This window comes from Orycteropus afer, unplaced genomic scaffold (assembly GCF_000298275.1).
Source record: "Orycteropus afer afer isolate SDZICR_OR568_19922 unplaced genomic scaffold, OryAfe1.0 scaffold00085, whole genome shotgun sequence".
In the NCBI taxonomy this organism is placed as follows: domain Eukaryota; kingdom Metazoa; phylum Chordata; class Mammalia; order Tubulidentata; family Orycteropodidae; genus Orycteropus; species Orycteropus afer.
This window is the reverse complement of record NW_006921672.1, coordinates 10033059-10103247: the sequence shown is the minus strand read 5'-3', so window position 1 is coordinate 10103247 and position 70189 is coordinate 10033059. Positions and strand designations below refer to the sequence as shown.

At 44.6% G+C, this 70189-nt stretch overlaps 4 protein-coding genes and 1 pseudogene across 4 annotated transcripts; all 5 read left to right on the top strand.

The window, feature by feature from the left end:
* Positions 1-2309: 2309 nt before the first annotated feature.
* Positions 2310-8973, top strand: KRT32 (keratin 32). Its single transcript, XM_007942115.1, has 7 exons — positions 2310-2792; positions 4886-4968; positions 5134-5290; positions 6535-6696; positions 6779-6904; positions 7620-7840; positions 8841-8973. The coding sequence occupies exons 1-7, from the start codon at positions 2310-2312 to the stop codon at positions 8971-8973; spliced, it is 1365 nt and encodes a 454-aa protein (XP_007940306.1).
* Positions 8974-23714: 14741 nt separating this feature from the next.
* On the top strand, positions 23715-28182 carry LOC103198022 (keratin, type I cuticular Ha8-like). The gene is made up of 7 exons (XM_007942114.1): positions 23715-24206; positions 24399-24481; positions 25426-25582; positions 25931-26092; positions 26184-26309; positions 27022-27242; positions 28050-28182. Exons 1-7 carry the CDS (start codon positions 23715-23717, stop codon positions 28180-28182), a joined length of 1374 nt encoding a protein of 457 aa, XP_007940305.1.
* Positions 28183-39269: 11087 nt separating this feature from the next.
* Positions 39270-44013, top strand: LOC103198107 (annotated as a pseudogene).
* An 8731-nt stretch (positions 44014-52744) lies between these two features.
* On the top strand, positions 52745-58022 carry LOC103198106 (keratin, type I cuticular Ha7-like). The gene is made up of 7 exons (XM_007942205.1): positions 52745-53173; positions 54464-54546; positions 55653-55809; positions 56122-56283; positions 56375-56500; positions 56890-57110; positions 57887-58022. Exons 1-7 carry the CDS (start codon positions 52745-52747, stop codon positions 58020-58022), a joined length of 1314 nt encoding a protein of 437 aa, XP_007940396.1.
* An 8075-nt stretch (positions 58023-66097) lies between these two features.
* LOC103198021 (keratin, type I cuticular Ha1) lies at positions 66098-69518 on the top strand. Its single transcript, XM_007942112.2, has 7 exons — positions 66098-66448; positions 66626-66708; positions 67056-67212; positions 67981-68142; positions 68237-68362; positions 68538-68758; positions 69383-69518. Exons 1-7 carry the CDS (start codon positions 66101-66103, stop codon positions 69516-69518), a joined length of 1233 nt encoding a protein of 410 aa, XP_007940303.1. The 5' UTR covers positions 66098-66100.
* The last annotated feature ends 671 nt before the right edge of the window (positions 69519-70189 follow it).

Sequence of the window (70189 nt, the reverse complement as noted above, 5' to 3'; positions counted from 1 at the left end):
CCAGCACAGTGCTTGACACCTACAGACACTTAATAAGTGCTGGTTTGAGGAGCTCTGGTGGCGTAGTGCCTAAGGCACTTACTTGACTGCTAGCCAGAAGGCTAGTGGTTCAAACTTACCAGTCACTCCTTGGAAGGAAGGTTGGGCAATCTACTTCCATAGTGATACTGCCTCGGAAACCCAAGGGGGGGTTGCTATGAGGGGGATCTGACTTGACGACAATGCGTTTGTTTGTTTTTTTTTGGTTATGATTTTGAAGTATATTCCAATCAGTATCATTCCGTGTACTTGGTATTGTTATTTCCAACACCACAACTTTCCCTTCTTGCGGGTTTTGAACAGTTTATGTCATTGCATTAGAATATTTTTCTTCCTATGTAGCTTTGAATTGCTAGAAATGTTTGAAACAAGGAGTCACCAGGCTTCTCCTTCTGTCAAATGCCATTGTCTTCTCTAACCAGTTAATCCCAACAAAGGTACTAGAATTTATGGTTGTTGCAAGGAACATGAACTGAGAAACCTCTCAGTTATTTAATATATTGCTCTTTCAATTTATATGAGGGGACTGAGGTCCAGAGAGGCAAAGTAACTTTCCCAAGGTCACACAGCAAATTGCTGTTGTGTGCTGTTGAATTGATTCCAACTCATAGAAAACCTATAGAGCAGAATAGAACTGCCCCATAGGGTCTCCTAAGCTTTCATCTTTATGGGAACGGATCATTAGGTCATTTCTTGTACCATGCCACTGGACTGGGTGGGTTTGAACTGCTGACCTTTTGGTAAGCAGCCAAGCACCACCAGGGCTCCCTGTGTAGCAAACTTTAGAGGGCAGCATCTCTATCTTGACTTTCCTTAATCAGGGAATAGTGATGGATGAGAATTTCCCCTTCCTGTCCCCTTACCAACACTTCTTGGAATATATGAAAAATAAGCACTTATACATAATATCATGTGGAGAAGATTATTGTTGTTGTCCTGTCAGTTCAAACTCATGAAAATCCCATGTGTTGCAGAGAAAACTACTCCATAGAGTTTTCTTGACTGTAATCTTTATGGAAGCACATTGCCAGGCCTTTTCTTCTGCAGTGCTGCTGGTGGATTTGAACTGCCAATCTCTCAATTACCAGCCAAGTGCAAACCATTGGCACCACCCAGGGACCTTGTATTAAGGAATTAATGTCTATATAACACACATATTAAACATGAAGTGTGTGAGCTCACAACTATTGCAGCCAGGACTGAGAATCACTGGTCTAAGACATTGCTTTCTTAAGGGAATACTCAAGGCTTGTATAATTGGAGACACCTACTCCTGGTCTCCTGGCTTAGCACAGTCCAGGACTGCAAGTGTGCTTTCTCAAGGGAGCTGATTCACTTTGCTTGCAGTCTCTGAGGTCTTAAAGTGAGACCTCTCTGTCCACCTGCTCAGAAAGTAAAAGTAGAGCTTGTTCAAGCTTGTTCAACTCCAGTCTGTTCAGCAAACAATAATCAAACACCTGGTAACTGTGTGCGAGGTGCAGCCATAATTGCAGGGGAAGAGCATCTGCCTTATGGAGGTGCTCGTGATGGTGCTCTTGCTTTTCCAAGAGTGGGGTCCTCACCTCTCCCTTTATTAGTAGGTCCTTGATACTTAGGCTTCCTGCCTGTGTCTTGAGCTCCTTCATTCCTCCCTGGTATTGCTTTCTGCTCCTTGGCAGGAAGATGTTGCTTAGGAAGATTCAGAGGCTTTTTTCCATCTTCCTGGATGGATACCATGTCTCCCAGCTCTCTGGATTTATACTACTTCCAGTATCGGTGCAGACATTGACACCTACACATTTCCTCATTAATGAGGCCAGTTCTCTTCCCACAGGGGATGCTCTCATTAAAAGGAGCAGTTACTGTCCTACAGAACTGTGGCCTTTCTCAGGGCTGGAGCAGGTAGAGGTGTGGTGGGCTATGCCACTGAGGTTGGCTGGCAGCCCTCTTCTAGTAAATGAGAGCCTAGGCCTGGAGTTGGTCCTTTGAAGATGTGTCCCAAAGCTCTCCCCTGGAGATCAATAACAGGCACCCAGAGTCCTGCTTTTACCAAATGACAAGCTTGGCCACTTTTATGAGGAAAGGAACTCCTTATAGGATACCAAATTACAAATTAATTAGCAGCTTCCTCTGAGAAGCATAAAGTTTAAGTATAAACATCAACATAACCCAATTAGGACTTTCTAGCATGAGCCCCCTCACTGCAAGAATATAAAAAGGTCCTGGAAGGATGAGGTTTGCAGACAGTGGTGATCTAGATAGGCACAGCTAAGGAGAAGGGGCCTCCCAACATGATGTCCAACTGCTGTGTCACCAATAGCTCACCGGCCTCCATCAAGAGCTGTCCCCGGCCCTCTTCTGTCTGTTCCAGCATTATGAACTGCCGGCCTGAGCTGTGCCTGGGTTATGTCTACCAGCCCATGACATGTATGCCTTCTGTCTGTATGTCAACCACCTACCGGCCATCCAGCTGCCTCTCCAAGACCTACCTGCCCAGCTCCTGCCGGCCTAGCAGCTGCCGGGCACCCAGCAGCTTCTCCAACCCCATGGGTACCCTTGGCTTGTATTATGAAGGGACCTTCAATGGCAATGAGAAGGAGACCATGCAGTGGCTGAACGACCGCCTGGCCAAATACCTGGAGATGGTACGGCAGTTGGAGCGGGAAAATGCCAACCTGGAGAGCAAGATCCAAGAGGCCTACGAGTCTCAGGTGCCCACTTTGTGTCCAGACTACCAGTCTTATTTCCGCACCATTGAGGAGCTCCAGCAGAAGGTGAGGAAAAGTGGGTGAACACGCTCACTGGGAAGATAGCTGGAATAGCCAGTTTCCCAATTTTAACCTCATTAGTTTATTAAGCTATGTTCAGGAAAAAGGAACTTCCTGAGGCATAGGATTAATCTCATAATTTGAGTGCTCAGCCAGAGCCTTTGACAAGGAAAGAAGCCCAAGTTCTAGTCTCAGTTCCACCACTGATTCAGTGGGTGACTTTGGGAGGTCCCATCCCTTCCTAAGGTTTCAGTTTTTTTCAGGTGTAAAATAGGGATAATAATAGCCCTTACCCAATGGGCATATCAAAGGGATTGAATGAGAGGTGGCAAGTGAACAGCCCTGGTATGAGGTGAATTTTCAGTAAAAGTTAGTGCTTGTCAAGGATCCTTCTAATGGTCATGTGAATGACCTCAGACTTAACAAGATTCTTTGCATTCCGTATTGCTCACTGCATCCAAAATGGGGCACTGGATTCATGAAGACCCATGCACTTAAAAGAAATAAATCTGAAGTTCTCCCAGGCCTAGGAGTTCACTTAATATTCTCAAAGTTCCAGAAGAGGGGGCTTCTGCAGGATCCTGTCCTTACTACTGTCTTCTTTTTATTTATTTATTTTAAATTGTGCTTTAGGTGCAAATTTACAGAGCAGGATTTGTTTTACATTCAACATTTCGCATACATTTGGTTTCACTCCCCAGTTACTATCCCCGACCTTAACCCACTTTCTTCTCCCTTCCCAGTAACCCCCCCTTCTTAGTTATGCACCCCTGTCTGTCCTGCTTTCCCTCCATGTGAATGTTGCCCCTCTAGTGCCCCATGGCCAATTGCTCCAAGGGATGTATCATCATAGTGTGTGGGTACATCATCTTGAGTTGAGTGGCCTGCGTGTACATCTTATTTACTATTGGGCTGAGAGCCAGCCCTTGGGAGTGACTTTTACCCCAGGCCCAAAGTCCCACCAGACTCCATCTGACCAGTAATTCTGGTGATTATTGTGTTTTTGGACTTTGTTCGTTGTTTTTCCTCCCACTCTATCCAAGATCTCCAGTTTTGATCCTTTCCTCAGTGGTTGACATTGGTAGCTAGGCACCATCTAGTTTTTCTGGTCTTGAGGTCCATCATGTCCTAAACCAAGAAAATGCAACCATTGCCGTGGAGTCGGATCCGACTCATAGCAACACCTCCTTGGGTTTCCGAAGCAGTATCACTACGGAAGTAGATTGCCCAACCTTCCTTCTGGGGAGTGGTTGGTGGGTTTGAACCTCCAACCCTCTGGTAGCAGTCAAATGCCTTACGCACCACGGCACCAGAGCTCCCTATCATGTCCTAGGGCTGATTGTTTCTAAATGCCCTTGGTTTTTTTTTTTTTTTTTTCACTCTTCTTTGCTTCTGACAATAGGAGACCATTAGCTGCATCTTAGAAGGCCACTTGAAAGCTTTTAAGAACCCAGTCACTACTCACCAATGTAGGTTGTAGAACAAGATTTTTATGTATTTTGTTGTGCCAATTGAGTCTGCCAATACTATGGTCCTGAGTTGGCAGGTTCATTGGATTTCTCTTCCACAGTGTCTGATTGTCTATGAGGGATTGCTCTATGTCTGTCTTCTGTTGTTTCTGGGATGATTGCAGGTATTTTGTATCACTGGCATCTGTGTAAGATTAGGCTCAGCTGAATCTATCTTTGATCTAGAGTATAATCCTGTTCACTGACCCCCATCTGATATTCTCAGTTGTCTATACATTTATCTGTAGCCTGATATTTGGTGTTAATGGTAATGCAGTATTTTGGATATACTGGTATTAGCCTCTGTTTTCTATATCTTATGTGCACAATTTGGTGTCCTCCCTTTCCTCACTGTTATCATGCTGGTCACAGACTCTTTCCATACTATCCCTCCCCTTACCCAACTCAGTGTGTGGCCCCCTAGTAGCCCAAAATTATCCCCTCCCTTCCCTCCCCTCACCGGTAAGCTACAAAGTGAGTTCTCTTCCCTAACTAAACCCTTCTTTGTCTTTTTACATGTTAGTGTCTTCTTAGACATCCTTTTCTTTCATCTCATCCTGGACTAACCCCTCTATGTGCCTTGGCCCACAGGTGCTGTGTACCAAGGCAGAGAATGCCAGGATGATTGTACACATTGATAATGCCAAGCTTGCTGCAGATGATTTCAGGACCAAGTGAGTTTGGCCAGGGGATAGAGGGAATTCTCTCTCCCTGCACACACATGGGGCAAATTTCTGGTAGTTTCACAGGGTGTTAGACAAGTGCTGACAGTTCAAAGCCTTCCTTGAGATGCTGTGTTCAGTTCGACGACGCCAGTTCCTGATCCTGTCCTTATGCAGATATGAGACGGAGCTGTCCATGCGGCAGCTAGTGGAGGCTGACATCAACGGCCTACGCAGGATCCTGGATGAGCTGACCCTGTCTAAGGCTGATCTGGAGGCCCAGGTGGAGTCCATGAAGGAGGACATTATGTGTCTCAAGAAGAATCATGAAGAGGTGAGCTCTGAAGTAAAGGTGAAGGACTTGGAAAGCAGAGTGGAAAGAAAGTGGACGGTTTGGATTGGATAGACATAGGCTGAAATTCCCAAGCCTGACATGTATTGTTACTATGATTTTGCCCAATGTATTTAACTTTCTGAGGTTCATCTCCTCCTCTGTAAAACCTTAACACTATTGTATATGACTGTGGTGAGAATGAAATGAGATCATGGTTATGAAACACCTGTCCCTTGGTAGGGGCTCAGAAATGCCAGTTCCTTTCCCTTCTGCATTTCCTGGATGAACGTGATTGCCAAATGAATGGTCGGTACACTAGGGTCAGAGGTAGCTTGTGTTCTGTAACTCAAATGCAATGGCCTGTCCATCTCTGCCAGGCTAGGTCACTGGGGGGAACCCTCATCTTTTCTAAGGGAGACTTGAACTGCAGTTGTTTTCTTCTTTCTGTCCCTATCCTCCCCGCTCTTCTGTTTGTGTATTACACCCTTAAGCCAAAAGCCACAGGCTAACCATTTACCTCCTGATTCTTCTTTGGAGGGAAACTCTCTGCCCTGGACACCTGTGTGCTCCCAAGGCCACCCTGAACCGTGGTTGTTTTTTCTCCTTCTCTGAGTTGACTCTTAAACTCTGGACTTGGGATTTGAATGAACAAGTGCCTCTGGATCCTGGCTGAGTTTCCGTGAGCTTAAGTGTAGAGTAACAATCAGTCACCACATCCTCACTGAGCACCCTAAGGCACCCAGAAGAGTGACTCATCCCACTTAAGTCAGAGAACTGGGAACTGTACCAAGAAGGCACTAATGAGGCTTTATCACACACTCTGAAGCCTCAGTGACAACTTTCTCCCTTTGGCAGCCAAGCCTGGGGAGGTGCACACTCTGGCTTGGGCCTTAAACTAAGTGAAGTCAAGTTTCCACTGCTCTCATTCCAGATGGACACGGGTTGGAAGGGTGGGTTACGCATGCTAGGGTATTGCTTCCCATTTGAGCCCAAATGGGTCAAACAAACACTCTGATGTTGTTCTTGGTTTCTGCTAAAGCAACAGGAAGTGCTTCTGTTGGGAAATACCTTCTAAACTAGAAGACCATCAAGACACTGTAGAGATAGTGGTCTGGAGTCCTTGAAAGTCTCCTCTAATATTGAGATCCTTAGTCTTTCCTCTTCCATCTTTTTATGTTTTCCTGGGAGGTGAGCTGGGACTGTGCGACTTTCACACTTGACTGGGGCTCTTTTTATCTTTTCAGGAAGGCAGTGCCCTTCGAAGCCAGCTTGGGGACCGCCTTAATATCAAGGTGGATGCTGTGCCCCCAGTGGATCTGAACAGGATGCTGGAAGACATGCGATGTCAGTACGAGACTGTGGTGGAGACCAACCGCAGGGATGTGGAGGAATGGTTCAACATGCAGGTGGGCCCCTTGCAGGTGGACTGGCTTCCCAGTGTCCCTGAAAAGGCACTCCCAACTTCTCCTGTCCACTCTCCCATTGCAGATGGAGGAGCTTAACCAGCAGGTGGCCACGAGCTCGGAGCAGCTTCAGAGCTACCAGTCAGACATCATTGATCTGAAGCGGACAGTTAACACTCTGGAGATTGAGCTGCAGGCCCAGCACAGCCTGGTGAGTGCTGCTGGGTAAGACCCTCTCCCAAGCTCTGGATCCAGGGTGGCACTGAGTGTAGGTGCAGGCGCCTGTGAAGGAGGAAGAGGAAGGCAGATTTCAGCTACCATAAATGCTCACCCAGATGCCTTTTCCTGAAGGGCACTTTCTCCCAAGATCCAGCCTAGAGTTAAAATGGGCATATTTCAAATCTCACCTGGGGACACTACCAGTACTGACAAACACAACTCCCCAAGAAGGTTTGATCTTTGCTTAGCCTGGCCTTCTAAACCTGTGGTTCTCAATTTCACCTGTGAGCTTTTAAAACTCCCAACTCCCAGTTCCTTTCCGGACCAACTGAATTTCTGGAGGTGGGCTTGGGTGTGGGTATTTTTAAAGAAGCTCCTAATGTGCGGCCAGGTTTAAGAATCCTGTTCTAAAAGATTCTATGGGGCAGGCATATTTGGTGAACTTCAGATCCAAAGCCTGAGCCAGTCTAAGGCTGCAGAAGGAATAAGGGATGTAGTATTTGATTTGGGGTCAAACCCTGTGAGTTATCAGCTGTTTAACCTTGAATAAGTCACTTGTGTTTTCTGGGCTTCAGTTTCTATAGTGATATAGGTAGGGAGGGGTCATTCCCAACTATAAAGAAAAATTTGGCTGTTCTAGGCCCTTTCAGAATCAGGCCATGGAAAACAGCTCTGATCCTCAGGGTTATGTATTTCCTTTGCCATAGAGGGATTCTCTGGAAAACACACTGACTGAGACAGAGACCCGCTATAGCTCCCAACTGACCCAGCTGCAGTGCCTGATCACCAATGTGGAGGCTCAGCTGGCTGACATCCGTGCTGATCTGGAGCGTCAGAATCAGGAGTACAAGGTGCTGCTGGATGTTAAGGCTCGACTGGAGAGCGAGATCAATACCTACCGGGGTCTGCTGGAGAGCGAGGACTGCAAGTATGTGGGGCCAGCTGAGGCTGTCCAGAGAGATGAGCATGAGGGTGGGCACATTCTTATTAAGTGCCTACAGTATGCCTAACACAGTGTCAGGGCACAGGGTGGGCCCACAGATGTGGCTGCTGCTCTCTTGAACCTCCCTGCTTAGTAGTGGAGATAGAGCACAAGAGAATAATCAGAAATAGTTACTGTGGAAGGTGGTACATGGTACCACGAGTGCTACCCTAGGGATCTGACACAGAGAAATCAGGGTAGGTGTCTTGGACGATGAGATGTTGTGTGATGTTGTTGTTGTTGTTATGTGCTGTTGAGTCGGACCCGACTCATAGCAACCCCTCCTTGGGTTTCTGAGGCAGTATCACTACGGAAGTAGATTGCCCCATCTTCCTTCCGAGGAGTGGCTGGTGGGTTTGAACTGCCAGCCTTCTGGTTAGCAGTCAAGTGCCTTAGGCACTATGCTACCAGAGCTCCTGACAATGTGATAGTTGAGTTCTAAAAGAAGAGAATAAATTGATTAGGTGAGTAGGGAGGGAGGAGTGTTCTAGAAATAGGAAACAGGGCACAAGCCCTGTGACTTGAGCAATGTGGTCTATGGAGGAACTGGAAGAAGGTAAGACTGGAAGAAACGTACAGAGCAACAGAGCTATGAGGTGAGAACTATGCAAATTGTATTAGAAAGCTGTTCTTTATCCCAAGTGTAAATGGGAACCATGGAAGATTTTAGGCAGGGGAGGGAAACAATTAGATTTGTTTGTGAAGATAATCACTCTGGCCATTAAGTTGGCAATGGTTATGACAGGCAAGAGTGGGGTTGGAGAGACCAGTTAGGAGGCTGTTGAGGTAAAAGAAACAAAGATGATGGAAGCTAGGACTAGGGAAGCTTGGTGGAGAAAGTGTGCAGGGGATGGATTTGAGAGGCATCCAGGGGATGGATTGGTAGGACCTACTGCAGAGCTGGATTCTCTACTAATCCTGTCCCAATCGTGGCTTTCTTCCATAGGTTGCCCTGTAACCCATGTTCCACTCCTTCCTGTCCTCCTTGTGTGCCCTGTCCACCCAGTGTGCCCCGCACGGTTTGTGTGCCCCGCACTGTCTGTGTGCCTTGCACACCCGGTCTCCAAGGCCGCTACTAAAGTCCCTTAGCACTGGTGGGTTTTGGAGGGACTGGAGCTGAGCAGCCTGGTGTCTCCTCAGGCTGGGCCTGACCACAATTCTGTGGTCACCCACATAGCAAGGCTATTCCCCAACAGCAAGGAAGACCACAAGCAAGAACCAGGAAATGGACATCTGCAAGGTGCTCTGCTACTTACTGCTGAGGGTGTGCTAGCTCTCATTGCTTAGAAACTGCCTGTCTTCTATTTCCATGGGTGAATTGTTCCCTCTGGTGAGAGTATGTGGTTATCCATGCCATCTCAAAGAGCATGTGTTCTAAGTTAATTGGCAAATAAAGCCTATTCAGTGGCCCTGGAAACATAGCTTTCTTTATTTTGTCACTTATTCTGCTGCATTCACAAGCTCGTTCTACTGAAGTGGGTTCAAGACGAATGTGACCAAATTCTGTAATTATTTTTATGTCCCTTCTGCGTCCATAGGCTCAAGAAGCTTTCACTGAAAAGGCTCACATGCCATAAACCAGTTGAAAACAGGTAATAGGTCCACAGCCAAGCAATAAAAGAATAAAGGGAAGAGGGAGATAATTATGCCAGAAACCTAGGCCTAACTACTATAATTGAATATAAAAACCTATTGTTAAACCTCATTACAGCTGGTACAATGGGATCATTCATTCATTCAAGATCTTCACCTCCTAGGTGCCAAGTGGTGCACTTGTTGTTAGTTGCCATGGAGTTGACTCCGATTCATGGCAACATTATGTATAACAGAGCAAAGTGTTGCCTGATCCTGTGGCATCTTCATGATTCTTGGTAGATTTGAGCTCATTGTTGTCAGTCAATCTCATTGAAGGTTTCCTTCGTTTTCCTCACCCTCTACTAACATAATGTTCTTTTCTAGTGATTAGTCTTTCCTAACGATGTGTCCAAAGTAAGTTGAAATTTTTTCCATTCTCACTTCTAAGGAGTATTCTGGTTATATTTCTTCTAAGATTGATTTGCTCACTCTGGCAGTCCATAGTCCATTCAATATTCTTTGCCAATATCACAATTCATATGCATCAATTTTTCTTCTGTCTTCCTTTCTTAATGTTCAGGTTTCACATGTACACAAGAGATTATTGAGAAGACCATGGCTTGGGTAAGGCACTCTTTAGTCATCAAAGTGATATCTTTGCTTTTTAAAACTTTGTTGTTGTTGTTGTTCTGTGCTGTAGAGTCAGACCTGACTCATAGCGACCCCTCCTTGGGTTTCCGAGGCAGTATCACTACGGAAGTAGATTGTCCAACCTTCCTTCCGAGGAGTGGCTGGTGGGTTTGAACCACCAGCCTTCTGGTTAGCATTCAAATGCCTTAGGCACTATGCTACCAGAGCTCCCTTTTAAGGAGGTCTTTTGCAGATTTGCCCAATGTAGATATCCTGTTAATAATACCCCATTTAATCCTGCAACAATCTACGTCAAAGTACCATTATTTTCTCTACTTTACAAATGAAGAAACTGAGGTCCAGAGAGTTTAAGAAACTTGCCAAGGCCTCAAGGGTGGAGTCAGGCTCCAGAGGTATTTAATTAATTCATATTCAGAGTCCCTAACATTTGCAAACTACAGCTGGGTACACAGGATACCAAAAAATGCAAGCAGTCCCTATGCTTCTCAGGTACTTATAATCAGAGAGGAAGCTAAGACCAGTTCCTTCCTCAAGAAGGGGCATGTAACTATATGAGGACTTGAAGTACTTACTGATGAAAATCAAACACTACAGCTTCAGTATAGATTACACCTCGGTGTAAAGAAAACAAAAATCCTCACAACTGGACCAATAAGCAATATCATGATAAACAGAGAAAGTATTGAAGTTGTCAAGGATTTCATTTTACTTGGATCCACAATCACCATTCATGAAAGCAGCAGTCAAGAAATGAAATTAGGTATTTCAATGGGCAAATTTGCTGCAAAAGACCTCTTTAAAGTGTGAAAAACCAAAGATGTCACTTTGAGGAGTAAGGTGTGCCTGATGCAAGCCATAGTATTTTTAATTGTCTCATATGCATGTGAAGCAGGACAATGAATAAGAAGAATTGATGTCTTTGAATTATGGTGTTGGTGAAGAATATCTAATATACCATAGATTGTCAGAAGAATGAGCAAATCTATCTTGGAAGAAATACAGCAAGAATGCTCCTCAGAAGCAAGGATGGTGAGACTTCATCTCATATATGTTGGACATGTTATCAGGAGGGACCAGTATCTGGAGAAGGACATCATGCTTGGTAAAGTAGAGGGTCAGTGAAAAAGAGAAAGACCCTTCAAAGAAATGTATTGACAAGTGGCTGCAACAATGGGCTCAAACATGGCAATGATTGTGAGGGTGGTGCAGGACCAGGCAGTGTTTCACTCTGTTGTATAAAGGGTCACTATGAGTCAGAACCTACTTGATGGCATCTAACAACTAACAACAATAATAATAATTATGACAGTTCCTACCATGTTTGAGTGCTTATGATGCACAAGTACTGTGTTGAGCACGTATACAAATTAACACATTGAATTCTCATCTTATGTGATAGGCATCGTGTCCATATAGAGATGTGGCAACTGAGATGCAGAGAGTAATTAAGGCAGTTGTCCAAGGTTATATACAATGACACAGATTTGAACCCAGGTCTAGCTGGGTCTACCATTATTTTAATTACTCCATTATCCTGCCAAATTCCTACCTAGCACACATTAACAAAGATTGGGAGAAAGTATTAGCTTGGGGGAAGGGAGATCAGAAAAGGCTACATCTAGATGGTAGCATTTGACATGGGCCTTGAAAGTTGAATAAGATGTCAACAGAGAAAAAGACAAACTGTGTGGGAAGAGAGAAATCTGTAGGGGAAAGCAGAGTTTACAAGTAGGTGGTCTTGAGTTGTCCTGCTGGCTCCTGTGAGAGACTAGTGGGAAATAAATCTCAAATGGTAGGAAATATCAGACTGTGGGGGGCTCAGCTACCACACTGAAGAGCCTGACTCCATCCTGAAGATGATGGGAGGTTGCCAGAGGATTTGAGCCCAAGAATGACATGGCCAGAGTGGTATTTTAGGAAGTTTAACTGAAGAATGTAAACAGGATGGCTGAGAGCCAGAGAGAAAGCTGTTGAATAGTGTGTGGAAGAAGGTAATAGGAGTTTGAACTAAAGCAATGACAATGAGAATGGAAAAATAAATTTGAGAGACACAGTGAAGGATCTGACCTGACTTGGCAACAGATAGGACATGGTGGAAAAGAAACAAGAGACAAGAACAGGGACTTGAACACCTTTTTGAACCTCACCTTCAAAATACATAGTTCTTCCTTAATGAGGTGAAGTGATGTTTCTATTAAGTATCTGCCCTCTGGCTTTGCCAAGGAATGATGAAAAATGGATCAGATCCTGAAGCTACCTGGGGGGCTCTCCGCACACGATCCCACATGCCTGCCTGGCAGACAAGGTCATTAATCTGTCAGAAGAGACACAAATACTTGCTGCTCAGCAAAGTGTAGTTCCGGGGTGGTAAGATGTGTGTATGTTAAAATTTCAATGAGCTGGAATGGCAAGGGAGAGGGGCTTTTGGCTAACTGGATTTGCTGCTAACTGAGTGTCAACGACCACTTCTTTTCTAGAATGTGGTTAGCCTGATAAACATGGCAGACTGAAGAGAACTGAATCTTTGGTTCTAGCATCATAGATCTGTTCTATCCAATATGGTAGCCACCAACTACATGTGGTTATTTACTTTTTAATTAAATAAAATGAAATGAAATTGAAAAATTAAGTTTCTCAGTTGTACTAGCCACATTTCAAGTGCTCAGTGGCTATATGTGGCTGGTGGTATTGTACAATATTTCCATCATCGCATAAAAGTTTCTTGGCCAGTGCTGTCTGAGACTGTCAGAACCAGAAGGAGCCTTACAGATGAGCTGTTCTACGCCCTTCTCTTTCCCCATTCTACAAACTAGGAGTCTAAGGCCCAAGAAGACAGAAAGAGTTGCTCACCAACACAATCAACAGATGCAAGTTGAAGCCAAGTGTTCTGACTCCAAGCCCAGTGGAGCTCTCCGAGCTCTTTATGCTTTCTCCAAGTACTTGAGGTTTATTATTATTTCAGGCTAATAAATATTCTTCCCTCTCTCCCTCTTCCATTTCTCTTAGAGATATTTTCTCTGAGAGGCTGAGACTCTTTCCTGGGGTTACAGTTCCCCTTAAAAAAAAATGACCAGCAATGACCAAATTTAGACTCTCCTCATTCTTCACACAGTTGGCTTACTTAAGATCCCAGACCCTGAGAGATGACACTGGAGCAATTACGTAGGAGGGGCAGGCCAGGAGCCCAGGTCACTTTGGGGTCTTCCTCTGGCTCCTCTTTATCCAGCAACCCAACTTCGTCCCTGTTTCCACGCCTGCATATCACTTTGACTTGCCTACACCTGTCTGACCACCCAAATGCTTGTTAAGGCATTTTATATGAAACCAAGCCCCACCATGCCAGGTCAGGAGTGCCGCCCCCTTCTGGAAACAGATGGCCACCACCCTTCGAATCTAGATGGCACAGCTGAGCTAGAGGCATCTCGAGCTATTGTCCTGCTTAGCTTGTCTCTCTTGTCTGATGGACAAAGAAGTCACGGGAGTAGAGATTATAAGATATTTATGGCCCACCAGCATCAGGACCTGCTGGGAACTGGACCCAGTCAGTGCTCCACACATGGAGATTCTCAGAGGAGCCCTGTCCTCTATCAAAGCATTTGGATTTAATTAACTCTTGTTAATAGAGACACATGGGCAGAGTCATGGTGATGTAATAAAATTTCTGGCATGTTTGATGTTTGGGAGAAACTCCCACAGGTAGCAGGGATCCTCCCCGCATGGGGACTGGGAAAGAAAGGACCAGTGTTTCAAAGATACCACTTTCCTCAAGACCATTAAAGAGGCTGGGCCTCTGCCTGCCATTCACAGCCCTAGAGCAAGGCCTACTTTTCTAGGGGTGGAAATGAGGGCCCACTGGGGCAGAACTGGCTTCCAGGGAAGCCTGGCCAGAGGGTGATGGCTTCCAGAGAGAAAGGCCCAGGAGTCAGGCCCGGTGGCTGAGAGATGGGGGCAATGTGTAGACTCTTGAGTTGTGCTGAATGAACCTTTTGCTTTTCACTACTGGGAAAACTTTTTACAATATCATCAAAAAAGGATATGCCACTTCCAGGCCATAAATGGGGAAATTGTTAATAATAAAACAGTTCTCTTCTTGGGCTTTGCAAATATTAACACATGAACACAATGATCTCACTTTTGTTAAGCAGAAAGTTCCTAAGACCATTTGATGTTTATCTTTTTGAACAACTGGCCAAGATACGTTACTCTCAAAACAGTTGTCTCCTTTAGCCATAACTAAGTAAACAAACATATAAACAAGCTTCTTAGAGTAATGGGAAAAGTTCATGGCTTTCACTTTAGGGAGCCTGGGCTAGAATCTCAGTACTACTATTAATATGCTGTGTGAATGAGCCAAGTCTCTTAATCTCTGTGTGGCTCAGTTGCCATTCCTGTAGAAATGTGGATAATTCAACCTGCCCCACCGTGTGGTGGCAATGCAATCCATGTGAAAGTGCCTGTCAAGAACCCTGGCAGGTTTTAAGTGCTCAATAAACATTGGGCTAGAGAATATCTGCTTTAACAAGTTCCCTGCACTCTTTTTTTCCCGTGACAATGGCAGCTGAGTCATGTCTCTGAGCCATTCAGAAGCTCAAGTTTCAGAAACAATGACAAACATGGACAGTGCAGTTTTGCTCCAGGCATAAAGAACACCTGGATGATCTTTCAGTTTCAGCAAAGTGGCAGGTCCAATGTCTGGGGTCCAGCATCCAGGCCTTCTAGAGTCCCCCTGGGTGATTCCTGATGCCCTCCCTCTGCCCAGCCCGCCCCCCCACCAGCTCCAGAGCAGATTAAAGATGTCCCCTGCCTTGCTCTGAGGAGATTCAACTTTTAGTCCTCATTCATTTGTGCTGTGTAGAGCAGGCGTCAGCAAATCCAGCTACTGCTGGATATTGGTAAATAAAGTTTTATTGGAACATTGCCATGCTCATTTGTTTATGTATTGGCTGAGTTGAGTAGTTGTGACCAAGACTGTAATGGCCCGCAAAGCTTGAAATAGTTACAACTAGTGTAGGAGCTCTGGTAGCATAGTGGCTAAAAGCACTTGACTGCTAACCAGAAGGCTGGTGGTTCAAACCCACCAGCCACTCCTTGGAAGGAAGGTTGGGCAATCCTACTTCTGTAGTGATACTGCCTCGGAAACCCAAGGAGGGGTCGCTATGAGTCGGGGCCGACTCAACGGCACATAACAACAACAACAACAGTCCTTTGTAGGGAGTTCTGGTAGCTTAGTGCCTAAGGGACTTGACTGCTATCCAGAAGGCTGGCAGTTCAAACACACCAGCCACTCCTCAGAAGGAAGGTTGGGCTATCTACTTCCGTAGTGACACTGCCTCGGAAACCCAAGGAGGGGTTGCTGTGAGTCACGTCCGACTTGACAGCACATAACAGCAACAACAGTCCTTTGTAGAAAACGTTTGCTGCTCCTGGTGTAGAGAAAAGAGAATGTGCTGAAGTCAGGAGCCCTAGGACCCAATTCCAGCTCTGTTTCTGACTTGCTCTGTGCCTCCAAGGAACTCACAGCCCCTGTCTCATCCCCAGTGGAAGAATCAGTGGTGATGAATTAGCTCTCCGAATTCTCATTATAATAAGTGGTGGTGGTGGTTGTTAGTTGCTGTCAAGTTGATTCTGACTAGGGTGACCCTTTGTGTGCTGAGTGTTTTCAAGGCTGTGACCTTTTGGAAGCAAATCACCACTTTTTTCCAAGGCATCTTTGGATGGGTTCCAGCTGTCAACATTTGGGCCAGTAGTTGAGTGTTTAACTAAGTGTGTCACCTAGGGACTCCATTCTAATAATTTAGTTCCCCTTGATTCTACTGCTCAATCTCGCTAGAGCCTCCTGCCCTGGGACCAGAGGCTCTACAACTTAGTGGATTCCACTTCCTCTGAGTGAGGAGAGAACGGCTGAGAGAACCATTTATCTTAATGGCAATGTCACTCCTAGAGAGATGTCAGATAGTTGCTCAGGGAGTAGAACTTAACTTCTCAGCAAGATATCTTTAAACAGATGACATGAAGCATTCCTTTAACCAACACAGGTGGTCCAAGGGCAGTTACTTCTGTCTTTGAGGAGGTGGGTACAACTTAGGAGGCTGAATAACTGACTAATGGGCTATTCTGATGACGGCAGCAATGAGGATTCATGGGAGAAGCTCACGTATGGTACCTACTCCCACAGTGGGTGTATAACAGGCCACTAGGGCAGCAGCAGATCCTGCACATGGGGTTGGTATGGACCCTCCTGTCCCTGCAGATGAGGTGGTGGGAAATGAGAGACTCATCTGTGCTGAGGGCAAACATTCCTCTCATGTCCACCTTACAAATGGCTCCCACCATCCCCAGGCTGGGTGCATTTGGGGTTCTGCAGCTTCTCACGACCTTGGCTTGTGTTTTGATTTTCAAGGAGTTTCCTTCTTCAGCACTTGAGAAACTGTAACTCTCTCTCTTCTGGATCCTGGTCAGCAAGTGAAGTGAAGTTGCATATTAAGTGTGGGTCATACTGTTGTCAGGTAATTTCACTGAGTTACATGAACATCTGGTCCAGAGTTTTCAAAACAATGGCTGTGACTCATTAATGGTTGTAAAGTCATTTTAGTGGGTTTTGCCCGCATTAGAGATTGAGAGACAGAATAAAACAAAATGGAAAATGGAAGTATTTTTTTTGTGAAATTTGAGTCTTGGCATTTACGTACATATGCCCTAGATTGCAATGCAAAATGTAACTCTTACTTAGGTTGTACTCAAAAAAGTTTGAGCACATGGACTTTTCTAGAGCTTGCATTTTCAGATGAAGAATCAAGGACCAGAGAAGTAGCTGGTTTGTTTTGGATGCACAGCTAGTGAGTGGCAGAGCTGGGAGCAGAGCCTGTATAGAAACAGCTTTAATGGGAATAAAGTCTCAATTCTCCCTAGTCAGTCCTGAAAGGAGATTCTGGTGGGGAGAAGGAGCCAAATAATTCAGTCCTGTCTGCCTGGGTCACCAGCCCTTGGGGACTGTTACCAAGTACCATGACTCACTGGTCTAACATTTCCAAAGGGTGGAAAATGACCTCAGAGTCCCTGTCACTGGGTGAAAGGTGGTTCAGAGGATACTCAGCTCACGATTAACAAGGGAGTCTAAGGACCATGGATCTAGAAGGTCTGGCTTAGCCTGCTCATAGGACACACACAGACCTGTCCAGATCTCTTGGTTCTACTAAAAACAAAATGAAACAAAAAAACAATCTTGCACAAGACCTCTCCTTTTAGCTTCCATTCCCTGTATATGATGACACCATACCCAGCCCCCATGCTCCCAGGGGTCTTCTTGATTCCTGGGCATCTGGATCCAGGAGATATTTGAGACCTCGAAGTGCTTCTTTCCTTTCTGTGAACACTCCTCTTCTCTGGGCGATGGACATGTTAGATGGGTCCCTACTTACCACAGGACTGTGGCTATTCTCTCACGGTGTCACCCACACATTAAACTCAACACTCTAATCCTGGTATTCCTATGAAAGATACATGAGCAGCAGTGACAGAGGCCAAGTCCTGGCAGAGCCCAAATGTCCAGGCTCCCACCTGGGCTCTCATCCAGTGGTTTTCTCTTCCAGACCTCTGGGGAAGGCAAGGCCGGGGAAAGACTTTGTAAGCTAATGCATGAGTAGTTCTGCAGTCTGGTGTACGGTTAAGTAAATACTATACAAAGACAAATGAGTTCCGAGAAAATTTAGTTTTCATAATTTTATTTTGGATTTCAGAATTGCAGGTAAGTTCTTGTGGTCCTGTACTGCTTTGTAATTATTATTTTTTCATTGGCCACTATTGACTCTGCCTTCTGGGATGTGACTTCTCCCAAGCAACTCCCAGTGTAGGTCCTATAATCCTTATTTCACACAAGAGAAAATGAAAGTCCTGTGGCTTAAAAAGCCCGATAAAGCCAGAATCTGTACCTCTGTATGACTCCAAAGCAGTGCTTTCCACTCTGCCACCTTTCATGTCCTCCCTTCTCTCTTCATCTTAGTTGACTGCTTCTCAATCTCTTCTGCACATTGGAATCACCTGGGCAGCTTTAGAAATACTGATGCCTGGGTCTCACCTCTGGGGATTCTGATATCATTGCTCTGGGTGTGGCCCGGGCACCAGACTTTTGAAAAGCTTTCCTGGGGATTCTAAGGTGCAGCCAAGGTTCAAATCTGTTTTCAGTGGGCTTTTAAGGGGAAGAATGCTTGAATGTTTCTAATTACCATAGCTGGGGATACTCCCTTTCCTTGAAGCCAAACTCAACCCAACCCACTGCCATGGAATCATTCCGACTCATGGAGACCCTATAAGACATAGTAGTACTGCCCTGTAGGGTTTTCCAGGGCAGTAAATCTTTACAGAAGCAGATTGCCTCATCTTTGTCCCACAGAGAGGCTAATGGGTTTGAACCACTGGGCTTTTGGTTAGCAGCCAAATGCTTTAACCACTATACCACTAGAGCTCCTTTCCTTGAAGCAGTGGTTCTCAAACTTGAGTGCTCATCAGAATCATCTGGTTGTTGTTATTGTTAGGTGCCATCGAGTTGGCTCTGACTCATAGCGACCCCTCTGTACAGCAGAACAAAACATTGCCCGGTTGTGTGCGATCTTCACAATCCTTGCTGTACTTGAGCCCATCGTTGCAGCCACAGTGTCAATCCAACTTGTTGAGGGTCTTCTCCTTTTTTGTTGACCCTCTACTTTACCAAGCATGATATCCTTCTCCAGGGAATGGTCCCTTCTGACAACATGACCAAAGTAGGTGAAATGAAGTCTGACCATTCTTACTTCCAAGGAGCATTCTGGCTATACTTCTTCCAGGACAGATTTGTTCATTTGTCTGGCAGTCCATGATGTTTTCAGTATTATTTGCCAAGACCACAACTCAAAAGCATCATCCTTATTCATCATCCAGCTTTCACATGCATATGAGGTGATTGAAAATATCCTGGCTTGGGTTAGGTGCAACTTAGTCTTCAAGGAGACATCTTTGCTCTTCAACACTTTAAAAGAGGTCTTTTGCAGTACATTTGCTCAGTGCAGTATGACAGCTGATTTCTCGACTGCTGCTTTCATGGGTATTGATTGTAGATCCAAGTAAAATGAAATCTTTGACAGCTTCAGTCTACTCTCCATTTATCAAGATATTATTGGTCATATATCATGATATATTGGTCTGCTTATTGGTCCAGTTGTGAGGATTTTCATTTTCTTTATGTTGAGGTGTAATTCATGCTAAAGACTGTAGTCTTTAATCTTCACCAGTAAGTGCTTCAAGTCATTTTCACTTTCAGCAAGCAAGGTTGTGTCATCTGCATATCGCAGGTTGTTAATGAGTGTTCTTTCTATCCTGATGCCACTTTCTTCTTCATATAGTCCAGCTTCTCAGATTATTTGCTCAGCATACAGATTGAATAAGTATGGGGAAAGGATACAACCCTGATGCACACCATTCCTGATTTTAAACTATGCAGTATCCCCTTGTCCTGTTTGAGAAGCCTACTGAGCTACACATGGATTCCTCATGAGCACAGTGAAGTGCTCTGGAGGCATCTGGAGGCTTGTTAAACCACAGACTGCTGGGTCCCACCTCCAGAGCCTCTTATTCAGTAGGCCTGGAGTGGGGTCTGAGAATATGTATTTCTAATTGTCCCCAGGTGATGCTGCTGCTAGTGGTCAGAGAACCAAACTTTGAGAACCACAGCCCTAGAGACTGACAAAGGAGGCTTAGGGAAGGGTGCAGACACTGATTTCTTCAGTACAGTATGAAACCAAACACAAACCTTTACAATTCTTGTCAAAAGTAGTTCCTCTGTGCTGAGTCAGCCCTGCCTAACCCTTGTTAAATGACTTACCTGGGTTGAACATTTCCTGGGTCAGCGTCAGTATCTGAGAAGGGGCAGAGGATGACTCTTGAAGGGGGCATACAACATTATCAAACAAACTGGCTCTATGCTTTCCAGAGGTTGCCTTAGTTTCCTTGGTCCTGAGGCCCAGCTGGGATGTTGGGGCTCTGAAGGGAAGCAGAGCATTTCATTGAGTGGAGGATGATGAACTGATCTTTCCTTATCCGTTGAATGTGTAATTAAATGGGATCTATCTTTGGTTTCTGGTAGGACTCATAAAATAAATTAATGTGTAAGAAATATTAACATGAATTTACATTTGGGAAGTGGGGTTGAGTGCTGTGCTGGAGCTCTTACGGGGTCTTAGGAGCTGAGTTTGTGCCTTTCTTCCCAGCTCCACTTCTGTGATGTCATGTGGGAAGCTTGAAATCAGCCATCGTGGGTATATTTACACCACAGGAATTGGCCTGTGCTGCAAATCAGGGCTCCGCTGCAGCTCCCGCTCCTTCCTGCAGTAGGAACCTTGCATAGAAAAGGCAGACTGTGGGTTAAGAATAATTTCCAGTGTACTACCCTGCAGCTTCACATCTTTCTCTCCCACTGGTTGAGACACACCCATATGTTTCAATATTACATTTGAAAACAGAATCCCAAGACCATAGGCTCCCCACCTCCCTCCTGTAGTAGACAGGAGAGATTGGTATTTCTAGAGATTGGTATTTCTAAAGTTAGAATCTGTGCAGAACACTCTGCGCACACAGGTGAATGAAGGAGGGCTGCAGGGTCGCATTTCCTATGGCTCTGTCTCTACCACTTCTTGTTATGGAGCCTGGCTCCTATCTCCTCATCAGGGGCCACAGGGACTCTTTTTAAAGGGCTGGGTAGGAAGGCGGTCTTAGGTATGAGGGTGGGGATCATTCTCCCATATTAACCTCCTCACTCACTGCCCATTCCTTTCAAATAAATGCAAATTAGAGAAGCAAGCGAACTTAACAAAGGGACACGCGGCATCTGTGTATTCAAAATAGCACACATAGGAGTAGCACAAGCCAGGACCATAGATCAAGCTTCAGCAGAGAGGAGTATCATTGGGCATGCAAAACCTCAGCAGTGATGTTGTAAGGTGACAAGTGTTGTGTATTGTGAGATGGAGGAAGTCATGGATTTTAACGAATGGAGTGAATTCTGCCAGAGAATAAGGTCAAAAGTTAGATTCTATTTAGCATATCAAAGAAGAGAACTTTATAAGTCTGATTCTCAGGTTTATAGAGAAGCTATTGCTATGTGATGAGGCAGAGGAGAGTAACAAAGGGGTATTTGAAGATGTAACAGATGCAGATTGTACCCAGAGGCCTCTGAAGGATGGGATGGCCTGGGAGGGTAAAGTCACCTACAGATGGTGCCAGTAAAAGGACTCTTTTTAAAGGGTTGGGAAGGAAGGCACTCTTAGGTATGAGGGTGGGGGTCACTGGTGAACTCTGTGTCATCCTTAGGCTGGAGCTGACCATTCCTTAGCTTTTCTGAGAAACACATTCTGAACATGATTTCCAAGTTTCGTATATTTTTCTTGATAGAGTTCCAATATCTTGCGCTTCACATACAAACATCTGGTCCTATTACACATGTCTGTTCACATTTTGTTCAATGCCCAGAGCTCCAGTAAATAGTTATTTTCTCAAAAATCTAGTTAGAAGCATTTGGGGGGTCTTGTTCGCATTGAGTTTTTCTCAGTCCTAGTAGTTTATCTATCTCTTGCCACAAATTTTGAGAGAAAACTTTTGGGACCTCGGCAGTCAGCTGTCTTGGTTCTCTAGTACCAAGAGCTATTGGGGTGTGGGATCTAGTCTAGCCATTTTGTAGACAGAGCTTTTCCCTGGGTGTCTTCTCACATAGCCCTTGGAGAAACATTGTCCTATTGTCTTGCTATCCCAATATATATATTTTCTGAGACACAAAAAGAAAAATATAGAATATCAGGCTTTTTTTTTTAATCTCTTAATTTCAACTTCTTGCCCAGTTTCTAGGCCTTTTAATTCTTCTTAGTGACATAAATGACACAGATTATTCTCCTTGGGGTTAAGGAGTAGGAGTGGGGGTGTCGTGGTGGTGAGGAGCAATGAGAATAGGCTCTAGAGTCTGAAAGAAACTGATTTTTAGAATAAATGTTGGCACTTTATTATGGGTTTGATCTAAGAAAAATGACTTCACACCTCTGGTTCTCAATGTATTACTGTTGTTGTTGTTATGTGCCATTGAGTTGGACCTGATGCATAGCAACCCTTCCTTGGGTTTCCGAGGCAGTGTCACTATGGAAGTAGATTGCTGAACCTTCCTTCCAAGGAAATGTATTACTATTATTGTCATTATTGTTATCATTCTTTCTTTCTTATTTTATTGTGATTTGGGTGAAAATTTACAGAGCAAATTCACTTTCCATACAGCAGTTCACATACACTTTGTCTCTGTTATCATTATTTCTTATAAAATGAAGATAAGAATACCACCTCACACTATGGTAATAAGGATTAAGCACTATCACTGGTCAATCCCTCAAAACATGGTATCATTACAGTTGCCACTGAGTCAATTCCGAATCAAGGTGACCCTGTGTGTGTCAGAGGAGAACTGTGTTCCTTAGGGTTTTCAGTGGCTGATTTCTTGGCAGTAGATTGTCAGACCTTTCTTCCAAAGCCTCTCTGGATGGACTTGACCCTCAAATCTTTGGTTAGCAGCCAAGCACATTAGCTGTTTCCACCACCCAGGGATTCCAACAGATATGGTAGATACTCTATAATAGACTTTAGAATCAGTTTATTACTTAAGGAAGTAGGGCAGGAAGAGGGCCTAGAGTGATTGCAATACTGAAATGTGTCTTGTGTTTTATGGTCAAGTTCTGTCGTTTGAGAGTAAAAAAAAATTTCTTCATTTGCTTCTTTCTATCTTGAGCTCACCCTTCCTCATCCAGACCAGCCATAATCTTCAGAGCCACCCTTGCACCAAACACCCTATTTGAAACATCCACAGCTACCCAAGTTTGGTTGTTTCCTGTGGAACAGGAACTGTGTCATGCTTAACCAATTGCATGTGAAGCACGTGGCACAGTGCCAGGTATATAGGACATGTCTAAGAGATGTATGGATAAAATTGTCTAAATTTTATTATTCCTTAAAGTAAATCTGAAATGTAAACAACCAAAGAAAAAGAAATGTAGAGTTTCTTGATAATCAACCATCATAACCAGCAACACCAAGAATCAGTTTCTTCCCTTTACAGGGAAGCCTGATTGAGTTTTAACCCTGGTAAGCATCACTACAGTTTTAAGGGTTTGTCCCTTTTACTACACAAATGGCCAGCAGGATATTCATGTCTTCACTGTGGGCACATTAACAAAGAGGTGACCATCTGGTCAAAGTCTAAACATCTGATGTCTGAAAAAAACTTTTTGTTCTTTGAAAAGCAATATAAACTTCTGACATTCTAACAATAGCTCTGATATCAAAGAGTGAAGAGGCACCTCAGATTCATCAAAATTCCTTTAATGAGATGAGGACTCTTAATGGTAAACTCAACAACTGAGTAACAGGATTATATACAACAATAGGTAGATAATCAAGGCGAGAGGTCAAAGCATTGAGCCAACACCCACCTGGGATGGGGTATAAAAGGGCTAGAATGGAAAGAGGTTTCCAAATTCAGTGGCTTTGTCTTCCCAGCTGATCTGAAGCTTCTGTGTATCCTCAGCCCAACACCATGACTTCCACCTTCATCAGATCCTCCTACCCTCTGGGCACCATCAAGGCTCATGGAACAACCAATGTCTCCATTTCCTCCACTGATGTTGGAGGCCGGCCTGGGAAAGGGGTCAAGGCAGGCTCCCTGTGCTTCTCGGCCACCCTGGCTCATGCCAACCGAGTCCGTGTTGGGTCCACCCCTCTGGGCCGACCCAGCCTCTGTCTGCCCTCCAGTTGCCACACTGCTTGCCCCTTGCCAGGGACCTGTCACATTCCAGGCAACATTGGAAGCTGTGGGCCTTATAGTGAAGGTTCCCTGAATGGCCATGAGAAGGAGACCATGCAGTTTCTGAATGACCGCCTGGCCAACTACCTACAGAAGGTACAACAGCTGGAGCAGGAGAATGCAGAGCTGGAGACTAAGATCCGAGAGTCTAGCAAATGCCCAGAGACCAACGTGTGTCCAGACTACCAGTCCTACTTCCAGACTATTGAGGCTCTCCAGCAGAAGGTGAGGTTTGCAGTAACCTGGAGTATGCTGGGTCTGAAGAGAGCAGAAGGCATGGAGGGCAAAAACAGCAGTTAGGGCTCAAAGAGTTTGAGCTCTGGATTCTTTTGAGATGTGAATGGGGATAGCACATGTGCAGGTGGAGTCATAGGTATGCTTTGTGGGTATGAGAACTCTCTTCTTGGGTTTCCTCAGATCCTGTGCAGCAAGGCTGAGAATGCCAGGTTGATCACACAAGTTGACAACGCAAAGCTGGCTGCCGACGACTTCAGAATCAAGTAAGTAAGGCTGAAAGAGGGCCCAGAATGACTTCTTCCTCCAATGCCTAAACACTTGTTAAAGGAGTCAATTTCTGTCTGTTTTCCTCCTTCCTAAATCCCTCAATTAAACTTTTTACTAGAGCTAAAACTTGTAGGGGGTGGAAGAGAAAAACATCATTAAATCAGGTACGCATGGTGTAACCTAGTGCGTTTAGTTTTCTTTCATTTATTTCCCTAAAATGGAAGATGAGGTGGCCCATCTTCATTAGCCAAAGCTAAATAAGGTAATTTCAAGAATGAACTGAACAAGTTTGATACAAAAGGACAGATATTGTATGATCCCACTCATATGAAATATCTCAAATGGCAAATATATAGAGACAAAAGTACATGAGTGGTTACCGGGGCTGGGGTGGGGGAAAAAGGGAGTTTAAAAAAGAAAAAAGAGAGAGAAAGAGCATGAACTCAGCAAGGATAGCCATTGAATTTCATATATGTGTCAGGGGAGCCATTTTTAGACCAATCAGTGTCCAGATCTATTTATGGGTCCCTCATGTAGCAGGCGGTCCTACTAAATAAAAGTGGGAGATAGGCAAACAGCCTCAAACTAGGAATAAGGGAGCAAATCAATGATAATGCACTTGGCTATTGCTTATCCTGGTTACCTGTAGCCCATGCAATGGCATGAGTTCTGTACTATGTACCTAAGATACATACTCTTAGGCAAGTCAGTTAATCTTGCAGAACCTCAGTTGCCCCAATGTACAATGATAAAATGATCTTTGAATGCTTCACTAGACCATGAGCTCTTTGAGAAGAAGGGCTGAGTCTAATTCATCTCTGAGGGGAGTGAGCACAATGAACCAATCAGGATCCAAGGTGGTGAAGGAGATGGAAGGTGGGGACAGCTGAGGGTGCTTTTGATGGCAACCTTGTTGACCCTGCATCTCTTGTGATGGAAGGCATGAGAGTGAGCTCTCCCTGCGTAAGCTGGTGGAGGCGGACATGTGTGGGATGCACAAGCTCCTGGATGACCTGAGCCTGGCCAAGGCCGACCTGGAAGCCCAGCAGGAGTCCCTGAAGGAGGAGCTGTTTTGCCTCAAGAGCAACCATGAGCAGGTCTGGCTTATGAGCTGGAGACTCGTGGGTGAGGGTATTGGGCAGAGAAGGAAGCTCTCCACTTTGCCCCATCCTGTGGCTCTTAGATTAGAACCTAGGCTCAGGTGGCATCAAGATAAACTGTTGATCTGGGACTGAGTCTGGAATGTGGCAGTGTGGAAGCTGCTTTTCTCCAAAGATTTGCCCCCTGAATTTAGGAGAATCTCCTAATGGGCCCTTCTCATCAGGACCCTGGGCAAGATCTTCCATGTTTTATACTATTTGTCAGGTAAAGGTCTGGATGCTATCTTCTCTGGCAACAGCCTGTTTCATTTCTCATTTTGGGTGTTGGTTCCTCTGTCTCTTCAGGAAGTGAATACTCTTAAGTGTCAGCTAGGGGACAAGCTCCGGATCGAGCTGGACACTGAGCCCACCACAGACCTGAACAGGGTGCTGGGGGAGATGCGGTGCCAGTACGAGGCCATGGTGGAGACCAACCGCCAGGATGTGGAGCAGTGGTTCCAAGCTCAGGTGAGGATGGTACTGCAGAGCAGGAAGGGGTTGGTTTCTGTTCTGGGTCAGTGAGTGACTAAGTCACTGTTGTTTGACCCCTGTGCTTTAGTCTGAAGGCATCAGCCTGCAGGCCATGTCCTGCTCCGAGGAGCTGCAGTGCTGCCAGTCAGAGATCCTGGAGCTGAGATGCACGGTGAACACTCTGGAGGTTGAGCGCCAAGCCCAGCATACTCTGGTATGTGTCCTCCTTCACTCTCCCCACAATGAGAATGCTGCATACCATCACCTGGCAGTCTTTTATTTTGTAATCTCACTACCAAGGTCCTTCCACCTCCATAACCATTGATCGGTGATTTAATTTTTATATTTACAGTCAAGGGCAGGTCAAATCCAGAAAAACATGCATTAAAAACCTTCTCCTTCTTTAATATTGAAGCTTAGGCATTCATTGTACAAAGATTTATTGAGTTCTTTTTGTAGATATCTCAGATATAGGGATGGACAAGGTACAGCCAGTTGAGCTTTGGAGGCAGTGCTATTTTGTTTACAGTCAATTCGAGATATCTAGAGCTCTGGGGTATGAGTTTCTAAAATTTGCCCTGTGCCTGTTGAGTTTCTAAGGAACTTTGGTGGCAGGATGGTTAAGGCATTTGGTTGCTAACCCGAAAGGTTGGTGGTTCAGACCCACCAGTTGCTCTCTGGGACAAAGACAAGGCAGTTTGCTTCTGTGAAGATTTACTGTCTTAGAGACCCTATGGGGCAATCCTACTCTGTCCTATAGGGTTACTATGAGTCAGAATTGACTTGATGGCAGTGGGTTTGGTTTTTGGTTTTGGTGAGTTCCCATATTGTGGCAGCTCTGGCCATAGTTATCATTGCTAAGATTTGAGGCAAGTGGAAGTTTCCCTGGAGGTCCTGGGTTTTTACCCCATTCCTTTCCATTGTAGAAAGACTGCCTGCAGAACTCTTTGTGTGAATCCGAGGCCCGCTACAGCACTGAGCTGGCCCAGATGCAAAGCCTGATCAGCAGTGTGGAGGAGCAACTGGCCGAGATCCGGGCTGACCTGGAGCGGCAGAACCAGGAGTACCAGGTGCTGCTGGATGTCAGGGCCCGGCTGGAGGGTGAGATCGCCACATACCGGAACCTTCTGGAGAGCGAGGACTGCAAGTAGGTGTGATCTAGGCAATTTCTGGCCAAATCATTTACCCAATTCTTATGAGATCCTCAAGGTAACAAAAGCGCTTGTCTATAAAGAACAAGGTTCCCAAAATACTCCTGCTCTGTGATTCATGGCTCAGACCTCGACTGTGCCCTCTGTGTCACTGACAGTGTGAAGGGAATGAAAGTTATTTAGAGGTGGCTGTCATTTGCCAGGTCTCCAATGGGGCTTCCTGGTGTAGCCAGGGACTGATGAGAGTAGAAATGGGGCTGTTCTTCAAATACAAAATTTGACTCTAGATCCAACAGGTTTTGGACTTGCTTCTCATTTCTTAAATTCTTCTTATTAGTTTCTGCCCTTTGGGATGGAACCTGACTAATCTAGAAAACCTTAACTCTAGAAGGTATTTTAGAGACCACCTAGTCTAACCCTTGGTGATGCAAATCACACTTGGCTGCTAACCAAAAGTTCAAAGTTCAAGTTCACCCAGAGGCTCCCCAGAAGAAAAGCCTTGTGATCTGCTTCCGAAAAATCAGCCAATAAAAACTCTATCAAGCACAGTTCTACTCTGACACTCATGGTGTTGCCACGAGTCCAAGTCAACCCCACAGCAACTGTTTTTTTTTTTTTTTTTTTTTTTTTTAAAGTCTAACCCTAAGGGAGCACATTAGAGGGTTAATGGCTGAGGAACTCAGTTGGGTCCATGTCCCGTTGTTTCTGGATTAGAGACTTCTGTTTCATGCTCCATACACATTGCTGAGACTCCCATTCATTTCCCTTCCTTAACTTTGCTCATCTTTTCTGTATCTCTGCAGACTTCCTTGCAATCCATGTGCCACCCCTGCCTCCTGTGTGCCACCTCCCTGTGCTCCTCATCCAAGCTGTGCCCCCCACACCTCTCGTGGACCTAGTTCAGCCTGTGGAGCCAGTACTGGGAGCCGATTCTGAATGCCTGTGGACCAGCAGTGGTGGATGTGGCTAAGGAATACCCAAAGAGAAATGCTTGTTACACTTTCAGACAAATCAGGCTTCTAACTCTGACTTTCTGTATGTATAGGCCTGTCCAAAGTCTATAGGAGCTTTGGTGGTGTAGCGCCTAAGGCATCTGACTGCTAATCAGAAGGCTAGTGGTTCAAACCCACCAGCCATTTCTTGGGAGAAAGATTGGGCAATATATTATCCGTAGTGATTACCACCTGGGAAACCCAAGGAAGGGTTGCTATGAGTCAGATCTGACTCAATGGCAGTAAGATTTTTTTGTCCAAAGTCTATAAGACACCAGAAAAAGTGAAATCTTAATTGGGATCCTTCCTTCCTAGCTCCTGGTTTTCCCCAAATAAGATCACGTCTTAGTGGCTGGATCCCAACTACCAGTTGTGACTCAGATACTACACTGGAGAGACTTAGAGATGGGAATCAGTTTGAAGAAGTATCTTGGCATGGGGGTGGAACTTGACTTGAAGTTGCTTTTGTATTCTAAGGACACTAATTTTAACTTGGAGTTTTTCTGGTCTGTGATCAGGAAATCCTGACTCTCAAGACTACTGTCTGGCTACAATCCTTCTCTCCATCTAATTTTATAGTAAAATTTGAACAATAATTTCATTTTTTCTAGTAGACGGGAACCTATTGATTCAATGAGTAGACAGTGACTCGACATGATGATTTAAGGGTAACTAGAACTGTATTAATACAATATTTTCAAAATTTTTATGCTTGCTTACCTGGCCTACAAGGCTATCCTTCCATTTCTGTCTCCTCATTCTCTTCTTCTTTACCACAACCCAGTCACATTGGACTGTCTCTTGGACATACCAAGACACCTATCCCTGATCTTCCTCCTCCCTGGAATGGTCCCCCCGACTCCTGCCTTCTTGTAATTCAGATCTCAGCTGAAATGCCATCTCCTCTGAGGGCCCCTCCCTGTCCATCAAACTGAAGTACTCACAACCCATCACTCTGTCCTGATAATTCTTGTCACAGCATCTCTCAATGGCCGAAATTGTTTATTCATCCATTTACTTTCCCAATTGAAACAATTAGTTGATATAAGAAACATAGTCTGTTTTGTTCACTGTTGCTTTCTCAGGGCCTAGCCCACTGCTTGGTACAGAGTCAACAATTAATAAATACTTGTTGAAAGAATGAATACTCCTAGTCTTGATTTTATCTCCGATTTGCTGTGGGGCTTTAGAATCATCACTTAATGTGTCTGAAGTCTCAGCATTTTTTTTTTTTTCCTGCTGTAAAATATGGGTAATGTTATCTTTCCTACTTATGCCCCAAATCTGTCATGGCTTATCAATAACAGAAACGAAAATATTCTGAAAAGGAGAAAGAACCATATAACGTCATCCAGAGCCTGTATTGTATAGTGGTTAGGTGCAAATCCTAAACTGATTGGCCAATTTCAAAGCTCACCTATGGCCACAGGCTTTTTACTCTAACAGCTAAATGCATTCAGAAAAAAATGGTGCATTTAATAATTTGCGTTAAAGAGCAAATTGTGTTTGAGTGTTTGCATTAGTTCAAAGAATGAGAAAATTTTGCTTTGGGGGACAGAGCCTTCTCAGCAACTCTTCTATATTGAGTCCATCCAGGGCATGGAAACCCAATGCCATGGGTCTTATTTCCTTTTTGGGACCATCAGAGTGAAAGTCATAAGATAATACATCTAAGTCCTGAGAGGCATTCTGTAATTCTAAGGGCCACTATGATTCCTGTAGAACTTCAATTTGGAGACTCAAGAGTAATGCAGCTTATGCCCAGTGGTGATCCTGATTTCTGAATGTGGTTACCAGTAACTGGAAAAATAGTTATTAGCCTCACTGCTCATCACATCTTGAGATCCATAAGAGAAAAATACAACATGGAGAAATGGAGAAGTGAGATTGACTGCCAATGCCTGAGTAAAGGCTGGCATAGTCCAAGTCAACCTTGTCTTTATAGGGAAGGGGCTGGCTGGCCACATTTGGGGGCTTTAGCTTCCAGTACTAAAACTGGGCCTGGTGGTAAGAAGTGCCTGCTGGAAGAACCATTCATGGTATCACGTCATCATTTTGTCTGAAGTTAATTGACTGGACTTAGCAGGTTCCATGAAACTAGCTTGTTTTTTTCCCCATGAACTCAGCTGGAAAGTTCCCTTTGCAGGGATGACTTTTTCTGAGAAGAGAAGCAAGGGAGAAAATATTGAGAAATCCCTGAGAAGAAAACATGGGGCCTGCTATATTAGTGTCCACTTTGGGGGCAATGCCTTTCAGGAAAGCTACAGCTCTCTTCTCAGTCTAACTTCAGTTTCTTGATTCTGGTGAATTTCCTTCCTTCGTTAATAGGAACAGCAACCTCTACACCATATTGAGCCTGCTTTTTCTCTCTCCTGCTTTGATCTTTAAAATAAATGTCTGAATGTAATTCACAGCTTTAAAATGAAGTTTTATATAGCAGTGGCTTCCTCCCACTTGGTGTTAAATGTTAGCTCTTGCCTCCAAGAACTGGCATTCTTGTAGGGCAGATGTTATAACTCTTTTTAAAAGATGAGGCAGTTGAATCTCACAGAGGTTAAATAACTTGACCATGGCTGAGCCAGGATTTGGACCTAGATTGCTTTGGCTTCAAGCAACCCCCACTGTATCACAGCATCTGGATATTTCCTGTTCCTCTGAGTGGCTCTTAGCTACCTTTTAGAGTTATTCGGCAAAGTGGTCCCTGAGTGTCCCGGTTTCTCACACTCAGGGCCACTGATACAATGGAACTTTGGAAATGAGCTAGACCTTGATTTCTTTAGCACAGATGTCATAGAGGACAGCATATTGGTTAGTTCCTGGAACCAGCTACTCTGCCCACAGCTCATCACTGTTTAACTCTTGCTAAATGCCTTGTCTGTTGAACAATTCATGTCTCAATAGCAGTATGTGAGAAGGAGTAAAGATGACTCTTGAGGGGAGCATATGCCGTTAGTAGAGCAGTACCATTTCCAGACTCCAAGAAGAGGCACCAAGATCCCAGAGGAGAAACAACCAAGGGTGTTGCAGTGGGTTTGAGGAGGTTTGGGCTGATCAAGGAAAAAGATATGACCAGGAGATAGCAGTATTGTACAACAAGCTATTTACTGAGAAGGATGCATCGATAGACCCTATAACAAGAGGTCTTCCAGAGGCAAAGGCAGTGCAAGGGGAAGGGGAAGAGGACCCGAAAACCCTGGGGAAGAGAATAAGGGAGGAGAGGAAGGCTTATGTGCGTATATCTTCCTGCAGCAAGGTGGAGAATCTCTGAAGATAGTAGCACCTTACAAAACCGAACCAAGCCCACTGCTATCAAGTCAATTCCAACTCAGAGTGACCCTATAGTACAGAGTGCAACTACCCTACAGAGTTTTCAAGGTTGTAAATCTTTATGGAAGGAGGCTGCCACATCTTTCTCCCGTGGAATGGCTGGTGGGTTCGAACTGCTGATCCTTCAGTATGCTTCCGAGTACTTAACCACTGAGCCATCAGGGCTCTTAGTAGCACCTTAGGGTCCTTTTTAAACTATAGATCTTATCTTATGTGGGGCCAGCAGATGTTGAGTACAGTTTTGTGAGGTATATAAGGCAGGAAGTCTCTAAGTAGCTAAAAAGCAGTTTATTTGGGCTATTTTTCAAAACAATTGGATATATATAAATATGAGTTTTGTGCTTGCAGTTGTTTTGGGCTAATGGGCCTCAGCTTGCTACAAAGAAGTAAATAACTTGAGGCTAATACACAGACGCCATCTTTGGCTCATTTATCTAACAGGTGTCTGGATAGAAGAGCCTGAGATTCCTTCAGAGAGAACCCTGGGGCCCAAGGTAGTGCAGAAGCTGAAAAATACCTTTGTGCATCAGAGTAGCACAGATGTAGCAGAGGATTCCTGAGAGCAATGGAGCCCATGGTGAGAATGAGGATGAACTGGTGGCACCTGGGCATCCTGACCATGGAGAACTAGGCAGGGGTCCCTGTAGGTCTCATTGGCTGCAGTATGGCTAGATGACAACACCAAGGACGGATCCCTCCCTTACTTTTCCCCTTACACCATGGCAAAAAGGTCTCTGAAACTTGGGGGAAACCCCTTAGAAAGAGGGCCCTCAAGGTGACTGAGATTAAGGTTCAGTTGCTTGCTGTAATAGTTTATTGAGGCTAAAATTAGAATTTAGTTCAATTATGAGAAAATAAAGTTATATATTTTCCACATCTGAGTTTATGGCTTGAGATTCATTTTTGCTGGAAATATGATGTGTCTGTACATTCCATTTTTAAAATAAATTTAAAAAGTAATGAGCTGGGTATCCTGTTCTGTACATAGTCTTTGTTTTTTACCACTTAAACTAAGATATTAGTTTAAGTGGTAAACAAAATAAAACAAAACAAAAAAGACTATGTACAGAACAGGATACTGAGCACATTACCTTTAAAATTTGTACATGAAAAAAGGAGAATGCATGTACACTAATATCTTAGGTACCATTTTTATGTAGTATATATAAGTCGACTTGTTATTTGTAATGGCTGCAAGATGGTCACTATATGGATGTACTGCAATTCATCTAACCAGTCTTCTATCGGTAGGTATTTAGTTTCTCCCTAGTCTTTCCTATGTCACTCAAGCTACTGCAATGAATATCTTTGTTAGCATTGTACATGTGTCTGTGTAAGTATGTCTGTGGTAGTTAAGGTTGTGTGTCATCTTGGTTGAACTGTGGTTTTGAGTGGCTTGGCATTTGGATGTGGTTATTCCCCATGAGGAGATTATAATTATCTCCATGGTAGAACCTGCTGTGAGCAGTTAAGTAGTTGCTTTTGGGGTGTGGCCTGCTTCCAATATATATGGAGAAACTTTGGGAAAGGTTCTAGCTTTTGGCACATTTTGGATTCTGCATTTGGCCAACTCTTCATCTCCAGTTCCTGCACTTGAACCAGTGGCCTGCCATGTTGCCTTCCGATTTTGGGATTGTGACATTTTACCTGCCAACGTTGGGTTCATCAGCCTCAGCAGCCAGCATCTGCCTGAGTTAGGAGATGCATCCGTCTCCATTGGGGTTGGAATGATAGGCAGAGCTGAAGCCAAAAGTCAAGGGGCCTTCACATAGCCCCTAGAACCAACACTTTGAATTTGGACTTCCAGACTCCTAAACTGTAAGGGAATAAATTCCTGTTTTTAAAGCCATCCACTTGTGGTATTTCTGGTACAGCAGTATTAAAAACCAAGACAATGTCTATAGAATAAATTTCTAAAAATGGAATCACAGGTGGGTCATCAAGTATGTGAATGTATAGTTTTAGTAGATACTGCTGAACTGCCTTGCAATGAGGTTGCACAATTTACTCTCTTCCTCCCTCAACAGTGTGTGCCAGTGCCTTTTTGTGATATCTTGCCAAAATTATGACACTACTGTTTTTGATATTTGCTAATCTGAATATGTCAAACATGGCAATTTAGTTTTTAATGAGAATTTTCAAATTATGATGTGAACATCTAAACTCATTGTTGTTGTTGTTATGTGCTGTCGAGTCAGACCCGACTCATAGAAACCCCTCCTTGGATTTCCGAGGCAGTACACTATGGAAGTAGATTGCCCAACCTTCCTTCCGAGGAGTGGCTGGTGGGTTTGAACCGCCAGCCTTCTTTCTGGTTAGCAGTCAAATGCCTTAGGCACTATGCCACCATATATTTTATCTCCTGCTGACCTTCTTTCCCAAAGATTCTTCAGCTGTCCTCTCCTGGACTCCCTTGAACTTGTGCAGTGTTCTGAGAGGCTTACATGCACAGCTGTACCACAATGGACCAGTTTGCAAACTTATTTTCTGCTTTAACACACAGAGTGGAGGCTGTGAGTGGATGGCACATGTTTCCTTAGGTACCTTCAAAATCCCTTGCCTCTGCTGCTGCAGTGAGATAAGGTGGTTGTGTAGACTTAACCAAAAGCAGCTCCTACTCCACTGCTTTCTCCCACTCTGAGATGCATCGGTATGTCCCAAGGCCATGGCACTGAACACGGCTGTTCTGGACTCCAGTGTCCCACCTCTTCCTGAAGACAGACTGCAGCTGGTGGACTTTTACTCCTGAAGAAAGAAGAAGAAGCCCATGTGAATGAAGGAGGGTTACTGGACTACCTCTCTCTTCACCTCCTATACTTCCCTTTGTGTAACTTGGCTCAAATGTTGTTCTCAGGGACCAGCAGCTGTTTTTAAAGGGGAGTGAGAGGAGTCAGTCTTTGGTGTCAAGAATAGCTCCTCCCCACCTACCCAGCTGAGTGCATCTCAAACACAAAAGTATATACAGCTTTCCACCTATTGCCCATTCCTTTGAGGAAGAAGAAAATCACCAGAATTCACAACTTTACAAAGGACTAGGCAGCATCAATGTCATTATGTAAAACAGACTATGCAGCAGTCCAAGCCAGGATCTCAGATCAAGCTTGAGAAGAAGGGTGTCAGCCAGGGATGCCAAGCACCAGCAGTGATGCTTAAGAAGTAACAAGTGTCATGTGTTCTGAGATGGAAGGAACTTTGATTTTAGCCAGTGGAACAAATGCTGCTAGGGAATAGGGTAAAAAAAAATGAATCCTATTTAGCAAATCAAAGGACACAATTTGAATGGTCCAATTCTCTGGTTTATAGTGATGCTATATGATGAGATGGAGGGGTATTTGAAGATGGAACATATGCAGAGTATATCCAGATGCCTCTGAAGAGTGCCTTGGCCTGGAGATGCCTTTTGAAGATTGCCCCAGTAAGAAATTATTCATCACTGACCTCAGGCCAATTGCCAAAGCTACAGCTGACCCTGAGTGGGTTTTCCTCTTGGGAAGAATTCCAGACCCTTTTATCTCTTCTTAAAAAAATTCCAAGAGCCAGGTTTTACCAATACTCACATCCACTGCCTCCCCTTTGGTTTTCATGAGGATGCTGGTTCCTGAACTTTTCTCAGAGCAAAGATCCATTTATGCTCTTTAGGGTCTTATCCCATGTGATCTTCCTCAGTCCTTGTTGTGTTGTCACATGCCATCGAGTTGGTTCTGACCCATAGCCACTCTACGTACAACAGGACAAAACACCGTCCAGTCTGGCATTATCCTTACAATCATTGCTATGTTTGAGCCCATTGTTACAGCCACTGTGTCAATCCATTTCACTGAGGGTCATCCTTTTTTTCACTGACCCTCTACTTCAGCAAGCATGATGTCCTTCTCTAGGGACTGGTCCCTCCTGATAACATGTCCAAAATACATGAGATCAAGACTCACCATCCTTGTTTCTAAGGAGAATTCTGGCTACACTTCTTCCAAGATCGATTTGTTCACTCTTTTGGCAGTCCATGGCAAATTCAGTATTCTTCACCAACACCGTAATTCAAATGCCTCAGTTTTTGGTCTTATTCATTGTCCAGCTTTCACATGCATATAAGGCAATTGAAAATTCCATGACTTGGGTCAGGCATACCTTAGTCCTCAAGGTGACATATTTGCTTTTGAATACTATAAAGAGGTCTTTTGCAGCAGATTTGCCCAATGCAATACATCATTTGATTTTTTGACTGCTGGTTCCATGGGCATTGATGACAACTTCAATATTTTCTGTTTATCATGATGTTGCTTATTGGTTCAGTTGTGAGGATTTTTGTTTTATGCTGAGGTATAATGTACACTGAAGGCTGTAGTCTTTGCTCTTCATCAGTGCTTCAAGTCTTCACTTTGAGCAAGCAAGGTTGTGTCATTCGCATATCACAAGTTGTTAGTGAGTCCTCCTCCAATCCTGACACCATGTTCTTCTTCACACAGTCCAGCTTCTCTGATTATTTTTCAGTGTATAGATTGAATAATTATGGTGAAAAGTTACAACCTTGGCACAATCTTTCTTGATTTTAAACCATACAGTATCCCCTTATTCTGTTCAAACAACTGCGTTTTGGTCTATGTATAGGTTCCATATAAGGACAATTAAGTGTTCTGAAATTCTCATTCTCCATAACATTATCCATAATTTGTTATGAATCACACAGTCAAATGCCTTTGCATTGTCAAAACACAGGTAAACATCTTTCTGGTATTCTTTGCTTTCAGCCAAGATCCATCTGACATCAGCAATGATATCCCTCATTCCATATCCTCTCTGACTCTGGCTTGAATTTCTAGCAGTTCCCTGTTGATGTACTGCTGCAACTGTTTTTGAATTATCTTCAGCATAATTTTACTTGCATGTGATATTAATGATATTGTTTGATAATTTCCACATTCCATTGGCTCACCTTTCTTTGAATAGGAACACATATGGCTCTCTTCCAGTAGGTTGGCCAGGTAGCTATCTTCCAAATTTCTTGGCATAGATAAGTGAGCATTTCTAGCATTGTATCCATTTGTTGAAACATCTCAACTGGCATTCTGTCAATTCCTGGAGCCTTGTTTTACACCAATGCCTTCAGCACAGCTTAGATTTCTTCTTTCAATCCTTGAACCTTGCTCCGGGCAAAGGATCTATTTATACTCTTTAGGGTCTTATCCCATGTGATAAGTCCTTAGGATCCTGTATTTTCCCTTTATCATTTTGGAGGGACAAACTTTTGGCCACATAGAATTTGGTTGCCTTAGTCCCAGAGCTGTAATGAGAATCTCTGGGATTTAAGGGATATTATAAGCTCTAATTTATGAGCATCACTTTTCTGTGTGAATTTTACCATCCTCATTCCCTCTGTATCCAATTATCTTCATTTCCTGGAACACAATGATGCTTAGTCATTTTAGTTCTTCATTTCAATTTCTTCATTGCCATTTCCTCAGGCCTAGCAATGACATAGGACAATGATATAGGTATACTCTTTGGGGGTCATAGTGGAGTGGAAAGAGAATGTGCTCTGCAGACATGAGATTTAATCAAGGCTTCCTCAGTTTCTTAACCCTTCCATGATCCATGGGATATATATTGCCCATCAATATTTTCAGCCTCTCAGCCTTCTTGGGAAGGTGCTATCTCTATTGTAATATGTACTACTGCCTGGCAGGGACCTGTACGACTATGTGAATCTGAAGAGATGAGCCTCACACCATCAATCCTAGCACCAAAATCTATTTGGGACATATTTGTCATAAATAATTATATCAAAAGGTATATTCCATCAAAAAATTTTTCCCCTTGACTTCAGTAACTGAAAACACATGATATCAACAACAACAACAACAACAAAAAATCAAAGCAGAAAATTTGAAAGGGTTAACTCTAAGTAAGACTACTGCTTTACTCTAGTTTGCTTACTTGCACATGGAGATTCTGAATAACTACCTATGGTAAAGATTAGGAAAGATCTAGCATCTACATAGTCAGACAATGTTAGTTCTTGATATCTCTTAAAATATCTTTGAGCTCTGTGTCCAATTTCGGTTTTCCAGACCAATTTTTTTTTTTTTTTTTGGTCAGTAGATTCTCTCCAGATACTTCCTTGGTCAGGACCATATCTTGGTCCTGTCTTTCACCAACTCTCATTGATCTGCAGTTGTCACTCAAGTCTGTGTAAAACATCCCTGGCTTTCTGTGATACTGTTTTCTTCTGAAGATCTGAGACCATTGCATGCCTAGGAACCAGCATACTGCCTGAGTTATGGCAGATACTCAGGAATCATGCTGAATGAATGAATGAATAGCTGATTCTGCCAACTTGACCCAAACTCAATTAGCACCAATGTTTCTGCATACATTGATGTTTTATTGCACCTCAGTGGGAGTACATAACAGAAAAGATAGAAGGAAAGAAAACCAAATGGGGGTCTTTTTTTTTTTTTTACTTTTATTATTATTATTATTTTTTATTGTGATTTGGGTGAAGATTTACAGAGCAAATATACTTTCCATACAGCAGTTCACATATACTTTGTCTCATGTCATTGACCACAGTTTACCACAATGCAACAGCTCCCCTCCCACTTCCTCCCCATTGTTACCTCTTCCCAGTATCCATCCCTGCATACACTCCTGCCCCCTGAGCTGTCTCCCTGTGCATAAGCAGCCCTTCTTTCTCCCATGATTGTTCTCTCCAAGGAGTGTATCTACTTGAGGTAAATGTTCAACTCATATGCCTGTATTTTGTTTGGCTGGAAACCACAGGTGTGGGTTCAATTCCAGACCTGAAGGGCAACTAGGGGCCATAGTCTCAGTGGTTCCACCAGGCTCTATCGGACCAGCAAACCTGGTCACCCCGACCTTTTCTTTTTTTTTCCCCTCCAATTGATTTTGAGTTTTGTTCCACATTGTTTTCCCTCTCTATCAAGGATCTCCTACATAGATCCCCTTCCAAGTAGATGACAGTGGTAGCCGGGCACCATCTAGTTCTTCTGGTCTCATAGTTGTATAGGCTGCAGATTGGATGCTGTACCAGTCGCTAGGACTAATTGTTTCCATGAATTTTGGTTTTCTTCATTCTTCTTTGTTCTGGATGAGGAGAGACCCATCGTTGTATCTAGATGGCAGCTTGCTAGCTTTTAAGATCCAAATGGGGGTCTTTTGATAACAAAACATCAATAGATGTGCCAATTTTACAAATGTATATTTTGCCTTCAAAGGAAAAGCTGGTTGAGTCCCCACCACAGTGAGAAAGCCACTGGAGTCTCACTGATTGACTATCTCTCTGGTTCCACAAATCACTGACTGAAAGATTTGAAACTTCAGTGTGGCCACATCCATAAAGAGATCAGGTCTTATCGAAGAGGATAATTGAAATTGAATTAACTTCTGTTGTTCCTTGAGTAGAAATATGAATCTCTGACCTTTCACTAAAGGCTAATTTGTTAGCAAAGAACCAAGAGGCATCTGAAAAATTCCTTTAATGAGGTAAAGGACTCTTAATGGTAAATTCAATAACTGAGTAACAGGATGATGGTACAACAACAGATAATCAAGGCATGAGGTCAAAGCACTGAGCCAACACCCATTTGGGATGGAGTATAAAAGGCTAGGAGGGAAGGAAGTGTCCAGATTCAGTGGCTTTGCCTTCCTAGTTGATCTGAAGCTCCTGTATATTCTCAGCCTAATACCATGACTTCTACCTTCATCAGCAACTCCTACTCTCTGGGCAGCACCAAAGCTCATAGAGCAACCAATGTCTCCATCTCCTCCACTGATGTTGGGGGCCAGCCTGGGGAAAGGGTCAAGGCAGGCTCCCTGTGCTTCTCGGCCACCCTGGCTCACGCCAACCAAGTCTGTGTGGGAGCAGCCCCTCTGGGCCAACCCAGCCTCTGTCTGCCCCCCAGTTGCCACACTGCTTGCCCCTTGCCAGGGACCTGCACATTCCTGGCAACACTGGAAGTTATGGGGCTCACAGTGAGGGTGCCCTGAATGACCATGAGAAGGAGATCAAGCAGTTTCTGAATGACCACCTGGCCAACTACGTGGAGAAAGTACAGCAGCTGAAGTGGGACAATGCAGAACTGGAGACCAAGATTGGAGAGGGGAAAAAATGCCAGGAATCCAAGGTGTGTCCAGACTACCAGTCCTACTTCCAGACCATTGAGAAGCTCCAGCAGAAGGTGAGGTTTATAGCAACCTGGAGACAGACTTCTCCTGAGTCTGAAGAGGACACAGGGCAGGGTAGGCAAAAACACCACTTCAGGCTCAAAAAGCTTTAAGCTCGTAGATTTTCTGGAGATGTGACTGGGGACACCACACATGGAAATGGCACCCCAAGGTATTATTTGTTGATATGTGAACTCCCTTGGGTTTCCTCAGATTCTGTGCAGCAAGGCTGAGTATGCCAGGCTGATCACACAAGTTGACAATGCCAAGCGGGCCGCTGATGACTTTAGAATCAAGTAAGTAAGTAAGGCTACAAGACGGCTCAGAGCGGTTCTCCTCTTCTGCTCTATTTCCCAGTCCCCAGCACAGTATTGACACATAGTAGGTGTTCAAAACAGTTTTTGACTAGAAGAATAAAATGGATAAGTGTCTACTTTTTTTCTTCTCCAAACCTTAATTTGGTTCATTACTGCAAATGATCATTTTATAGATGGGAAGTGAAGAAAAGCATTAAAATAAAAAGAAGTGATATAGTCAATACTAGTTAAATCCTATGTAATTTTCTCCTCACACCTAGAGTGTAGGTCTTTATTATTTCAATTTTTTAATTTTGTAAGCAGAAGGAACATCAGATCATATTCAGAATAAACTGTCAATGCATAGGACATGATAGACACACTATTGGTCAGACCCATAAGGGGATGGAATTGTTACTGGAGCTCTCTGGTATTAAGAGTTGCAATTTAATGAATGAGAAAGGCAGACAAGCAATGTGAATAATCAATCCAAGGGATAAAGCAACAAACTGAAGGTCCAGAAGGCTTAGTTTTAGTTATTCTTTCTCCTGGCTTAGAGAATCCTATTATGGCAAAATAAATACTGCATTTGAAGTCAGAACACTAAAGCTGAGTCCATTTACTTACTATTAACCAAGCATGTAATCGTGACCATGAGCCCTGTAGCATAGTGAATGTTGGTCAAATGAACCAATGAGAAGCTAAGGCAGAGAAGGAGGTGGAAGCTGGGGACAGCTGAGGGGGTTCTTGGTGGCACTCTTGTTAACCTTGCATCTCTTGAGATGGAAGATGTGAGAGTGAGCTCTCCCTGCATAAGTTGGTGGAGGCAGACATGTGCAGGATGCACAAGTTCTTGGATGAGCTGACCCTGACCAAGTCCAACCTGGAGGCCCAGCAAGGAGGAGCGGCTTTGCCTCAAGGGCAACCATGAGCCGATCAAAATTCACGGGGAAGCATGTTGGGCAAAGAAGGGAGTCACCCCCATCACCCTTTACCCTGTGGCTCTTAGATTAGAACTTCGGCTCAGTTGGCATCACGATAAAGGGTTGATGTGGGTCCGAGAATCCAGACCAACTCTGTGGAATGTGGTTGAGTTGGAGGTGCTTCTCTTCAAACACTTGCCTTGTGAATTTAGGAGAGTCTCCAAATGGACCCTTCCCATTAGTGACCTTGGGAAAGGTCTTTCATGTTAGTTGGAAGGGGTGTGTCTCCCTTCACATTGTTTGCCACTTTTCTCATTTTGGGACTTAATTCCTTCTGTCCCTGCAGGAAGTCAACATTCTGAAGTGTCAGTAAGGGGACAAGCTCCAGAATGAGCTGGACACTGAGCCCACCACAGACCTGAACAGGGTGCTGGGGGAGATGCGGTGCCAGTACGAGGCCATGGTGGAGACCAGCCACCAAGATGTGGAGCAGTGGTTCCAAGCTCAGGTGAGGATGGTGTTGCACAGCAGGGAGGGGATGGCTTTTGTTCTTGGTCAGTGAGTGACTAAGTCACTGTTGTTTGACCCCCATGCTTTAGTCAGAAGGCATCAGCCTGCAAGCCACATCTTGCTCCGAGGAGCTGCAGTGCTGCCAGTCAGAGATCCTGGAGCTGAGATGCACGGTGAACACTCTGGAGGTTGAGCGCCAAGTGCAGCATGCTCTGATATGTGTCCTTCACCCTCCCCACATGCCATTGCCTGGTAGGAAAATCTCTTGGAAGTCCCCCTTTAAAGTGACTCAGAGCTCAGGATCCCTCTCTCCTTGATGAAGATACCATGCTATCAAGGCCAGTTCAACCTACAGAAATAGTTCCTGTTAAAAGTCAACTCCAGTTTCCTTAAAGTGGAAAGTGTGGAAGCTCAGGTACTCACTCAACTAGATTTTACTGGGTGCCTAGTTTTTAGTGCCTAAGGCACATGACTGCTAACCAGAAGCTTGGCAGTTCAAACCCACCAGCCACTCCTCAGAAGGAAGGTTGGGCAATCTACTTCCTTAGTGATACCACCTTGGACCCAAGGAGGGGGTCACTATGAGTTGGGTCCGACTCAATGGCACATAACAATAACAAGAACAACAACAGTTTTTTTCATAAGGGGATACTGCATGGTTTAAAATCAGAAAGGGAATGCGTTAGGGTTGTATCCTTTCACCATATTTATTCAATCTGTATGCTGAGCAAATAATCTGAGAAGCTGGACTATATGAAGAACGTGGCATTAGGAATGGGGAAGACTCATTAACACCTGAGATATGCAGACAACACAACTTTGCTGAAACAGGATGACTTGGAACACTTGCTGATGAAGATGAAAGACTATAGTCTGCAGTATGGATTACACTTCAATATAAAGAAAACAAAAATCCTCACGACTGGACCAATAAGCAGCATCATGATAAATGGAGAAAAGATTGAAGTTGTCAAAGACTTCATATTGCTTGGTTCTATAATCAATGCCAGTGGAAGCATCAGTCAAGACATCAGACGATGTGTTGCATTGGGCAAATCTATTGCAAAAGACCTCTTTCAAGTGCTGAAGGGCAAAGATGTCTCCTTGAAGACTAAGATGTGCCTAACCCAAGCCATGGTATTTTCAATTGCCTCATATGCATGTGAGAGCTGGACAATGAATAAGGAAGACCAAAGAAGAGTTGATGCTTTTAAGATGTGGTCTTGGTGAAGAATGTGGAAAGTACCATGAACTGCTAAAAGAACTAACAAATCTGTCCTGGAAGAAGTATAGCTGGAATGCTCCTTGGAAGCAAGAATGGCCAGACTTCATTTCACCTACTTTGGTCATGTTGTCAGAAGGGACCATTCTCTGGAGAAGGATGTCATGCTTGGTAAAGTGGAGGGTCAACGAAAGAGAAGAAGGCACTTGACAAGATGGATTGACACGGTGGCTGCAACGATGGGCTCAGGTATAGCAGGGATCATGAGGCTGGCACAGGACCCGGCAGTGTTTCGTTGTGTTGTACATAAAAGGTCACCTCTGAGTTGGAGACAACTCGAAGGCATATAACAAAAACAGCAAAGTTTTTGTTAGGTATTGGGAATACAGGGATAATTATGATATAGTTCTGCAAGTTAGATTTTCTTGTCATAGCCTTATTAAGGATGATTTGTTCAGAGCTCTGGGAATGTCATTTGACTTTTTAGTATTTGCCACATGCCCGGTAAACTTGACCATGGTTTCCCTGTTGAATTTGGAGGCACCCGAATCTCTTACCCCATTCCTTTTCATTGTAGAAAGACTGTCTGCAGAACTCCCTGTGTGAAACAGGCCTGCTATGGCACTGAGCTGGCCCAGATGCAAAGCCTGATCAGCAATGTGGAGGAGCAACTGGCCGAGATCCAGGCTGACCTGGAGTGGCAGAACCAGGAGTACCAGGTGCTGCTGGACGTCAGAGCCCAGCTGGAGGGTGAGAATGTCACATACCGGAACCTTCTGGAGAGCGAGGACTGCAAGTTTGTATAAGCTAGGCAATTCCTGGCCAAGTCACATACCTGATTTTCAGGCGATTCCTCAGCAATAACTGAAGAGATGTGAAAGGGGATTTCATCACTAAAAAACAAGCCCCTCTGTGCACTCGTTTTTCAATGACTCATCAACTGCTTCTGGGCTGTGCAGATTGCATTGCTGATAGATTGTTACATAATTGATTGCCAGGTCCCTCCATGGTGGACTCCTGGACATAGAAGGACACAGATGAGAGTAGAAGTGGGACTGTTCATGTGGATTCCATTGGGTTGGTGACTTGATAGTGGCAGACTGGTCCTTTGCCTTTAAGTATTACCCTTTTTCTGTACATCACCAGGATGTCTTTTTATGTACAATGTCTAACTCTTCCCATCTTTTCTCTTTCCCTGAAGACTCCCCTGCAATCCCTGCTCCACACATGCCTCCAACATCCTTCGTTCGAGCTGTGTCTCCCTCATCTATGGATTCCCCTCACATTGTGGAGCCAGCACTGGGAGTTGGTTCTGAAGGTCTGAATTCCAATGCAGGAGAAAAGGCTGGTTGCACTGAGGCCAATATTGCCTTCACCTTGGCTAGTATTCCTTCAGATAAACCAAAACCTTTGGAGGCATCTTCACTAAAGCAAGGAGTAGCAGACACCTCTAGGTAGTGGCTTCCTGTTTGACTTACATTGTATTTCCTTGCAATGATGTAATTGTCTTCCACTAAACTCTTGTTCTTTGCAGTGTCTTTTCGGTGATTTTGTTTCTACACTAGTGCTTCTGAATCTCTTAAAATGTAATTTAGTTCCTCTATTAAATATTCAATAAAGCTTCTTCCTATATCAAGTGATACCTTTCTGGTGTTTGGTATGTATGTGTGGGATGAAAAGTCCTGGCCCTAATGTCCTTGAGTAGAGTCATTGGCCCTGTCACGTTGCTGCCAGGAACTCTCTGGGCACTGGTGTATTAGACTGTGGAAGCACACTCTTTCCTGACCTTGGATGTGTACTTACCTCGCCTGTCCCTGTAGAACCTGGTGAAAGGTAACAACACTGACTGCCAAGTTTGCATTCCTTCAGAACAGCACAGAACTAACATGTCCCTACAGTGCTTTTGGCACCTACAACCTCTTGATATTCCATCCAAGAGCAAACTCATACAACTTAGAGTTTCAATCTAGTCAGAGGGAAATCATGTTGAGAACTGCCTTGGCCAACTGCCAAGTTTTTCTCTAATTCAAATTGGCATTTTCGCAAAAGCACCCCTACACATAGAGGCCCATATTGGGCACTGGGGACAGATTTCTTGGTCTTGGCCCATTTCCTGAGGCTTGTTGTCCTAGAGAGACATGTCCCCTTATGCGTATGCTTGTCTGCTCTGCTGCTGTCTGTGAAGTGCTGGTGGAGATGACTGAAGTTGCCATCAGAGGATTCCAAATCGCTGCCTGCCTCTCGGACATGGCTCTGACACACAGACACAGTGGAATAGCAGCACCAGAGAGGCTGGGCTGCCTTTCATGCTGTTCTAGCCAATTTAGCTTTTAGCAAGTGTTGAGCGTGTGTTCTCAGAATGAAACTCTCAGTTCTCAGCTTGCCTATGAATGCTGGTCCAAAGACCAAGGCAGAATTAGTCCTTCTTTGTAACAGCATGGTAAGGTGGAAAGAACATGGCTCTGGAGTCAGATAGACCTGGGTTCAAATCCCATCTCTGCTATACAATATAATGCTAAAGCACTAAAGAGGTAGAAGCAGAACCTGTTAGCAGTTTCAGGGGCCATAGATCCCCATGTTGGTGGCCTGTCCACTTAGAAGTGGCAATGAAAACCACCTGCCAGTATTACAGAAACTCTGTTTCTCATTCCCTGTGGCTTAACTGAAACAAACAAAAAAGTAAAAACGAAACCAAAAAACATCCTTTGAGCTGTCAGAGGACAAGAATGTCTAGTGAGTCTTTCCCTCTAACAAGTAACCCAAAAGAATAACACATTTTAAGGAGTAGCCATAACCCTTCATGTGTCAGGATCATGGAAATCTGGGAAGTCTCCACCTTTCCTGCAAGTTTACACCTTACTGAACTCTAACCATGGGACCCTGTGGCTACTAGAGGACTGCATGCTGGAGAGGCTGGCAGGGTGCTAACCAGCCTGGCTCAGGGAGCTTGGATGTTACAGTTTTACTCGTAATTGCAGCCAGAAGCTCAGGGCTCCCTCTTGTCCCAAGCAGCCCTCTCCTTACAGGGTGATTTTCCCGGAAAGGTCTACCTGCACATTGTGTTCTTCTCTTTGATCTCCCTGCATTGTGCTGCATGCAGATTGGACCAACACGGGCCCTAGGTGTGGCCTCTTATTCCTGTCTAGTTTTCCTCTGGCCACAATAGTTTCAAGCAGGTTGTTTTTAACTGACTATTGATGAAGAGTATTGAATATACTGTGGACTGCTAGAAGAACTAACAAACCAGTCTTAGAAGAAACAGAACTAGAATGCTCTTTAGAAGCAAGAAGGGAGAGACTTGCATTCCCTTACTTTGGACACATCACCATCAGGGAAGATCAATTGCTTAGAATGGACATTGTGTTTGGTAAAGCAGATGGTCAGCAAAAAGGAGAGAAACCCTCAATGAGATGAGTGACATGACAGTCACAACAATAGACCTAAACATACGAATGATCATGAAGATGGCACCAGACTGGGCAACTTCTCACTATATAATATTTCATGTTCTGCATGAGGTCACCATGAGGTGGAGACGATTTGATGGCAACTGACAACATTTCCTCCCCTGGAGACTTTTGCTGCCTTGGCTTAGTTAGGATCAGAAACAATTTTGAACGTAGTAGGAAGCTTATTACCTTGTAGTAATCTTCAGTGTACCAGCCCTGCACGGCCAGTGGGCTGACATGGAATATTTCTTCTTTCCGGGCTTCATATAATAACATCAGTAAAATCTCTTGGGGCCCCTCCACTCATTGCCTATTTCTGACTGTAAATGCTGTTTTCCATTAAACGTAGGAAGCAGTAAGGGTAGTCTGCTGACAGCCCTGGAGGTGATGTCAGTAGCGACTGACAGACCTCTGGGAAAAGGACACAAACTTCTGCTCCCAACGCTCTCCCCATCGGGGAAGCCAAGAAAAGTGAGATGCAATTCTGGACTTTGCACAACAGGAGCATTTTTAGTTAATTGATTTACTTTTGTGGTCCGTGATACGTAATAACTAAGCCCACCCCGCCTTGCTGTCCCCTTAGCCTCCTCCCTTTGTCTTCCTGACCAAGAACAAGAGCAGATCTGTCCCCTCTGACGGCTGCTTCTAAGAATCTTCAGAAGCTCAGCTTGTTCTGAATGAATTATGTCTTATTTTTTCTTCTTTTCATCAATTTAATTGCTTCTCAAGTTTGTTTTTAAACCCTGCCCTCCTATTTAATGAAGATACCCCACCTACTCTGGTAGCATAATGCCTAAGGCACTTGACTGCTAACCAGAAGGTTGGCGGTTCAAATCCACCAGCCACTCCTCGGAAGGAAGGTTGGGCAATCCTACTTCTGTAGTGATACTGCCTTGGAAACCCAAGGAGGGGTTGCTATGAGTCGGGGCCGACTCGACGGCACATAACAACAACAAACCCCACCTACTCATTTAACATTTTAACTTTCAAAAATATAAATATCAAACCCCTACCATGACCAAAAGACAGCTAATTTGTAATAGAGAATATACTTGTTTTCAAATTACACTCCCTCTAATCAAGGTATCTTTCCTGACACCTGTTTTGGAGATTCCAAGCATCACCTTCCCTCTAGCAGGGGAAGGGGACACTATGCCTACTCAGAATCACTATTCCTACTCAGGTATGAGCCTCTGGGCTAGACCAACTCACTTGACCTGCCAGCCAAGTTTAATAAATCTTAGCATCTGAGGAGAGCTTCTCAGTAAGTTCCAACTATTCAGGTTGCTGTCTCCTGGCACTGATCTCTTTTCTGACTCCTAGTGGACAGTCCCACTCAGCTCCATTTCACACTCACTATTTCCAAACTTGAACTCTGGCATCTCCCTTTTGAGCTAGCTCTTTCTCTTGACTTCCCAACCTCCCTTCACAGCAAGTGTGCCCAGGAGTGACCTCAGGGCCACTTTCGGTTTATCTCCATCCTTTGACCCTTCTATCATCTAGGCTTGCAGAGTCCTTTGGTAGTATCTTGGCCTCCATTCCTTCCTTTCCATTGGCACTCAGGTGGCTAATTTTAGTTTCTATCACATTCTGCCAGGGTTATTATAAGTGCCTCCTCCTGCCTCCAGCCTCTTTCTGTACACAACACCAGCCCTTTGTGTCTAATTTAAAATTTATCAAGTATATATTATATACTTGCTGTTGTTGTTGTTATGTGCCGTTGAGTTGGCCCCGACTCATAGCGACCCCTCCTTGGGTTTCCGAGGCAGTATCACTACGGAAGTAGATTGCCCCATCTCCCTTCTGAGGAGTGGCTGGTGGGTTTGAACCGCCAGCCTTCTGGTTAGCAGTCAAGTGCCTTAGGCACTACGCTACCAGAGCTCCTATATTATATACTAGACATTGCATTTTGTGCTAGAGAAGATACAAAATGGAGATTCAAAGTTCCCACCCCCAGGAGCATATTGGACACTCGATTAATTTTCCCAAGCTGCTCCTTTGATAATTTTGCTTGTCTCAAAACCCTCCAGAGGAGTCTGTTTTGTCCCCTGCTGGGTTTCCAGCTCTTTAGATAAGTGTACGGCCCAGAGCAGGAACTTAATACCTATTTATTATGGCAGGTATCTAGGGGGCCTTGGCTTGGTATTCAGTCTGGCCTCCACCATCTGACCTCTCTGGGCTGTGTAATAGAGAAAAGAACTTAGATTTGAAGGTCAGGAAGACCTGGGCTAACATTTCAAGGACTACACTTTCTAGCATTGTGAACACAGAAAGTTGTGTAACTGTCCTGAGCTTCATTTGCTTTAGTCTACAATGGGATACTAGTAACTTCTTTGCAGTGTGGTTATAAGGGTTAAAGGAGATGATTGTATGTAAATCACATGGTACAATACTTGGTGGCACATAGTAACACCAGTAGGGCTCGGTCCTATGGCAGTGTATATCTACTTTGAATACACAATATTTGTTTCTCTCTCACACACAGAGAAATGACATGAAATACTGTATGTTAAGTGCCAAGAAAGATTCCCAACGCGTAATGGACTGTTACTATTACTTCACTTGACCTGTATTTGTCTTCTGAAAGCATTTTTCTTCATAAGGAGTGGCCTCTTAACCATAGGCTTAACAAATACAGTATGGATCTCCCTTCTCATCCTTCCCTTCTTCCATCTTAGATTTTCTCAGAAAACAAACTTCAGTGAAGAAGAGTGAACTAGGAAAACGAACAGAACTTGCTTATAATATTGAAGGAAATGCATGTAACTGATTTTAAATGAGGTGATTAAAATATAGACTGTTCTTAAATGAAATAAAATACCATTTTGCTACATTGTGTTTTGCTTATTTAAGATAACAATCATGACAAAGCTCTACCATTGCCATAGAGCAATGATTCTGTTCTGAAAGTCTGTTCCCCAGACCGGCAGCATCAGTGTCACCTGGAAACTTTCTAGAAATGTAGACTCTTAGGCTTACCCCCAGACCCACTGAATCAGAAACTCTGGCTTTGTTGTAGCAGGAGCTTAGTGAATATTTGATAACTTGGAGCAGCAGGCCATTGGGTAAGGCCATTGATGCTGATGGACCCGGTCTTGGTGCACATCTCTCATATCTATACATAGAGTAGTTACGGGAAACACCTCCACTTGTCTCACGGATTGTGTATGGGACCAACTGGTGACTGGCTGCACTTCTAGTTATCATGGCTGAGCAGCTGGTAGCACCAGTATAGTTCACACAAGAGTCTTGGGCAAGAAGATTTACTGGGCCTTCCACTGGCAGTTTCTTAACTTCTTAACCCAAACTCATCAGAAATTCCATTCTAGGGCTCCCTCACTTAGAAGCATAGGAACTAAACAGAGTGTAATCAAAGGAATGTATCCAGGATGGGGAGAGAGGGAAGGAGAGAGGAAGGGAGGAGGAGAGAGAGGGAGAAAAAGAGGAAGAGGGAGGAAGGAAGGGAGGAAGGGGGAATTTGAGATTAATTTTTTCCCTTTCATTGTTCTAGCTTTGTGTTTTTCTCTTACATTTACAAGGGAACTCTCTATTTCTTTACTCTTACTTTCTGTCAAGAGATACTAAGCTATTTATTTTCTCCACATTTGAGAAACGTCAGCTTCCAGGGGGCAATCCCTATCTTTGAGTCACTTTTACCTGAATACTGTATGTGGGATGGGGCTGGCATTCAAGGCTTCCCATATCCTGGACCCAACAAAACTTTCCATTGCTGGGGGGTGGGGGGTGGGGAGAGAGGGAGAGAGAGAGGAGAAAAGAGAGAGAGAGAGGAGAGAGAGAGAGAGGGAGAACAAATCAAGGGCAAATGAAAGAACCAGGAGTAAGAAATCTCACATATATACACAAAGAATTGAAGGTGGCGGAATGACTGGATTTATCTCTGGGACTCCATGGGTAGAACTAGAAAGCAAATTAACTAAATGGCAAACTCTCTGACTTATTCATTAACATATCAACATTGTCCAGTTCTGGCATCTGCCTAGCACAAAGCAGGTGCTTGATAACTATTAGTTGAATGAATGAATGAACAAATGAAGGCAATAGGCAGAAGTCCAGGGAGGTAGGTTTTGGATCTGCATTAAGAACTTTCTAACACTCCTCTATCGTAAGCTCCTTAGGCAAAGACTATCTGCCACTTTTCTCTGGATGCCAGTGTCTTGCACAAGGCCAGGGGAACTGTAAGCCATGGAGGCCTTGTTGGCCAGTGATGGAGTGGCCCATCCTGGAAGCTAGTGGACTGGAAAACTATGTGGAGGAAGGTTGATGAAAGGGACTTAATACCAAAGAGTCCTAGATTAGAGGGCTCTGAGTCCCTTTCAGCTTGGCAATTACATATTTCAGGACCAACTAAAATATGCACTGCTACCTCAAGAGTCCTGCTTCATCCATCTATCTTAGGAATGGGGTCAAAGTCATGTCTTCGTTAGCATAGACTTGAAGCTGGCTAGCTGCCCATTTGTAGGGTTTATTGAACAACTGGCCATTGGCTTATTTGCTTTAGGAATAGAGGAGTCTATGAAGCTTCCAGATGCTCTGAGTATGTCTGAAGATTAAGGAAATTCAAATTTGTTCTAGAGTCTCCCAAGTAATGGACAATTAATGGAGGTACATTTCAAAGAAACACAAGAACATTTCAAAAGAAGAGGATCAAAGTTCTTGAGTGCATATCTACTGTAAACAAGGTGAGGAGGGACTCAGTCTGGTGAGAGGGTCAGTGTCTAACCAGGGAAGATGCCTGGAAAGGAGGAGGAGGCTCCTGAGAACAGACACTGTAAAATATTAATCACTGCTCTCTTTAATTAGCCCATAGACTCTACACAAACACAATTTAATTTCTTGGGAATCACAAATTACCAAGTTTCATTCATTAGTCCCCTTCTCCCCTCCAGAACTGCTTCTTTGTTTCATATTTGCACAGGGATACTCTTAATTGCCAACATTTATTTGATGTGCTGTGCTTTCATTTTAATTCAGTTCAAAATACTTTTTAAAATTCTCATTTGATTTCTTCTTTGGCCCATTGGTTATTTAAAACTGCATTAGTTTCCAAACACCAAAATCAATTTGGAATTCAGTTTTTTCTTTTCATTGTTCTAGCTTTGTGTTTCTCTCTTACATTTACAACGGAAACCTCTATTTCTTTACTCTTACTTTCTGTCAAGAGGAACTAGGCTGTTTATTTTCTCCACATTTGAGGAACATCAGCTTCCAGGGGAAGATCCTTATCTTTGAGTCATTTTTACCTGAAGACTGGATGTGGGATGGGGCTGGCATTCAAGGCTTCCCACATCCTGGACCCAACACAACTTTCCATTGCTGGTTTTGATGTCTTCATTATAAGTGCCAAGAAAATCAGACTATTTGCCATTTCTCAAACATGTCTGCTTCTTTCATTTTGTTTGTTTTGTCTCAGTGAGAGATACTCCCTTCCTCAATTCCCCATGGAAATCATCTTTCAAAACACATTTTAAATAGCCATTTAAAGTCTTTTTCTGGTCTCAAAGTGCCCTCTTCTACCTTGAAACCTTCACAAGACTTTTTTATACCCCCTCTTATGGCCTTTGAAAATGAAAGAAGCAGACATGTTTGGGAGCTCTGGTAGCATAGTAGCTAAGACACTTGCCTGCTAACCAGACGGCTGGTGGTTCAAACCCACCAGCCACTCCTCGGAAGGAAGGTTGGGCAATCCTACTTCCGTAGTGATACTGCCTCGGAAACCCAAGGAGGGGTCGCTATGAGTCGGGTTTGTCTCGACGGCGCATAACAACAACAACAACAATTTATGACCTTTAAGGGGCTCTGCTGGCTAAAGTGCCTAAGGCATTTGACTGCTAACAAGAAGGTTGGCAGTTCAAACCCACCAGCCACTCTGTGGAAGAAAGACTGGGCAATCTACTTCTATGAAGATTTACTGCCTCAGAAACCCAAAGGGGCTCTCTATGAGTTGGAATTAACTCGATGGCAGTGAGTTTGGTTTTGGTTTTCTTATGGTCTTTATAATATCAAGGTCATTTATTTCTTATCCCTCTTATTAAAATATAGCCAACTCCCTGTGCCCCCAGCAGGTCTAGCTCACTGGGCATACCAGAAATATCTATTGAAACAAACTGAATTATGGACTTTCTCTTTCTTCATTGTGCCTGATTGACTAATATGTTAGACTTTGCAAAGATCAGAGCATTCAGGGGTAGGAAAAGACAGAAGTGAAACTTTGAAGAAACTTTAGGGATCTCTGGTTCTTGATTATTTCATACACATAAGCTGACAGACAGGAAAGAGTTTACAACTGCATAATGTGGGTAGTTTGAAGAAGACACTGTTTTCCAGGATTCTACAGTGATGGGAAACATCTTGTGCAGGTTAAAGCCTCTTTCATGAGGTAATTAACTCTTTATGGGAGACAAAATCACTGACTAATAGAGTGATTGTATAACAATCAACATAAATATTAATGAGAAAAATGCCAGTTTTCTTGCACCAACACCCACTACAGGCCTATATAAGGTCTGGTGAAGAAGGAAGAGTTCAGCCTCAAGTAAGTCCAATCTCGGGCAAAACAGTGGTCCAGACCTCCAACGCTATGACTTCTAACTACTGCAACTCCCGCCTCAGTGGGAAGGTTTCAGAGGCCAAGGCTGTCTCCCCATGCCTCTCAGCCACCCTGGCTCATACCAACCGAGCCCGTGTGGGGGCAACCCCTCTGGGCCAACCCAGTCTCTGTCTGCCCCCCAGCTGCCATGCCGCTTGCCCCTTGCCAGGGACCCGCCACATTCCAGGCAACATTGGAAGCTGTGAGCCCTATGGCAAAGGTGCCCTGAATGGCCATGAGAAGGAAACCATGCAGTTCCTGAATGACCGTCTGGCCAACTACCTGCAGAAGGTGCGGCACCTGGAGCAGGAGAATGCGGAACTGGAGACCAAGATCCGAGAATTTAGCAAATGCCAGGAGACCTACGTGTGTCCAAATTACCAGTCCTACTTCCAGACCATTGAGGAGCTCCAGCAGAAGGTGAGGTTAATGATGCTCTAGATCAGTGGCCAAAAACTATGGCCCATGTGCCAAATCTAGTCTGCTACCTGATTTTGTAAAGTTTTAATGGCACACACACAACCACATTCATTCATTTACGTATTGTCTATGTTGGCTTTTGGGTTACAAAGGTAGAGTTGAGTAGTTGTGACAGAGGCTATCTGGCCTGTAGAGCCTAAAATATTTGCTATCTGGCCCATTACAGAAACAGTGTCCTGACTTTTATGGTAGATGGTCAGCTCCTGGACCAGTAGAGTCACAGCTGAACTGTCTTTTTAATTGTAAAAGCGAATCTGTTGAGTGAAGGGGAATGAGAATATGTAAAGGATGAGCTATTGAACGTGACTCTCCAGCATTCTGAGTTTATGCTTAGTGTCAATACTTGTAATTCCGAAATTGTATGCTACTTATGAAAACAGAGCTAGTTCCATAGAAACACTCAAACTTCTTGTACAGGAAATGGGGCGAGAGGAGTCCTGGCTGTGTGTATTTTCTAATATCCTAATGTGCTGGAGTATATATTCATTCAGTAGCATTGGACTCTGTGCACACCTGCTGGCCCCTCTGATTATTAATTCAATGCTTCTTAAGAGCCTACTTCTTAGTTGGAGACAGAAAGAGAAAGAATATCAAAATAGCTGCCATAGAAAAAACTGGCTATAGCTTCAGAGAAGACCCTTGGGGAAGGTGACCAATCAGAATAAGGAATGTCTTATTAAGAATGGATCCTATGTTGTCTAAAGCTTCATAGACAATCCATTGCTCTGTGGGCTAGATTCCAGATCTTGTTTATATCAGGCTAATCATCACATTAGGAGTTCTGGTAGCATAGTGCCTAAGGCACTTGACTGCTAACCAGAAGGCCGGCGGTTCAAACCCACCAGTCACTCCTCGGAAGGAAGATGGGGCAATCTACTTCCGTAGTGATACTGCCTCGGAGACCCAAGGAGGGGTCGCTATGAGTCAGGTCTGACTCGACGGCACATAACAACAACAACAACAACAAATCATCACATTTGGCAAAATAAAATCAAGTCTTTGTTATAAATTTAGTTCATTAGGACTTTTCAGTAGAATCTATGCCCTTCATCACATAGCCTCTTGCACATCCCCTCTCCTGCATCTTGAAAGTACCTCTTACATCTCTAGGAATTTATGTTGCCCAAGGGGATGTTGTTATTTGAGCTCTAGCCAATGGCGCTTCCTCTGACTTGAGGCTAGAGGTGGCCCTGGGAACAGTGAATCACTGAGCTGACTTTCTTTTCCCAGATCCTGTGCATCAAATCTGAGAACAACAGGCTGGTCGTGCAAATAGACAATGCCAAGCTGGCTGCAGATGACTTCAGGACCAAGTGAGCTGGGGTGTAACAGGGAGGAAGATGATCTAAACTCCAACTTTGGTTTCTTCTTTCCTGCAATGTAGTTGACATCAGAGATGCAATTGACATGACACCCAACAGTTATGATAGGAGAAAGTGCATTAAGCCCAAGATCTTAAAAAAAACAACTCTTCTCAATTTGTTTAGCTTTTATAGTTTACAACATGCTTTAGAACACATCATCTCATTGATTCCATTCTAAGAACAATCTTGTGAGGTGGGTAGGTAGGCAATAATGACGTCCCCATTTTGCAGGTGAGAACACTGACTGAGGTTCAGAGCACTTCAGTGACTTGTCAGATGCCACATGGTTGAGTGGTAGAACTGGGACTTGGCCCAGGTTTCCTACCTTAAGTTCATGTCCTCCTAAATCCTACTGTCTCAATATGGATATGTTTCTGCACTGCAGTTCTACTAACTTCAAACCGAAAAACCAAACCCACTGCCATTGAGTCAATTCAGACTCATAGTAAACTACTCCATAGGATTTCCAAGGCCGTAATTCCTGACAGAAACCATGCTCCACAGCCTACAATAGGGGCATGTGAAGGCCAAAAGAGTTTATACCATTTGGGAAGGGTATGACCTGGGAACAGGAAGGAGTGTTATGTTGTTCTATCTTTCTTCAGGACATGTGGAAGTCTCACTCTTCTATAGCTAAAGAAAGCCATTTCTTTCCTTGAACTCTGGGACTTTGGCTTCTAATCTAAGAGAGACTCAGGGTTCATCTCAGCAAAGGGGATAGAAGAAGTAGGTCTTCAGTGATCACACAGTATTGCATTTGTCTAGTTACTCTGCTGCATCCCCGTTGGTCCATCAGCCCAAGAGGGCAGGCACTGGCTGGCATGTCCATCACGGTCTCCTCAGCACCAGCTGCTCTGCCTGGTTCATCTTAGGGGCTTAGTATTGGGTGAGTGGGGAGAATCCTGTTGCTTTCTGATCACACAACACAGGAAAAGCCAACTCAAAATTAGTCTGTGAAAGGGCAAGCCAGTGGAATCATTGCTGTAAGTTGTGTACTGATGCCCCTGCCTGCTCTCTTATCCTGTCATGGAACCCTGTGCTCTGCCCTGCTGAAGGTATGGGACGGAGCAGTCACTTCGCCAACTGGTGGAAGCTGACATCTGTGGCCTGCGCAGGGCCCTGGACGACCTCACCCTTGCCAAGTGTGACCTGGAGGCCCAGCTGGAGTCCCTGAAGGAAGAGCTCCTCTGCCTCAAGACCAACCATGAGCAGGTGTGTGGGGCTTTGTGATACTTGCTGAGACTTTCTGGGGTGAAGAAAGGCAGCTTCCTCCTGCATGGGATTGAAGCTCTGTGGGCCCTGTCTCGTGGTGAAGCCTCACAAGCCTTTAAGATATGTTCTGGCTTTCAGTGAGGGGGTTGTTCTTCATCCATAGCATCTGGTAGCTGCTGGGCTGGTGCAGTGCCTCATCCTCAGAAGGGAAGAGGGAAGTCATTGGGGGATGGATAGGGAGAGGAAGACAAAGTTTTGGGTGGAGGGTAGTGGGGGTCCCATAAATGGGACATCCTCCTCCTATGCCCACAGGAAGTCTACACTCTGAGGTGTCAGCTGGGCGACAAGCTCCGGATCGAGCTGGACACTGAGCCCACCACAGACCTGAACAGGGTGCTGGGGGAGATGCGGTGCCAGTACGAGGCCATGGTGGAGACCAACCGCCAGGATGTGGAGCAGTGGTTCCAAGCTCAGGTGAGGATGGTACTGCAGAGCAGGAAGGGGTTGGTTTCTGTTCTGGGTCAGTGAGTGACTAAGTCACTGTTGTTTGACCCCTGTGCTTTAGTCTGAAGGCATCAGCCTGCAGGCCATGTCCTGCTCCGAGGAGCTGCAGTGTTGCCAGTCAGAGATCCTAGAGCTGAGATGCACGGTGAATGCCCTGGAGGTGGAGCTCCAAGCTCAGCACAACCTGGTGGGTTTCCCTTATGTCTCTGTGTGGAGGACTCAACTGGGCTCCCACTTCTTTCACTAGCAGTTCCCTGTGTTCAATACATGCCTCATTTAAATAGAGACCAAGGACACAGCTGAAATCTCATCTCTTTTAGAAGATGTAGATGTGGATCCTCATAGATATGGACATTGAGTGAGCTAGCCCAGAGGAGGGAGGGTCTGCAAATTTATTTTAAAGCTTTGTGATGACGAGCAGTATCACACTGTTAGTTCTTTAAGCTGAAGACTATTAAAGGAAGTGGACTGATCTTGGAGCCTGGCAGTATCTTGGGACATCATGGCCTTACTCACTGTAGGGATGGAGGCAAGGAATCATGATTTTCAACCACTTCCTTTCCTTTGCTATTATAGAAAGACTGCCTGCAGAACTCTTTGTGTGAATCCGAGGCCCGCTACAGCACTGAGCTGGCCCAGATGCAAAGCCTGATCAGCAATGTGGAGGAGCAACTGGCCGAGATCCGGGCTGACCTGGAGCGGCAGAACCAGGAGTACCAGGTGCTGCTGGATGTCAGGGCCCGGCTGGAGGGTGAGATCGCCACATACCGGAACCTTCTGGAGAGCGAGGACTGCAAGTATGTGCCCCATTTTCTGTGTCAAAGCTATGTGTAAAAGCAGAGTCCTCTTACTGGGAATAACAGGGCCCTAAGAGGAGCCCTGGAGGTCGGCTAGGGGTGGCATTGCACACAACATTGTTGGGGCTCTGCTTGCTGCCCAGTGGGCCTGGTGAGTTTACAGCTGCCTGCACATACAGTAGGATGTTGCAGCATCTTTTTGCCTTACAAAGTCTGTTTTGCTGACCACATTGTGCTCCCAGCTGCTAGCCACTCCCACAGGGGGCTAAAATACCGAGAGGTCAGCACATTCAGGTGTTGCTAAATTCTCTCTGGAAGAAGTATTACAGTAGCAAGAATTCTTCCTATTCATAAACAGGAAAATTCCTATTAAGAATGTTGCTTAAGGCATTTGTACCTGTTCTTTCATTTAAGCTCCTCAAAAGTCCTGTCCTGTGATAAAGTACACCCTTTAATAAATAAGGAACAAGATTAGGGGCTTTGTTTAAATTAACAGGGACAGCCAGCGACGTCTGGTCTGTTCTTGCCCCACCAGTCTTTTCACCTTCCTGTCTGCTGTGTTCCTCTCCAAGGTCTTGCACACAGGCAGTTTGAGTTCTGGTTCCAGCTCCGCTGTGGACTCAGGGAAAGTCACTCCCTGTATAGGCTTTGGCCAAATAACAGGGACCCTGAAGTCCTAAAATTCCCCTTTGCCTCTAAAATTTTGAAGTTTATATACTTTTGCCTTTTACCCACCTCACACCAATGGTTCAAACACCCTTTTTTTCTCTCTGCAGACTTCCATGCAACCCATGTGCGACTCCTGCCTCCAGCACTTCCTATCCAGCCCCGGCAGCCTGTACCCCCTGCTCTCCCTGCCTCTCTGGGCCTCCTCGGGCCTCTTGTGGGCCTTGCCCATCGACTCGATGCTGACATGCTGCTTACCCTGAGGTGCTGGCAAATGGGCAAAGTCGAAAGCATCTTTGGCTCTGTTCTCTGGGCTTGTTATCCAGGCTCCTATGGCCTGATTCACCACCAGCCAGGCAGAATGACTGAAGTGAGGTAGTGCCTCTTGGCTGATGGGCTTTCAAGTCCAGCAGCATAGTGCCTGCCCTGGGATTTGTGCTGCTTCTCAGGGTGTCCTGGGTCCTCTATTTGCTTTCTTCTGTTGCCTCGTAGTCTCTCTGAGATGTTCTTGATTTCTTTTCTTCTTTTGCTAATAAACTTAACTTCTGCAGCATAGAGAGCCCAGTGTGTGCCGGCCTGGTTTCTGTATTCCAGGCCAAGATCGTTTCCTTGAGCCAGCTCTTCTGTGGAAGCAGGGGTGGAAGTGTAGGACACTGAGGCTCACTCACCAGAGTGGTTATTTGAAAAAAAAAACAAAAACAAAAACCAAACTCATTGCCATCAAGTCGTTTCCAACTCTTAGAGACCCCTCCTTGGGTTTCTGAGGCAGTATCTCTACGGAAGTAGATTGCCCAGTCCTCTTCCTGAGGAGTGACTGGCAGGTTTGAATGGCCAGCCTTCTGATTAGCAGTCAAATGCCTGAGGGACTATGCCAGTGAGGATCAGGGTTGTAAACAGGATCAACACAGCGTAGATGACAGAAAGCCAGCTCTTGACCCAATCAGGCCTGCTTAAAGCCAGATTCACAGAGCATTTAAAATAGACCTTATATTAAAAAAATTAAAAAATTTTAAAAAATAAAAACATTTTATCTGGATAAAGTCATCTGGTACTTGTGTAAAGTCAGAGGTTCTGCCAGACCCTTCTAGAATACCCCAATTAAATTAAGCTTTCATGATCACATTCCCATTTTGAGCAAGGCACTGAGCTGGGGACTTTACAGACAATCTTATAAAGAGGTAATGGTTGTTATTATTTTCAGCTGGTGCTGAGTCAAGCCTTGAACTCCAGTCTCTTTGAATAAGATCCAAAGCCTATATGCTGGAAGCTTTGAAGGGAAAATAAACATGAAAAGGGTTAGGGCAGTGGTTCTAAAAGTGCAGTCCTGGAACCAGGAGCATCAGCATCACCTGGGAACTTGTAAACAATGCAAATTCTCACGCCCCACCCCAGACTTTCTGAAGCAGACACTCTGAGACGGGGGTCAGCAGCCTGTTTCAGCAAGCCTTCTAGGTGATCCTGATGCAAGCTTAAGTTTGAGAATACTGGACTAGGGGATTGACTTGGAGAGTGTGGCCCTGCCTGGCCAGATGCTCTGTAGGAGGAGCTAGCCTTGTTCTTCTATGTCCCTCAGGTAGGGAATCTGCGTACCATCAACAGTTCTCCTGCATATTGCAAAACTTTGAAAACACTGAATGACAATAACTGCCAAATCTGTCTTTGTCAGACTATCAAACTAGCTGAACCAGCCAAGCTCCCCCACAGGCTCCACTGTCCTCCGTCAGCTAACCACCTTGGAACTTGCAGGGCACAGACAACTGACAAATTGACAAAAAAACCAGACACTCCACATTTAGGCAGCTGGGGCTGAGAACCAGCCCCTTTCCATAGCTCAGTGTCACAGCTGGCCACACATGGACGACCACCAGAGACCATTTCAAGCAGGAGCTTTATAACCACCTGTGGGGATGTTGAGATGGACACTCATGCATGTGATGAGGCTGACTGAGATGGCCTGTGAGGGTCTTTAAGTCTCTATAGTCTATGACTTCTTGCTTTCTAGCGCCCCTCCTTGCCTTTTTTTTTTTTTGTCCATGAAGCTGTAAGTGTTAAAGTGGAATCAGCAAACCTACTCTAAGAGCTGATTCTTATCTTTCCTCCTTGCTCAGTGAACTCTCTAAATTAAAGTACCTTGCTGAAAAATTTAGAAGTACAACTGATGGTTGTTTAATCCAGCCATTCCTGACGCAGGGCTATGGCTGCAGGAGTGACCAGTCCTAAGCATCCAAGCCTTCAGAACCAGTTGCTTCTCTGCCTCCATCTCCTCTTGAGCCCAGAACCGTACCTGTTGGCCCATGTCCATGTAGACAGGACTGGTTTGCTTGGGCGGCACGAGGTCTTCCATTGTAGGGAGCTCTGGAGGGGTCAGGAGTTGTTATACACTCCCCTCCCTTGTGCCTTTTCTCTTTTTCCCAAGTGATAGAGATGTTTGGGCACAGGTGAAACATCCCTGAGGCATTTACCCAAGACTAGGTCCCAATAAGGAAGAGCAATCTTGATTATTCTTAATTTAGCACCTGGCCCAATCACCCTCACCTCCTCCTTTGTACTTAAATAGCTTCTTTCATCCAACAAGTTCAAAGCTGTCTAACAAAAATAAACCCGCTTATTCTTGTACCCTGACAGATTAGACAAGCATTGTTCTTCCCATTTAAGGGAGAGGAAGAGAAGGTGAGTCATTCCATGGTTAAAGGATCCTTCTGGTGACATGAAATGAGTCAGTGGGGCCCCAGAGTGATTGACTTGTGTTTCTTAAGTTGATATCCAATGTCTTGACTGAGTGTCATTTATAATTAAAATATAACTCTGATGAGACATTGTGTGTGTAAGTGGTTTGGGCTACTAGGAAGAAAGGATGGGCAGAGGGGATCATTGTGCTTGGGGAGGTGTGAAGAGCTTCCCTAGCAAACAAACAGCCCGTATACCGCCTTCACTATCACCACCATCATCATCATATATCTTCAGCACCATCATCATCAAAGGTTATATTCATTGGGCTCTTACTATGAGCCAGCCATTGATCTAAGTTATAATTTATATATGAGCTAATTTAACCCTTACAACAATCCTATGAAGTCAATAATATTGTATCTTCATTTTGCAGATGTGGAACCAAGGTTCAGAGAGGTTAAGTAATATGCCCAAGGTCACACAGCTACTAGGTGGAGAAACCAGGATTCAAATCCAGTCAGTCTGCCTCCAGCAACGTGCTTTTAACCACTATCCTTTACAGAGACCAAGTCTTGGATTTTTGTCAGCAGAAAAAGAGAGTCATAATTATTCCCATTGTTTTGATTCCTTTTTCTTGAAGGAAATGAAGAATGTTTATGCTAGAGCAGGATTCCTTAGGTGGTGTTTGGCTGCTAACTGAAAGACTGGAGGTTGGAATTCATTCAGACGTGCCTTGAAAGAAAGGCCTGGTGATCTATTTCCAAGAAATCAGCCATTGGAAACTATGGAGCACAGTTCCTCTCTGACACACATGGGCTCACCATGAGTCAGAATTGACTCAAGAGCATTTTTTAAAATTTATGCCACAGTGGGCAGTGCAAGGAATGAAAGGTCTACTGTATCTCAAAGAAGCTTGAAGCTTGAGGACCTGGGCAATTCTCATGCTGAAATTGCCAAAGAAGGTTAATCTACTCCCTGCCATTACTAAAGGAGTTCTGGTGGTTCAGTAGTTAAAGCATTTGACTACTAGTCAAAAGGTCGGTGGTTTGAACCCACCAGCTGAGCAGCCTGCTTCCGTAAAGATCTATAGCCTTGCAAACCCTATGGAGCAGTTCTGTTCTGTCCTACAGGCTTGCTATGAATCAGAATCAACTCAATGGTGGTGGATTTGGTTTGCTATTACTAACATTTTGTATATTGAAGAAGAAGAGAAGAGAAATAGTCAGAATTCCTTATGTAAGTTCATTGTTTTGTCATTTACAAAGCACTGTCACATATGTTATCAAATTTGAGCCCCAAACAACCATGAAAGATAGGCAGAGCAGGCACCATAAGCCCTATTTTGTAATGGGGGAAATTCACGCATAGGGAGCCTCACAGCTAGTAGGGGGCAGTGTCAAGCAGTGAAGCCCATATCTTCTCTTCCCTGGGCCATTACTCTTTACCACACCAAACAGCTAATGGCTTTGCTGAAGGTACATCTGGCTACGACTTCCCAATCAGACACGCTCTCAAGTGCTGGGGTGAGATGGCTAAGACGGATTTTATAGGGAAAAGGTGTTCCAAGGCCTGGAGATCTCGGAAGGATAATTTTTCAGGTGCTTTCTCCCATCCTCCAATATCCTCCCCACCCCAACCACAACATTTCAGGCCTTTGACCATTTCTCTCTTTATGCTGGTCATTGAACCTAAATCTCCCTGCTCCCTTCCCCCTTCTTCCTCCTTGGTTCTCAGACATCTCATACAAGATGTCTCAGTTATCCACACGGGCCTCCAGGCTGTCCACCCAAATGCCTCCATTTCTCAGTAGCTCTCTCTGATCTCAAGGATGGAAGACTTGTAACTGCTCCTCAGCAGGTCCATGTGCCATCTCCATTTCTCTCTGTTAATCTCACTCTCTTCTGTTTCTTCTTTCATTTGCCCTGGCCCCATACCACATTCTTGCAATGGCTTCCTAATGGCACCTGCCAAAAGCCTCTTTCACTTGATTTGAAAGTCCTCTCAGTGCTCAGGAATCCAGGAACACTGTAAGGCTGAGGTGATAGGCATTAACCACAGTCCCTCTTTAGTCTCCAAAGCAACATGAACCAAATATAAAAAATAACTAATTACCAGGTTTGGTTAAAGGAATAAGGATTCTAATGAGATCAGTTCTTTGAATCCTACCAAGAAGTCATCTAGAAAGTGGAGCAAAAACAAATCTGAGGAATACAAGTAAATAATCCTAATGGCCTCATCCCTTCTTCAAATGGTTGAGAATCATAACTTAGACTGAAATGACCTTGGGAAGTGGGGCAGGAGTAAGTGTGGGAGGAAAAGGGGCATAATGGAAGAAATTTTGGGGGGAGTGAGAAGGTCCAACTATATTACATTGTGTTAGAGTTAGGTGAGGACCTGTCTATTTGGCAGGACTGAGAGCTCTTGGAAGGCAGAGGCACATAATCTTCCCACTGTCCCCCCAACACCTGGGATTGTGCCAGGTACATAGTAGATGTTCAACAAATGACTTAAGCATGTCATGTCCTACTTGCAGTTTTCTAATTACATTAAATACAAACATAGATCCAATCATCCAACTCACATCTTATAAATACATCACTTCCTTACTATCTGGTTATTTCTCATATATTTTTGCTGGCGTGAATAGACAATTAATTCTCTTCTAGAACTAGATTCTTCTGTTTTAACTTAGCACAGTGACCAGCAAGAAATGTAAGTTGCTCAATAAATGCATTTTGAATTAAATCAAATTAAAGAAAGAAAGCAGATTTGATAGTCCATTGCTTCATTTCTCTCTGAACAAATAAAATTTGCAACTCCCAATTAGGAAATAGAGAACAGGAAGTTCACTCCTAACCTGTGTGAGGTCACGGATTACAACCCTGGGGTCCCATTTTCCCCACCAATTCAAGAAGTAACTTCACTCAAACATATCGATATTTTGGAAACACTGCAAAGAAAGAAGCTTCTTTTACAAGCACACATCGACTCACCTGTCAGTCTGCCATATCCACCTGGAATTCTTTTGCCATTTCACCTCCAGTAGGGTAGCCTGCAGGGAAAGGAATCATCAGGAATGACTAGCAGTTAACAGGGTTAACCTGTTCTCTCCTGCATCCCACTTCTGTGTGGCTGCTGATTGGCTATGACCTAAAGCCAGTGCAGGTCTGACTATCCCTGCTCTGTTTTTTTCTCCTGCTCTCCACTCTTCTAATTCATTCAGAAACAGGCAGTATTGCTCCTTTTTGTCTTTTCTTTGCCTATGTGTAGACAACAGTGCATTTCTCAGCCACCAAACAAATCTCAGACTGAATCATGGAGATGAAGTTCTGGTCTGAACACCTTGAAACAATGTCACTTCTTTCAGAGGCCCCCGGGGTGTATTCTCTGTGTTTGTAAATCTTTTATGACTCATTCCCCTTTACCTCTTGAAGGATACTCAACAGGTGGGCCACTCTTCTGTCACTTTACGTTGTCTTGGCCATGTCTCAAGCTTTGCATTGTCTAGGTTCATTCATTTGAAGATGGGTAAACTTTGTCCGATTAGCGTGGTTCTGAAGTTTCCTTCCAGGTTTTCTACCTGTCTCTCCGTGTTCTTATCTCTGTCTCTTTCCATTTCTATTTTTTTGATCTTTCAGCACTGTGTGCAAATCCTATCTTTACATTTTATCAACCCAATCTTTAAATCTCCTCGTACTTAGAACATAAGCATTCTCCACAAGGCTGCAGTGGCCAATCAGTAGATAAGACCAAAGAACTTGGAGAACGCTGCTGACATTCAGTCCATGCTCAAGGTAAAACCTCCCAGGATGATGAGGAAGAAAGGGTTGAGAAACCAATTCCTTGCTTCAAAGCCAGTGCTTCAGTGCAGGCTGACAAAAACTGGGGAGCAAGAGACCTATGCCATCCTCCACAAATGAGCTCTCATCAGTCTAAAGCACAGGCCTTTCCTTTGTCCCAGGTGGCATGAGATGGAAACTTCCTCCTGATTGCTGCTCCTTGCCTTGCATTTCTCCTCTGGAAGGTCTCAGGGATGCCTGCCTCAAGACCCACCTATTTCTCTCCTTTAATTGTCTTGGAGGAAAACAAAGAAATTTTGATTTTATTATAAGTCTAGGGCTTCTTTGTAGTGCTGTGGGACCTCTCATCTGAATGGCATTATAACAAGTGGAGATAATGACCTTGGAGAGTGTAGGTGAAGGACCTTTTATCTGAGCCTCAAGCAGAGCTCCACATCAATATTATCATGCAAGCTTGATGAGGAGAAGGACTCCAATAAGTTGTCAATAAAACTGCAACCCTGGCTGGCAGCCCAAGCTACAGAGGAGGTTGGGTTGCTGCCACCCAAATGCAGGTGGTGCCTGGTGGTGGCTATAATTATGTAACTTTTATATATTCAAAACTTTGGCTACCCCTTCCTCCCTAATCAACCCCAAATGACTGCAGCTCGCTTTGCAAAATCTTGACAAGCGGTATTATCTTTCCTAGTATCCAGATCCTTGGATTTAATTAAGTGGACCACAAAGCCTCTTTGGTACCTTTATGCCTTTTGTTCTAAAACCAGGTTGCATATAACCCAGTTGGGCTAGGGGGTATGAAGGCCAGGACAGGAACTGGGGAAAACAGAACGTTTAGCAGCATTTTTTTAAAATGTTAAATCCAACATGGTTATATTATGGAATATGAGGTAAATTCACATGAAGTTTTAAAGTCAACTTCAAGGGATTGCAAGCTTATGGAGGCCCCTTTGGGCTATATTTCCTGACTTTCCCAGTGTACCCACTCACCCTGTTCTGATGCCAGGGACACATCAGTGGAAAAATTCAACAAGTATTTCCTTATCTCATATTTGCATCCAGATCATTTTCCTAGATAGTTTAAATGGATTTATGTATACCTCTCAGCTTGCATTTTTCAGCCTCCTTTCAAAACTACCCCTTCCTCCAGAACCTTCTCTGTTCTCAAACTAATTATCAAGTTTTAAAGTTCTCCCTTCCACAAATCTTTTAGATGGGATTACACAGGCCCTTAAAACGCGACTGGCTCTCCAAACTTCTCAGTCATGGCCCAAATCAATCCTTAACATCCATTTCAAGGCTTCTAAGATTTGGGATGCTACTTCATTTAGGGATTTTTCTCTTAAAGCAGATGGAGAGAGCCCACTGTTGCTACTTGATGCAACTTCTTCCTTGAAACAATTCCAGGTTCATCTTGGAAACTCCAAGTAGACCAGAGATGATTCTGACTATGGGCCTGTAGGATCATGTGACACAAAAGAATGTCACTGGATGGAGCAACACCCAATTAACGAGGGCAGATACTTTGGGCTGGACTGTGTGGCCTCTTTGAAGGTCTACCACAAAACTCTGATTTCATGGGTGTACTGCCTGAAGAGGAGTCCTGAGTTAGCAAGAAGCCCAAGTAAAGAATTTTATGGGACATGGGACTCTTCTGAGGAAGGCAAATAACAGACTGAAGGCAAAGGCATTTGAAAACTAGTGAAGTAGTAAAAAGGAAACAGATATTACATACTGTGTCCACACCCTCTGTGGAGGGGGTATAAAAACTCTTTAGAGGAAGGAGAACCACACACTCAGTGGCTTGGAGAACCTGGATTCTACTCTCAGCTGAGCACCTTGCTCCTTCCCAGCACCATGCCATACACCTGCTGCCTGCCCAACATGAGCTGCCGCACCAGCTGCTCCTCTCGGCCCTGTGTGCCCCCCAGCTGCCATGGCTGCACCCTGCCTGGGGCTTGCAACATCCCTGCCAATGTGGGCAACTGCAACTGGTTCTGTGAGGGCTCCTTCAATGGCAATGAGAAGGAGACCATGCAGTTCCTGAATGACCGCCTGGCCAGCTACCTGGAGAAGGTGCGCCAGCTGGAGCGGGAGAACGCAGAGCTGGAGGGCCGCATCCATGAGTGGAACCAACAGCAGGAGCCCTACGTGGGCCCAAACTACCAGTCCTACTTCAGCACCCTTGAGGAGCTCCAGCAGAAGGTGAGGAGGCTTGCTGTCATCTCTAATCAGTGGGAGTTTGCCATGCTTCTCAATCTTTGTTTCTTGCTTGTATGCATTGTGATTCTTGTTTCCCTTTTCTACTTTCAAAATGATCTTTTATGGCATTTTAAAGAAGTTGGTATTTTCAATTCTCAATAAGCAACCTTTCATTCCCAGATCTTGTGCACCAAGGCTGAGAATGCCCGGCTTGTGGTGCAGATTGACAATGCCAAGTTGGCTGCGGATGACTTTAGAACCAAGTGAGTTGCTCAGAATTAGCACTGTTGGCCACTCTTTTGTGTTCAATCTCTAGTTGAAGAAAAGGGATTTCCATAGTGTTGCTGAACCACAGACAATTGATCAGTTGTAAAGGATTCTGCAGAAATTAGGGGCATCAAGCAAAAGAGTCCCCCAAATAGTTGAAGATTAAAGTCAACCTTCTTGTTTTGGGATCAATATTGGGTCTTCTTGACTGAACCTCTAGAACACAATCTCCTGGGTCTACATATGGGAGAAAGTGAGAAGACAGGTGAATAGGGTTATCAAAGATCCTTCCTGTGGGCCTTGAAGGTCTGCTAGTTACTACTCTGTTCCTGTAATTGCGTAGGTATGAGACTGAGCTGTCCTTGCGGCAGTTGGTGGAGGCCGACATCAATAGCTTGCGCAGGATCCTGGATGAACTGACCCTGTGCAAGTCTGACCTAGAGGCCCAGGTGGAGTCCCTGAAGGAGGAGCTGCTGTGCCTCAAGAGGAACCATGAGGAGGTGAGCTCTGAAATGAGAAATGAATAAACCTGATACTGTCTCAGACTAAGGGTGACTTTAGCGTTTTGGAGTGGCAGAGCCAGGAGTAGCAGGCTAAGGATAGCTTTATCAATTTCTTTCAAAAATACCCAAACATTATGATTTTTAAAAAATTGAGAGGTGAAAGCTATCCATGATCCCAAACAGAATGTATATTTCACTTAAAACTGGTGCACTATTAGGGTTTCTCCATCTGCTTCTAGTTGGTCCCCTAGTTGTAAGATGAATCCCACTGCTGCTGTATCAGTGCTGTGCAAAGTCATTACTCTTTTCCAAGGCCATAACACCAAGTATGATGACTCTGAGTCTCTACCCTTTCAAGACCTTGGTGAAAAGTTACCTGGGGGTCCTATTTCTCCTGCCTCCCAAGAGGGGCCACTGCAAGATCTTACTTCTTACTTTATGGCAAGAATTGGTTGACATACAATCTGAAATTGTACAGCCAATTCTTTGCATTCTGAGATCATGCACAGCCAATCTGAAAACTGGGAGAGTTGGGCATGAGTTCATCCTTCAGTGGCATTTGAGTAAGTGCTTGGGAATTCTTTTTGACCCCAAGTCCAATGGCATGGCAATGGTGAGAAGGGAGCTGTGTTGCATGGAATGCAGACCACTTAGCCTCAAGTTGTCACAGATTGCTCCACGAAAAGTTTTTTTTCCAAGGAAATAGACTGGTAGGGCTTTGACAGGTAATGCAATTTCTTCATTGAATATTTTCTGCATCCACAGGAAGTCAACACTCTGCGTTGCCAGCTTGGAGACCGCCTCAATGTGGAGGTGGACGCTGCTCCCACTGTGGACCTGAACCGTGTGTTGAATGAGACCAGGTGTCAGTATGAGGCCCTGGTAGAGAGCAATCGCAGGGACGTGGAGGAATGGTTCACCACACAGGTGGGCATCTAAGCACCTGGCCACTCAGGGCACAAGGTTCCCAGGGCCCTTAGACAGGGTCTGACCTCTGTCTTCTCCTCTCTGGATATTTCAGACTGAGGAACTGAACAAGCAGGTGGTGTCCAGCTCAGAGCAGCTGCAGTCCTACCAGGCAGAGATCATCGAGCTGAGACGCACAGTCAATGCCCTGGAGATCGAGCTGCAGGCCCAGCACAACCTGGTAGGTTTCTCTTGAGGTCCTGACAGAGTTCAGGGTCTTGGAGTAATTGTAAGGATTGAAAATTGTGAGGAGGAGGAAGGGAAAAGATGAGTTTTGGGAGATGTTTGCAAGAGTTGAGTTAATACCTTGGAAGAAGAGATCCTTATTTGATGATCTGTTATCTTTCTCCACCCAGAGAGACTCTCTGGAAAACACACTATCTGAGACCGAGGCCCGCTATAGTGCCCAGCTGTCCCAGGTGCAGTACATGATCACCAATGTTGAAGAACAGTTGGCTGAGATCCGGGCTGACCTGGAGCGGCAGAACCAGGAGTACCAGGTGCTGCTGGACGTCCGGGCCCGGTTGGAGTGTGAGATCAACACGTATCGGGGCCTGCTGGAAAGCGAGGACTGCAAGTGAGTGAGCTGAAGGTTTGATGGAGCCACACACACATGGCTCAGTTGGGCTCCATGTAAAAATTGCATACTTTGGGATGGAAATCATGCTCAAACAGAACTCAGAAAACACAATAAGGCTATCTCTAAACATAAAATTATTTGATGGCAAGAATTGTTTGATGTACAGACTGCAATTGTACACTCAATTCTTTGCATTCTAATACAACAATACTGATATGTAATCAGTGTTATTGCTTACATTTACAATATTGTGTTGTATTTCCTCATATTGCCTTATTTGGTCTTATGATAACCACCAGGCAGGCTGGATCAGTATTCTTTACATTCTACAGGTGAAGGAAGTGGGGCTTGGAGAAGTTAAGTGACCTGCCCAAAATCATCAGCTAGGAATGGACAGAATTGGGACTAGAAGTGAGATTTTCAGAGCTTCTATCTAATGCTTTGGGGGCTGTGTGATAGGGAGGCTGTTAGCAGTTTGATAGGAAGCTTTGCAGCAGGTAAGCCTGTGGCTTCCTCTGTTACAGAGCAGGCCAAGTCCTGATGGGGATTCCATTCTTGAGGTCTCTCTGGTACATGGTGATGAGCCTTCCTCAACTCATCTTCCCATACCTTTGTCTGTAGGCTGCCCTGCAACCCTTGTGCCACAACCAATGCCTGCAGTAAGCCTGTTGGGGCCTGTGTCTCCAATACCTGCGCTCCCTGCACTCCCTGTGCCCCACGCCCCCGCTGTGGGCCCTGCAACTCCTTCGTGCGGTAGAGTTCAAGAACTGCCAGAGGAACAAGGATGCAGAGTCAAGGGTACCAGATTGCTGACCTGATCCTGGCTCATTCACCAAAAAGCGCCCCCAAACACAATTTGCATGGCTGGAGCTGCCCCAGAAAGGCACCCAAGAAAGAAACTCACCTGAAGGCTCCACCTCCTCCAGATCTTTTCCTTCCTTTAGGTCTGTTCCCTCCTCTGAGGTGCCCACAGCCCTCCCTTGTAACCTCCTAATAAACTTGATTTCCATGGCAAAGCAGATGCCTTTCTCATTGGTATTCATTTGTTTCAATGTGCTCATCACTTGAGTACTCTATAAAAAGCCACTTGACTAATGGCCTGACTCTCAGTGCAAGAGCTGTTCCATGCCTGGAGGGCAGATGGTTGGCCTAGTGCCCTGTACAGTGGGTGAGGCAACCCAGCCCCTGACAACTTCTGTCAGGGACCTAAGCCTCCTAGCTGAGAGCCGTAGCAGGCAGACCAGCAGGAGAGAGGGCAGGGAGCTATGGTGCCATGGCCCCAACCTCCTTTGGATCACATCTGGGTTTTTCTCACTGTCCCCTCTTGACCTACACATGTCCCAGAACTGCTTGTATCTAAATGTGAACTGAGGAAGCATAAGCTGGGGGTAGGAAAGAGGCTCCAGAAGACTCCTGCCTTTTCGGTAG

Bases quoted from the DNA above. Each gene is read 5' to 3' on its own strand.
- LOC103198021 (XM_007942112.2), top strand. From the start codon at position 66,101: ATGCCATACACCTGCTGCCTGCCCAACATGAGCTGCCGCACCAGCTGC. The intron at 67,213-67,980 runs GTGAGCTCTGAA...CTGCATCCACAG, and splicing joins TCAAGAGGAACCATGAGGAG to GAAGTCAACACTCTGCGTTG. The intron at 68,143-68,236 runs GTGGGCATCTAA...TGGATATTTCAG, and splicing joins AGGAATGGTTCACCACACAG to ACTGAGGAACTGAACAAGCA.
- LOC103198022 (XM_007942114.1), top strand. From the start codon at position 23,715: ATGACTTCCACCTTCATCAGATCCTCCTACCCTCTGGGCACCATCAAG. The intron at 24,207-24,398 runs GTGAGGTTTGCA...GGGTTTCCTCAG, and splicing joins TTGAGGCTCTCCAGCAGAAG to ATCCTGTGCAGCAAGGCTGA. The intron at 25,583-25,930 runs GTCTGGCTTATG...CTGTCTCTTCAG, and splicing joins TCAAGAGCAACCATGAGCAG to GAAGTGAATACTCTTAAGTG.
- KRT32 (XM_007942115.1), top strand. From the start codon at position 2,310: ATGATGTCCAACTGCTGTGTCACCAATAGCTCACCGGCCTCCATCAAG. The intron at 2,793-4,885 runs GTGAGGAAAAGT...CTTGGCCCACAG, and splicing joins TTGAGGAGCTCCAGCAGAAG to GTGCTGTGTACCAAGGCAGA. The intron at 5,291-6,534 runs GTGAGCTCTGAA...TTATCTTTTCAG, and splicing joins TCAAGAAGAATCATGAAGAG to GAAGGCAGTGCCCTTCGAAG.
- LOC103198106 (XM_007942205.1), top strand. From the start codon at position 52,745: ATGACTTCTAACTACTGCAACTCCCGCCTCAGTGGGAAGGTTTCAGAG. The intron at 55,810-56,121 runs GTGTGTGGGGCT...CTATGCCCACAG, and splicing joins TCAAGACCAACCATGAGCAG to GAAGTCTACACTCTGAGGTG. The intron at 56,501-56,889 runs GTGGGTTTCCCT...TTGCTATTATAG, and splicing joins TCCAAGCTCAGCACAACCTG to AAAGACTGCCTGCAGAACTC.